This window comes from Haemaphysalis longicornis, unplaced genomic scaffold (genome assembly GCF_048455015.1).
Source record: "Haemaphysalis longicornis isolate Haplotype H1 unplaced genomic scaffold, Haemaphysalis longicornis Haplotype H1 scaffold_9, whole genome shotgun sequence".
Classification (NCBI taxonomy): domain Eukaryota; kingdom Metazoa; phylum Arthropoda; class Arachnida; order Ixodida; family Ixodidae; genus Haemaphysalis; species Haemaphysalis longicornis.
In genome coordinates, this window is record NW_027526460.1 from 91,451,267 (window position 1) to 91,523,355 (window position 72,089).

A 72,089-nucleotide genomic window follows, 5' to 3' on the forward strand; every position below is an offset into this window, starting at 1 on the left:
TGGAAGTGGGACGAGATACCTGCGCGTTCTTAAAGATCCACCAATGAATCTTTAAATACACTAGCCTTACGATAACTCAAACTCCAAGCGACTCCAGGATTTTGTTTCAATTATCAGAAGTTCTCATAAATACTACTCGGGGTAACACACCGATTTGCTTTGTAATGAAGCATTTAGGTATTTAATTATAGAAAACTCACACGCCGTATTAAAGTGATATGGGCACTTTGAAAAAGATAACGAATGGATAACTGCTTTGTCTTTGCATGAGCACTCAAAACAAAGTTTTCGATGTCAGCAAGAGCACTCAGTTTATTGCTTTGAGACGTGTATACAGGTAATAGGCTTTACTTGTGACCGTTAGTGATGCAAAGATGCAAATGTGCGGGTAGATGCGGCAAATGTGGCCGATATTTTCTTACACAGACGAGAAAAAAGTGCGAGTTAACCTAATTTACGTTATGAAGCAGTTTGAAATAAGCGGGGTTAGAATACATTGATAACATAGCGGGCCAACCAAAATTTTGAAATCTGTTTGAAATAACCGAGTTTGAATTATCCGAGCTTGAATTATCGCGAATCTCGTGCAGTCTTTCTCTTGTCTCTTGTCATCTCAACAGAATTCACCAAGTTAACACGAATGAATAAATGAATGAATGAATGAATGAATGAATGAATGAATGAATGAATGAATGAATGAACGTGTTTTGTCTTGTACAGTACCCACCATCGGGAGCACGCACACCTATCCTGGCTGGCTACAACGACCCCTACGTGGAGCAGCCGGCGGCGGTACAGCGAGCCACGGAGAGAGCGGTAAGCCGGCTCTCCGTGTTCCGTAGCTTTCCTTCGGCATTGAGCGCCAGTTGGCTCACCCTTTACAAAGCTATCGGTTTGGAGTTTCTGCACCATGCACGGCTACTAAGGCCCCTGGGCTAATTGACTTCCGTAACAAAGTTCGGGAAAAGCGCTTCTAGACAGCACACTGTAGGCGTGGTGCTGTACAAGGGCTGCTTGTGCAGCATACACGCATCGGCGAAAGGCCAGTGGGAAAAAGGGAGCGGAGGCTGACAACTGCATTCAATCTTCCGAATCAACGCAAACTAATTAATGACCTGTCTACGCTACGAGACCCGCTCTTGCTGTGGAAGGTAGCGGTCCATTCCGCTGCGCTAACGCTGACCATCGCCATCAAAGAAATGCTTGGATAGCTGGAAGGCATTAAAAATACCATTAAGAGGCTCGAGCTCCTCACCCATAAGCAGTGTTTTTTTTTTTTTTAGCACTTAGAGAAACCGTTCCAGGCTAAACGCATTAAGGATAATTCGGGATCCGCAGGGAAGTCTTTTCTGTGAATGCGACATTCCCACAATGAAGCTGACATACCTTCAGTAAAGCTTGGTGTTGGGCTAGTTGGTATCGAGACATGAGGAAACGAAGAGCTCGGAAGTCAACAAGACTACTACAGAATGAAGGGAGAAAGGAAACTGTGAAGCGCATCAACCGTTTAATTCGACCCTTTATTCTGCGGTCGTCGTGTAAACTTCAGAGCTCTGTATACGTTTCCTCATGTTTCCTTATGGCTTACATTAAACCTCCCGATAAAATTGTCCTTGGTTTTCTGGAGGGGGATGAAAAGTCCAAGTAAACGTGAATATAAACACTTAATGAGAGCATTCCCGAATACTTTATCCTCAATACGAGAAGTTATACGGATACACTTTTGTTTGGCCAGTCGCGAAATGCTGCGCACACCTCGTGTTCGTGTTTTGATGACTTCAATAGTCCATAATATTACATGTCGATAAGAATAAAACAGGCACGAGACCGTGCAACGATTCTGGTAAAGGCTATTGCCGAAGTCTTACGGCATTGAACTGATTGGTTTGCGTAGAAACAATGAATGCACAGGGGTGGTAATTTCGCGATTTTACAAAATCATTCGGAAATGATGCGTTTTCTGTCGGTGACCTTGACGACAGCGAGAACGTTTCAAACGTCATTCTTCAAACGTATGCTGCAGTGTGCTTTGAAACGCATGCTTCAGTCTTCAGTTCGAAACTGCGTAGTTGCACAGGTGCCAAAACCTTACGTAAAAACAACGGCAGTGATTGTAATGATTGTTAGTTTAAATTTATCTCAGCGTAGCATTTAAATATTTTGTTTTTGCGATGTATTCAGGTAATATGACTTATCGTATGATAAGTTCTGCTTATCAGGATAAGTTCTCCTTATCAGCGTTGTCTTGGTCATATGATGAGGAGAACGCTGGGAGTAGTGTGGCTGGCACGGGCAATATTTTGTGCGGCACATTCCGAACTGAGCGAAGTGTGGGTAGACTGCTTCGCTAATCCGAAGATCACGGCAGAGAGAGCGGTGGGAGGGCACTGGCCCGTTTCACAGCAGTCGTCGCATATTGATCTCCACTCGTTTAACGAATGACGGCGCGCTGTCCCGGAATCACCTGTTAGCCGCCGCAGGCAGACCTGCGTTCATGCAGCGCCAGATTTTCTCAGCTGTGCGCGCTCTACTGGTAACCATAGTTACGGCTTGGGTACAGCAGTCGAGTGAGTATTACCACAAGCTGGGATGCGCGGGCGCATAATACATGCGCCCGATGCATTTTAGGGTCGAATCTAGTGAGTCCGCTCTTCATATACCATTTAGCATTTTGCCTCACTCTCATCGTCATCCTCATTTGTACCTTCGTAATGTTTTTCGGGATATCACATTACACTTCTTCACGCTTGTTTTAGATGCAAAGCATCTCTTAGTCGACCCTCCCTCGTCCGGCGTCCGCATCTCTCCTCCTCTCCACAACAGCTGTGATAACGCCGCTCTCTCTCTCCTCCTCTTATCCACACCACCTGTGCGCTAGCGCGTGCAGCTCCTCTCCCCTCTGCCCACCAGCTGTCCAATCACGCGCATGCGCGTTGCTCCTCCTCTCCACTCCCCCTCCTCTGCAAATAAACTCGTCCGCACTCCGCTCAGTTGCTTCTTCGTACTGCGCCGTCCGATGACTGGAAATGGACGCCAACGATTCCGTCAGTGAACTGGCTGGCACACCTTCAACTAGCGCCAGCCAGCACACTGTCAGAACCACGAGCACCTCCGAAGACAAGGCTGCACAGAGGAGAGCTCGCCACGCCGAACGTAAACGGCAGCGTCGAGCAGCGGATTCCTCGCTTCGAGAACGAGAAGCCGCTTTGAAACGCCAGCGGCGAGTAGCTGATCCAGACGGCGTTCGGCAACGTGACCACGCTTCGAAACGCCAGCGTCGAACAGCGGGTTCCTCACTTCGAGAACGAGAAGCCGCAAAACGTTCCCCACTACTCGACAAATAAAAAAGACATTTAATACGCTACTACTCGTGTCTTTACTCTAACCAATTAGCACGCTACTACTCCACGGCGTTGCATCCCCTCAGGGTTCCCACGTGGGAAGATGGTGTAACTTTTTTTCCTTACTTCGGCAGAACGATGGAGTGTACGGCCTTGCATCGGGGGTAATCCGGCCATTGCTAATGATTTTTGCAATATTCATACGAGTTTCATTTTATTCATCTGCTTATTGGCGCTACTGCTAATGTACTGGGTTCCACTAATTGGCTCTAGTACTAGTGAGCTAATTAGCTCAACTAATTGACTTTACTACCAATCTACTAATTAGTTCCGAAACGTAAACATTGTTTCAATAAAAACCTGCTTCTAGGGTGATTAACCTTGTTCGTTTATTTTCCTTTGGTGTAGCCTTGGCATAGCATCGCTGGAACGGCTGCTGTTCCCCACTTTCTTTTTTGGGGGGAGTGGAAACACGGGAATAAGGAAAAAAGCGGACATATCACCGCACGCTTGCCTTCTCTATTTTCCCTTAAAATCTGGCAATGCTATCCCCTGTTCTTCTTTTCATGTTTCTGGGATTATATTTCCACCGGCGCCAGGTATTCATTCTGTTTTGCTCTCCTATGTGGCAATGGACAAATCGCTTGAGGGCAATGCCGGTAATGGCGACTCCCACACCAAACTCAGTAACGAGTGCCTGAGCTGAGCAGTGAAGAAAAAAAAGGGTGATGTATTTAGGTATTATGGTTGCGTAAGCAAGGATTTGTCAATATTTCCCGACGTAGCGATTGACACAACGACTAGCGTTGGCAATGTCCCGCCAGCCATTCGGCATCCCACTTTTGGCCCGACTTCAGCGACCTGCTTCGAAAAGGTTCATTTTCTGCTAGCGCAATTCCCACACCTGCGCGCACACTCCCACGCGTCAAGGAATGACCTGCTCCCGAAGTGTGAAGTCTTTGCCGGTGCAAAAATTATCAGTCTGTTTTTTCTCTCTTGTATTGTCATTTAATTTTGCCTGATTCGCACTTGGTTTCTTTTATTATACCTCCCTTGGTTTGACGCTCACTTTATGGAGGCTTCAGGTACGCTGGACACAACCTTTTATTTCAGCTTGATGCTGTTACCCATAAAACAAACCTGAGGGGGAGGATGTTTGTGTTTTTTTATTTAGTTTTTCATATTGTGGGCCCTCCGGTGCAGAATTGGTATGGGCTGTGATGCACAAGGCAACCACTTCTAATAATGAAAAGTAAGCTACCGCTGTCACTGAACAGAATATACAACCAATGCATCTTGCCGGTCATGACATATAGAGCGGAAACTTGGCGCCTTACTATGTAAATTGAAAGCAAACTTAGAGGAACACTTAAAGGCAGAAAAAGACCTACCTGGATTCGAGAACAAACTAGAGTACAGTACCATGATTTGAAGCGCAACAAAAACACACGGACAAAAAACAGAGTAGACGAGACTGTCTCGACTACTCTGTTTTTCGTCCGTGTGTTTTGGTTGCGCTTAAAATCATGGCATCTATTCACCAACTAGCCCAGCAAGAAGTTTTTGTTTGCTAGAGTACAGTAGAATCTGGATAAACTGAAATCGCCTAAACGGAATTGCCGCTTAAATGGAACAGTAGCCTGTAAGTTTATTGGTTTTGTATTCACATAACGTAGAAGAATTCTCGGTAATGGGAACTAAAATGTATGCGTCATCGTGTGAACGGAAGCAGAAATGGAACTTCTTGGGAAACCCATACGCATGAGAATTAGCTTTTTACGGTTCCGGCTGTTTCGTTCCGGCTGCTTCGTTTCGTTTCGTTGTTTTGTTTTTTTCTTCTCTCATGTTTTTTTAGCCTCCTTGGCCTTGTAAACCTCGTCTCGTTAGTGGTCAGCCGTATTAGCGCAACGAATGCAACATCGCAGCTCTTGTTCTAGTCGTTCGGTCTCGATTGAAGACGCCGAGGTTACAGGGGTAAGCTCCTGCCGCCTCGTTCGTGCCATCGTGGTACAGTCAAACGCGATTATAGGGAACTGTAATATTCACCGCGATTAGTTCTATATATCCAATAGTTCGATATAGCCGAACACGTCTATAACGATTTTTTTGTTACGAGTTCGCAATACGCGGGATCCGCCCTGCCATTCCCACGTAGAGAAATAAACGCATAAATTATGCTATCACCTTACACAAAACAATTAATTTATTTAATGCACTAAAGCTACTTTCCGCCTTAACTGCCTATTTCAGAAAAGAGCGGTGATTTTTGTTTTCACTTTAATTTTGGCGGAGACGGCGTTTGCGCTGCAGTTCAAGTCAGTGTCCTTCAATATCGAAGTAATATTGGCAGAGCATATCGACTAGCGAAAGTGCTTCATTAACCTTCATTAAAGCACCGAAGAGACTAAGGATGTCCCTTGGAACATTTTCAGTCTATGCAGTGGTTTCAGCAGCACCAGCTGCCATAACATCAGTGGAGCTGTCTTTGCCTAAGGGGCTCACAGTGACGGCTAAGTCGACGTTGACACCCAGGAAATCCTCAAAGGACACTTCTTTCGGCCCAGCATCTGAAACATTGGCAAGCTCTTCGCGCAGTTCACCGATGATGTTGTCTTGGTCCGGACTCGCTGACTGGATGTGCTCCGTCATGAATCCCGTGCGTCGGAAACCGTTACGGAAGGTGTCTGGCGTCACGTCGCCCCATGCGAGGCTCACCATCTCAATCGTGGCCAATCATCATCTCAATCGCCGCTCCGATACCATGCATTTTGATGGCAAGTGTAGGCGCGCCGAGTTCGATATATCCGATGTGAACTTCGTTAGAAGGAATATGCTTCGCATGCATTTTCAAAACGGCTTTGCTTTTGTTGGATATATAGCATAATTCGCTCTATCCGGGTTTATTTGTAATCGGGTTTGACTGTACTACTCGCGCTTCATTACCGCGTGGCCGTCTTCTAAATTCAGTGGCTAGTAAGCACTTGCTAGGTTGAGGCCTCTAGCCTCCGTGAAGATTCCGTTGCAAGGACTCAAACAAAAATAATTGATGGCTTTTGTAGTGCACAGCGACTCATTGTTGCCAAGTCAACTTTGTGAATGCTGCGGCTAAACCTCTTGTGGTTTTCTTGCTATCTGAAAAGATATCAGCTACATTCAGCTTCCAGTGCTTAGAGTTCCATGACATGGTATTAAGAGTGTGTACGCACATCAATTTGCAGTTTCACACATCTATCTCAGTAAACGTAACTCGTGTTAAACAGAACTAATTTTTTCGGTCCCTTGAAGTTCCGTTTATTGAGAGTCTATATACTGTACAAGATATCATAGTTTAAATAAAGAAAAAGAAACGGACTTGAGCTGGTCACGTAGTTAAGTGAAATGACAACCACTGGCCTAGCAGGGTGACAGAGACGGCTCTAGAAAAGACGGCTCTAGAGACAGCTCTAGAAAAAAACGGCTCTAAAGAGACGGCTCTAACGGCGGCTCTAAACGCTGGGCCGACGGCTCTAAGAGACGGCTTTAAAAAGACGGCTCGAATTGCGTAGGCATAGAATGCACTCGAGCGGCGCGGGACGGTAGCGGTATGCGGTCGATTGAAGGTGCTTTCGTCCTGGAGAAGACCTAGTGGGGGGTTGAAGATTATCTTTTTTCTAGCTCAAGGAGAATGGCTGCTTTCCCTACAAGATAATTATGCCGTTAGCGCTTATAGACTGCATCAGCAGATCTGCCATGGAGCAATCGTTCCGAGGCTGTTTAGGGACACTGAAGGTCATCGCAGGTATATTCAAGGCAATTTAAAGGACATCTGCTGGAAATGTGTGTGTTATGACAGAGGGGGCTTATCTTGGAAAACACGAAGGAGGTTGTGTGGGGGTGTAAAGTTGTGCCGGACGTAATTTCTCTACAAATGTCTAAGCCGAATCGGCTGTCCCTACTGGTTATGACACGCCTACCAAAGATGCCTGGTGATCCACTGTAATGATGCCGCAGAGGGTTGAGAACTGGTGCACACTGCGACTATATAAAGGAGTAGCAGTAACTGTACCCCATAGGAGATAGAGACGGTGATGCGGTCGTGGGGGCCCTTTTGAGGAGCTCGAGAATCTCCCGTTCACGGCTACACCAGGCTACATGTGTGGTGGACTGCTTTGTTTTATGGGGCAATGACTATTAGGCCACCCAGAATGAACAAGAGCAACTACTCAATGGGTAGAGAGGAGGAATGCAAGTAGCAGTGAGGGTTACTATTTAACCTTACCTTTAAGAGCAACATAGTTTCATCTTCAGCCGCACTGGCATCGCCAATTTCGCAGCGTGCACAGCAGCAAAGAATACTAGAACCGTAATCGCTTTTCAAACAAGTCCGGTGCGTGTACAAAAATCCCTGTAATTTTTCATCTTGGCTGGGGTGTTCCTTGCTCTTCCAAGGAGCAAAGAGGCGAAGCCACTTCTCATTCCCTTCATAGTAGTAATAAAAATACGGGCGCAAAGCTGCGTTACGTTATGACTGGTCCTACGTGTTATGTTTCCGTATTTCCGTCCTAACACTAGGAATGAGCGAGAGAACACGCAATTTTTGTGTAGCAGCACATTTATCTCTCTTTTCATGCCGCCTTTCCAATTAATACATAGTCATCTAGTTGGCGGGTTGGTTGACTCTGGCAGGCTTGGCTTGACTTGACTTGGTTGAACTGGAATGGGCTCGTCTGACCTGGCTGGTCTGTCCTCGACTGGCTTGGCTGGCTTGGCTGGCTGGCTACGCGTAGAGGCGTCGCAGGTAGCAGCCAGTCGCGGTCAAGATTTTGACGCGCGGAATAACGGAGAAGGCAGTGATGATACCGCAACAACTGTTCATAAGGCGTACTTTTGTTTTCATAGAGAAAAGTTTGCAGTTAATATCCAACTGGGTTTTTGCGCTCACATTCTGCTCGCAGAAGTCTGGTCGGGCCGGTATTCCGAGTCCAGCAGTGAGCAGCGTGGGCTCCGCGTCACGGCAGCAACCACTGATGGTTCCGTCCCCGCAACAAGCGACCGGAAGCAAGGTGAGGAAAATATCCGCCTAATTTGCTAGTTTGAGTTTCTAGTTTTTAACAAAGAAAAACTAAGGGCACGCGGACAAAACGTACCCATAATTACCTGTCTAAATCCCACTTCCTGTACAGACATCAACAGCAATACAAAGTTACAAGATGCCAAAAGAAAAAGTCATAACTTGTAACCAATCAAACAAACAATACATTTAGAAACACTCGCATTACTGGGCAAAACAGTGTGAGCATGACCCAATATATCATCGCACAATAAAAATTTTAACATATATAACACTTACAAAAAACGAAATTCACAGAGAACCTTATTTATGCAAATAAAGAAGCTACACATAAAACAAAGGATGCCAATAGCTGCATTTGTTCATAAAAGACGCCACAATACCGATTTTGCAAAACAATAAACGGTGAATCCACACAATTTAAGGAGAAAGCCATGCACCAAATTAAGTGAGAATGGCGCAAGCATTGGTCGAGTTTGAGTTGTTTTGATATCGATCACCGCTTGCCTATCAACTGGAAGGAGTAGGAACATGATGTGAAAGAATGCGCTAACAAGAACAGGACGGAAGGAAGGAATACACAACAAAGCGCAGAGATCGGCTGCGTTGTGTGGTGTCTTCCTTCCTTCCGTCCCGTACTCGTTAGCGCATTCCTTTTCATCAGGTCAAACGACCAACTAGCCGCCAGATAGCCTTGAAGTAGGACCAGCGTTTTCGTGGGGTCAAGTTTGTAGGTTGTCAGCTTTTTAGCTTTCCTTTTCGCCCAGTTAGCCTCGCTAACGGGCAGTTTCGGAGCAATCTCAGGCGGCTCTTTCCTGTAACGGCCGTTATCTTAGACTGCAACCGCAGGAACCATGTAATTTTTCTACTACCGTCCGTTCACCATTATTACGGAAGGCCTCTCTATCTACTCTGTGTTGTTCTAGCACTGTCGCTGGTGGATCAGCGGCGGTTTAAACCTTGCCATGGAACGCACCAACGCGCCCCTTTAAGTTTCACATAGGTTCGAAATTGCAAGCTAGAGCAAAGCTCTGAACGGAAAATATGCCGTTAGTAGTCTCATTTGTTGACATAATGACATCGTTAGAAATGATACTAGCATTACTGCAAGAAAGCAGTACTGTGTACGTAACCAGTAAATTATAAACCACGGCGGTCGACTGAAACAAGCAAGCAGAAAATGCTTGCAAATCTCCGTCACGCGAACGCTAGAAAAAAAAATCATTGGGAACATCTTCGCAAGCACTGTAGTTTTCGGAACGTGCGCGGATGGATCAGCGTTTCAATTGCGCCAAATAAATCGGCGCAAGAAGACCCATATCACTAAAGGGCAGTTTTTCGGACGACGAGGAAACGCTCTCCGTCGTACGGTGAGGAAACGGCGATGACGAGGTCGATGAGGAAACTATGGGGAAACGATGAAAGTTCCAGGTGTCATAGCTAGTTTGCATCCCTTCTGCACTGCTGCTACGACACAACTGCCACGGATCCCTGAGCGAGGCTTGTGAGACCCTTACAGCGCGAAACTGGTGTCTAGCTATATGGAACGAAATGGCTTGGGACGCAATCATCCGTAAACCAGCGTTAAGGAAAGACGTTGTTTACGTTTCAGCCCTTTGCGCCAGTGCATGCCGAATGCTTCTGCAATACGCATGTATTACAAGTAATGCAAACATTAGGGGAGAATATCAAAACATCGTTTCAATTTTTTTTTTACCGAAATTTCCCGGAACCACTTTTGCGGGACATTCCTGGAAGCAAAGTTGCGCGCCTTTTCTTGGTAAATCTGGAATTATAACCAGAAATATTGAGAGCAAAGGGCACTGGGGAATCGACGCTGCTTTAGTGATAATAGAGAGAACGACCGCGCAAGCGCTCCTTCGCGTTCCCTGGAGGCAAGAAGTTATCTTATTTCTCAAAAGCACCCCCAACCGGCCAGCTGCCTGCCTTTTTGTTTTCCTCATCTTATTACATCGCCATAAACACCTGTGAACAAGTTACATGTTTCAAAGAAACAAACATGTATTCACCGCTCCTTACAGCCTAATCGTGGTCTTCTTGCTTGCACCCCTTCTTTATATTTGGAGCCCGAAAATGCAGGCGGGAGCAAACTTTGTAGCACTTTTCTCATTTTTCATATCTTAAATACGGAAAATTTGTACGCGAACATTTTTTCATCGTTCTCAGACGAGCTTCACTTTCTATTACCGTGAATTCGGCGAAGGCGCGTGAAATTTCCCAGTTAACAGGGACTTGCATTTTTAGGCTCTGACCCAGACATTCCAAATTTTTACAGTTTTACGAAACACTCAGGAATTCGGTGCTAGCGTAGGAGGCGTGAAGGATTACCGCTTTCGCTTTTACTGGGATTCTGAAAGCTACCTGACACATTCAAATTTCCTGTACATACACCAGCAGCAGCACAAAGTTACAAGGTGCCAAACGAAAAATTCATTACTACTGGTGTTGCCTGAATTCATTGTAGCCTAACATGAACAGAACCACACTGAACTACATGGAACAGAACCACACCGTGGCTATGGCGCCCGCGTAATTGGAGGGCTCCAGATTAATTTTGACCACCTGGGGATCTTTAGCGTGCGCTGAAATCTCAAGTACACGGGTGTTCTCGCTTTTCGCGTCTATCAGAAAAGCGGCCACCGCGGCCGTGGTTAAAACCAGCGTTTGTGGTCTCGGCATCAGAAGGCCTCAGCCTTTAAGCCACTAAGGTAGGTACAAGATTGAAACGAAATCTCAAACACACGGGTGTTCTCGCTTTTCGCGTCTATCAGAAAAGCGGCCACCGCGGCTGTGGTTAAAACCAGCGTTTGTGGTCTCGGCATCAGAAGGCCTCAGCCTTTAAGCCACTAAGGTAGGTACAAGATTGAAATAAGCTCTGGTGTTATCCTAATGCTGTTTTATATAATACTTGGAAAGTCCGTGAGAGAACATCTTACTCCACCTCATACAAAAGATTATGCGACGCCCTTGTAAAACAGTTCAAAATTTATGTTGAAAAACGTTACATGAGGCAAAATTACTACAACGACGAAGACAAGTTTTGCTCAGTGAACATTCCTACACATTCGCGCCAGTGAAAAAAATGACCATCCCGTCCTAAATAAAGGTGAGAAGTGCGACAGCTCTCTCATCAAAAGTGTCAAAAGTGCGTCAAAACCTACGCTAAAGTGCGTCCAACTTTCGTTGACAGTGCGTTCAATGGATCGTCAAATTTCGAAAAACCGAAATCGCAAGCGAAGAACGACCTCATGCGACGATTTTTCGCGCACTAAGTAAACAGATATACGAACTATCTAAAGGTATAAACCGATACGTGGTTTATGAGATAAAGATATGCTATTGTACTCCTTCTTCTTGTTGGATGCATGCATTGTCTTATCTAGAACCGTTCCTTTCTTTCGATTTTTAAGTAGCCGTTCTGACACAAAGGAATCCCGGTGTTACGTCCGCGCCATGGATCGAGAGGACTAGAGTCAGAGCGTTTCGGTTATCAACCGGTCTATTGGAGAAATACATTAGATCTTTGGCAGGACGTCATCGCCTCATTAAGACAGCTTTCGCCTTAAAAACACTTAAAAAGCAGAGGCTTAATCAGTTGGCCTAATACAACATGTACACCGTTTGTCAAAATTTTCTAGGCCAATCCTAAGCCTTCTCGACCACAAAGTATTCAAAGAATAAGTTTTACGTTTAATTGTAAAAAAATATATTTGACTGCAGTAAGAAGGAAAGATGTTTTTCTCTAGCTTTACGGCATAAAACGTTTCAGCCTCGCTCGGGACGTAAGCTTGTGCATTGAATTTCTCGCCGCCTGCGCACTTTCGGCTGTGCCAAGAACGTTTTGACAAAGACTGTATACGCGCGTACAATAGCATATCTTTATCTCATAAACCACGTATCGGTTTATACCTTTAGATAGTTCGTATATCTGTTTACTTAGTGCGCGAAAAATCGTCGCGTGGGGTCGTTCTTCGCTTGCGATTCCGGTTTTTCGAAATTTGACGATCCATTGGACGCACTGTCAACGAAAGTTGGACGCACTTTAGCGTACGTTTTGACGCACTTTTGACACTTTTGATGAGAGAGCTGTCGCACTTCTCACCTTTATTTAGGACGGGATGGTCAATTTTTTGTAAGCTTGTGCATTGAATTTCTCGCCGCCTGTGCACTTTCGGCTGTGCCAAGAACGTTTTGACAAAGACTGTATACGCGCGTACAATATATTCTGGAACACCCCGACGCGCCGCGAAAACTGCCCCTGCGCACTCTGGAAGCACGGCGCCTGCGGTCGAGACTGACGCAGCGCACATGACCGTGCTTGTTCATCGTATGCACCCAAGTTTTCCCGCTTTCGGGAGATGCGCACCGATTGTCAGTAACGTGCCACGCCACGGGGCGATGCTTTTGTGCGGTACCATGCCCGTAGAATTTCTTAGTGAGTATACTAGAGAGGAAACTGCCCCTGGGAACATAGGGTTGCATACTGATGTACACTAGAGGGAAATCTGGCGCCACTGTCTAGGGGAGCCTAGGGTGCCTGTATGTTCCTCCTCGCCCGCCCCTCCGTGAAGGGTGGAGACATTCTTTGCAGGGTCCCTCGCCGCCTCGACCGGTTTTCGAAGCCACCGACCGCCATTACGAACCCCACTACTGCGGCGGAACCGCCGAATTGTGCAGCGGCCGACGTGCTGTAACTGTGTGGCCGCGATTAGCGGCTCAAAATGCCTGGTTGCTGCGTGCCTCTGTGCACAAACCACTGCAGGAATGGTTGGCGAATGTTGGCGAATGTTTCTGTGGTGGTATCTTGTGCAATATTTTTAATTGATCAAGTGAAGGTGCTGAACCAGACACGTACTTTTGGGATTTCATTGCATCATTTTGAGTATTATAACGAGATGTGGCTGTGTGTAGCAAACTGGGAGACTTTCTGTTGTAATCAGTTCCCCTTGAATTATATTTCATGACTTCTCGCTTTGTTTGGTTGTGTTTGTTTGTTTTTAACTTTTTACCAAATGATCCCCAATTCTTTTACTTTTAATTATGAATCGATTGTGAATCGATTTTTCTTTTTTCTGATAGTTTTCTTGCAAGTTCCCCTCCTCCATTTTTGGAGGTAGGTCCACTAGAGCTGTGCACGGGCCCGGGCCGGCCCGAAAGCCCGAGCTCGGCCCGACCCGCGGGCCGGGCTCGGGCCGGGTAGCACGCAATATTTCGGGCCCGGGCAGTTCCTGAGACACGGCTATCCTGTGCAGCAAATTCTAAATTGTTGGCAAGAGAAAGTTTTTTTGTTGATATTTCAGGTAAAGTGAAAACAAAAAAAAAAGGAAGTGCTGATTCACTACCGCGCCGTTAAAAGATATGATAAAAAAACGATTGCACTTAGAAAGCCTTCACATCAATAAAAGAAACGTCTGGGTCCCACCAGCTTAGTTCTTGCTGCTGAGCACGAGGTCGCGGGTTCGATTCCCGGCCGCGGCGGCCGCTTTTCTGATGGAAGCGAAAAGCAGAAACGCCCGTGTGTACGAGATTTCGGCGCGCGTTAGATCCCCAGGTGGTCAAAATTAATCCGGAGCCCTCCACTACGGCGCGCCTCATCGCCTGCGTTGCGTCGGCGCGTTAAACCCTACAATCAATCAAACCATCAGCTTAGTGGGAGAGAGCGGGCCAGGAAACGAGGACACTCCAGCCACCGACTACAACATGATTGTATTTGCTCTCTCGTTTTCAAACTAAAACAAACAGAACAAACGTGGCCTGGATTTCGCAGTGTGTGCAGAGTTTGAAGAACCAATTTTCTAAGCAGAGCCCATAATTATTTCGCGCAAGAATTTCTTTAGAGCCATGACTAAAGGCAAGAAAGAACTGAAGCGCAGATAAAATCATGCTGCCAACGTAACTAGAGGGAAAGACAAAAATTAAACGGTGAAACCGGACGCATCGTCTGATCAAATTTCAGCAAGGAATGGAAGAACGCAAGGTGCAATATCTGTTGAAGAATTACAATAATAAAAAAATTCCCCTTACTCGGAATCATTTAAGGTATCCTCGGGTGTGCCTTGATTTCGAAGGCTGGCAAATGAAGTTACACGGCTACCGAAAAAAAAAAAAAGCTTCTAAGTGAGGATAAGTTGTACAAAGTTCGGTCCAAGTTTAAAGGAAATTTAAATCTTAGACAGTCGTATTCGCTTTGTGCTTACGCTTTTTAGGTTAACAACAAACATCTTCAAGTTCATGTTAATATCCTGTCGGACTAGGGATGATATTTAACAACACTCTGGCGGGCTCGGGCCGGGCTCGCGCTCAGATTTTAAATATTCGTCGGGCTCGGGCCGGGCTCGGGCTCAATTTTTATAAATTTCTCGGGCCCGGGCCGGGCCCGGGCCTTGTCTCTATCGGGGAGGGTCGGGCCGGGCCTAGAAATTTCGGCCCGTGCACAGCTCTAAGGTCCACCCCCTCACCCAAAATTAACTTCTGCATGCTGCGCCACTATTTACTGTACCTATTAAATGGCTTCGCCGATTAGGCATTTTTGTTCATTTACAAAGCGTTTACATTTGGTGCTTCTTGGCAGATTTTTCTTTTTTTTTCTTTATGTGTTATCCGCGGTGCTTCAGATAAGCCTCTGCTATTTCGTCCATTCACTTTTAGCTTTTGTTTTCCCCTTGGAGAAACAACTACATACACTGCTACAACAACTGAGTCCTCGCTTCGCCATTTGCGCATTATCTTAATTGCATATACAAGGTATGCTTTTTGCGGCTATGATTTTCGGCAAAGAAGGCTCATGATTAATATCGTTTAACTGCGAAATCAGACAGACTTAGTGGAAGAACAGGGCGATTCATGTAACATAGCTCTCCCGCGAAGTCTTTTCACAATACATTGCCGGTCGAACGCACTTATATAAGACGCAACTTTTTCGCAGATGAGATTTAACACCAAAACTAACGATCAAGAAGCGAGCCTCATTGATGCATTATTATGCGTGTTACATTTAAAAGTGTAGAGACATTGCGCTGACTTAAGTTTACAAAACAAAAAAGTAGGAGAGGCACGTATAGGCGGTAGGCACGGATGCGCCTCTGTGTGCCGTGTTTCTCCCGCTATTTCGTCTTGTCGACTTAGCTAGCGCAGTGTTTTCACTGTTAAGACGTACAAACAAGCCCACAAATAAGTTCTCCTTCCCTCTGGAAGCGGTTTGTGGCCACGGAATGCGTGTGCATATAAGAATCCGATAGGACATCCCCGTGCTTGCAGCGCGCTGCCCCAGCGGCGGGGTTCAACATGGCGGCTTCCGTAGCAGACGACGCAGTTGTCTCCACCCGTCACGGAGGGGCGGCGAGGAGGAACATACAGGCACCCTAGGGGAGCCGCGCTTCAGCGAGCGTTCCGTCATGTACCGGGCAGGCAAGTTCCACTTGTCCTTGGCATGGCTCACGAACAGGCTGAAAAATTGCCTCTCGCTGCAACAAAGCAACAATATTACTGCAGAATATAATCAAATTTGATTCTTTATTATAAAATTAAAGGTCCAGAAAAATTTATTTGCCAGGGATTATTTAAAAGCTTCATGCAAGATGGAAATGAAAACAATGTTACCCGTTCTTGCTGATTTTGGCTTCGAGGCAAAAAAAGAAGCCGTGCGCCTAACCAAGCCAAGTAGGCGAGGAAGGTCGCTAGCTGCGATGGCACCGCCCACGGCGGCCTGCGACTGCAGCGACAGATTTCCCTCTAGTATATACAGGGTGTTGGGATGATAATTGGAAAACTTTTAAAAAAATTTTCTGAGTGAACCGCCGCTCTGTTTGCGCTCAAACGTCACACGAAGCTCGCATTTTGTGGTCTATTTTGTTTGTCACCGGGAAAAACGACGGCACTTAGTCGTTAATGCTTAAAATAAATAAAAACAATTTTCGCCTATGGGAAAATGGTGGCTAATTTGGACGTGCGAGCCCCAAAACCGCGTTTTCTGATCGTCTGCTAGCTCATTCCTAGGTGAATTTTCTGATCGTCTGTTGCACCATTTAGCTCCTTGCTACCGGGAATCCCAAACGTGCATTTCGCTCTGCATGTCCCAGGTGGTTCCGTCGTTCCAACATCAATTTGCGCTGGCTCACACGTCCAAATCAGCCGCCATTTTCCCATAGGCTAGAATCGTTTTGATTTATTTTCAGAAAAGCCAGGTAAGTACCGTCGTTATTCCTGGTATGACACAAACCAGACCACAAAATGCGACCTTCGTGTGAAGTTTGAGCGCGAACAGAGTGGTGGTTCGGTCAAGAAAATATTTTAAAGTGTTCCAATTATCATCGCACAACCCTGTATTAGCATGAAACTCTATGCCTGGGAGTCTGTGTCGGCGTGGGGGGTTATGGGAAGATCCGTGCTGCTGGCTTGGCCTGTCTATCGGATTCATACGCGCCTTCTTGGGTTTTCTTTCTTGACTATGCATTACTATGACTACGAGGTAACCGAAATGATCGAAACTCGGTTCGCTTCTCTCGCTTTCCTTGTAAATTCGAAATACGCTTTATTTGTCCATGCCACGACAGATGTGCTTCCTTATAAACTAGTGGGAGGATTAGTGCCGGCGAGCGACAGTCAATACATGTTTAGATAAGTACAAACCCACAATCCAGATACAGTAGTTTGTGGTAAGGAGAGCTCGCTTCACGGTTCTTTTTTTCAGTAGCACTACATATGTTAACAGCTTCCGGAGAGCTTGGCTGAGCGGGTAATTACGCGCCGCGAAAGTTTAAGCAGACGGTCTCTGCACAAGTTCACAGCGAAGGCGGTGTTTTTTTGCGCACGCGTATAAAGCCTTCCAGAGCCTTTCAAACAACTTATGTTTGAAATATCCGCAAAATAAGAGTATTTAATGTATTCTCCGGAAAATTTATTGTTAACTATTGGCTTGGTCTGCAGAATAGTAGGAAGAGAGAGGTTCTCAGTAAAAGGGATACCGTTGCGGCAGACTCACAGTAAAAGTAATACGCTTTACTACAATTTTCCTTAGCTTTAGAACAGTGCGTTTTATTTTATACCTATACAATTACACACTCTTATTTACATTTTTGTGGCACCGTATTTGAACTCACGGGCACTAAAACGTATCAATCCAAGCCAATGACGAAACTAAGGCGAGCGTACGGTTTCATGGCGGCCCATGACGATACAGGCGGTCTTGGTGTGAGCCGCAAAGGCGCTAGCTCCAGATTCCGTCTAGTGTATACTGTAAAAACCTCTGTCACCATGCCTTCCTATTACAGACCAGGGGCCTTATTTTAGAATTCGAACGTTCACCGTGGACTGTAAATTCGTTGGAAGCCTTGTCTGATTGGCTTTCAGGTTTTGGTTACGTGCTTCCGGCTAACAAAGCGGCTGTGTCTGCTTTTTTCATTTTGACGTTCCATGACGTTTACTAGCCCCATATTTAAAGTTTGCCTTATTTCTCCCTAGTCAAAGCGCATAATACTTGGGCGGCAATGAAAAACTAGACGAAATGCAGCAGACGTAACAACGTAGGCATGTCCTTGCTATTCAACAGCAATATGACTTGTAAGTCACGCACTATCTGTGAGGACTCTAAAGTTTAGCTTTAATAATAGTGTTTACTGCATCCAAGTCAGCGATAACGGAGCATAAAAATAATGCCCCTTATACTTTTTTTATGTTTGTTTCAATCATTTGTTTTGCGTAACAGCAACATAGAGAGCAGTAGCAGCCTCTCCATTACAAAGACCCCCACGCATGGCATTTGTCCACGCTCCTCATAATAAGCTGGTGGGTAACATCATAGTATTGAAAGGAAAGTGACAACGAAAACTGACTCTTTTATTCATGTCTGCGCTGCTTGAGTTTCGGCGACATCCGTACGCTTTGCTGTTGTCAGGCGTAGGCGTTTCGCCGTCCGTACCGCGTCACACAACCGATGGTCGCGACCGACTTTTTGTGTGATCGTGCCATAAACTTGCAATATGGCAGTGAACGATAGCGTGGCGGTGGTGACGGCCGGGAAGGTGACAACGCAACAAAGCTTGCATTGAAGCAGAGAGCTCAACTGTGTTAGTAAAAGCGATTGAAAGAAATAAAAAGATACCGCAAAAAAGATTGTCTCGTGCTATTTAGGTTAATTAAGGCACGCCCTTCGGTCGCTTTTGTATCTGTTGGATCAACGTCACTCGCTCGCTTTGTGGTGTTGACACCAATTTTAACCTTAAAAAATGTGTTTTTCTTGCCAGCCTCGGCTGCCGCCAAAGATATTGCAAAACATGCGAAGCGTTTTTATTTCTACGATGGGCAATACTTGAGAGCTTGTTTGTACTCTTTATAAGCTAAGCACGGAATTACACTGCATGTCGTCATTACTATACGTGCAACATGGCCCTGACTGCTTACGTTTTGCTTACGCAACAAACATGGTGAAATCACTGCAAAATTTATAAAGTCGAGAATAGAACTTTAGGGCCCCTGGGGAGAGGTGCGTGCCGATTGCGCATATGTTTAGGACGTGTTTATCTGTGGTTACCCAGAATCGTTTATTTGATGTTGGCTGTTTTTTAGACAACTGTATCGAAACAAAAAAAAAAGCATTCAGAGGGACGATGTCAGAACATGAAGAGCGCATGCGCAAACGCCGGCGAATCGGCCCGGCTGGCCGACATACAGTTTCATACAAATATATACTAGAGAGAAATCTGGCGCCACTACCTAGGGAAGCCGCGCTTAGGCGAGCGTTCCGTATAGACCCGTCATGCACCGGGCAGGCACGTTCCACTTGTCCTTGGCATGGCTCATGAACACGATTAAAAGTTGGCTCTGGCTGCAAAAATGCAACAATATTACTGTAGAAGGTTCATCAAATTTGTTTTGTTATCATAAAACTGACGCCCCAAAAAATGTAATTCGTCAGTGATTATGCAGAAGCTTCACGCACGATGAACAAGAAAAAAATGTTACCCTTTCTCCTTGATTTCGGCTTCGAGACAAAAAAGACGCCACATGCATGACTAGCTAAGTCAAGTAGGCGAGGAACGTCGCTAGCGGCAATGGCACCGCCCACGGCGTCCCGCGACTGAAGTGACCGATTTCCCTCCAGTATATATTAGTGTGAAACTCTATGCTGGCAGCAGACTGGCTGCAGCGGCGAAAGGCATGCTACGAAGGCGCAGCCCCGTGGCGCGTTACTGACAATCGTAGCACGGCTACCAAAGCGAGAAAACATGCGTGTCTGTGATTTAAGTAAGAACGCGCATGCGCGCCCCGTCGGCCTTGTATGGCGTCCCCGTCTGTAGAAATGAGAAAATATGGGGCAATATCCGATGAGTCAAAAGAGCGAGTATCGAACTACCCACATCGAGCGCCGTATTCTTTGTTGTATCTTTTTTGTACGCGGCACAAGCACAGCGATGTGCGTCGTCCCCCGCGTGCCTTTTGTAGCCAAATTTGTTCACGACTACTCCATGGTGAAAGCGCCGTTACAGCGCAAAGTGGAACGATTACGGGAGGCGTTATTAGCTTGTAAGGTATGGCAGGCCCGATATCATATTGTGAGGCACAAATACCTGTCGTGAAGCCCATAAAGACAGGTTATCCCGCAAGCAATCTAATAGCAGCTTAAATAAACAGCTCCGTTGCACGCCGGGGCGCACCGGGGCGCCTTTTCATCCTGAATAAACCGCATCGGTGTGCACCATCTGTCATCGATAAACAGGAACGCACCGTGGCGGGGCAATTTTTCCTAGCCCCACGGCTTATAGAGAGACTGGGCGGGGCGCCGGGGTGCAATCCCGAGATACATCGCGCATTATGCCGAGGAGGCGGCTTCCTCCGCCGTTTGCAGCAGCGACGCCTTATCGATGCACTCGTCTGAAGGCGGAAGGATTGTTGCTGACAAGAATGACTTGCTTGTCATTTCATCGGCAACGATGCGACAGGCTCCGAACTGGCGTTACCAACGGCCAGAGATTGTAAATGAGGACGCGAACTAAGCGTACTGGAAAGAAGGCTGCATGCATTGCCAGCCAGTTAGAGATTTGAATTAGTTCGATTGAATTATCATGAACAGTCACTGGAGTGTCTAGACAATGAATACCTACATGGTTTGCTCTAGCGGAAGGTCGGAATAAAACGGACACTCGCATTATGGCTCTAAAAAGATTAGAAGCAGCTTGTATGGCGCTGTGTTTAGTGGAAGCGGTGGAAGTGCGTTGTCGCGAATGTGTGACTGATATAAGTTGTGTGTTTATATAATCATTCGCCTTTAATAAATATCCCTTTGTGGCAGCGCTGTGTCACGTTACGCTGCTGTTTCGCCACCTGTGAACGTTTTTATGAGTTGCCTTGTCACCCTAATAGATGGCGCTTGGGTAGAACCACTCAGTTTGTCCTTGATCAACGCTCCGTGCTGGTGCCCACCGTCGTGGGGCACTGTGCACCGCGCCAGTTCTGGGAACAACCCCCGTGCGCGTTCATCGAGCACGCTATAAATAACCTTGAGCAACACGGGTCAATGTTTTCAATAGCGAGGAAGGAGCTAGAAACAAATTCCTGCTCGGTGACATGGTGTCCGAGGAGCTGTACATGTCCGGGAGGAAGTACGTGGAGTGGTGTCGCCAGTCGTTTGCAGACTACTTGAGTGCTTGAGAAGGGGAGATACGGTTATGGCCTACCTGTCGTGCATATCCAGCGTGAGAAATGGCGTCGCGGGTGTTGAGAAAGCTCGCCATGGCGGAGTTGCATTGTGGACGGCGTGGAACCCGGGAGGCTCACGGCTATACTGGAGGTAGGACGGGGAGTAAGCGGCAGAACCATGACGGGAGGAATTGCGGTCGAAGGTATGTTTCAGTCACCATGATATGTGTGACACGCAGAAAAAGAGTGTACATAGGAAATGTTTCCGTTGATGTGTTTGGTGACGCAGTTATGTGGCGGTTGAGGTGTACGTCGGGAACTTCTGGAGCGTTGAGAAAGCACGGAGGCTGTCGTTCACGACTTGGCTCGAAAACAACCCCCACTATCCTTGTGGATCAGTTGAGGTGCTCCGTAATAAAGCATGGGATCGTTTAGGCGAAATTTGGCGAAAACAATGGGAAAGTTCGTAAGTAAGGCGCGGGTGGCCGCAAAAGCCGTGGCTTAGCCAGTGCCCACGGCCATCCACTGGTTAAAAGCGGAGCGGTTGCAGGTCGCGCCTTTTCGTAATTCTGCTGAATGTCGTGCCTAACGGAGTTGCAGCAGCAGGTTCCCAGACGTACCGGCGGACTCTCAGAAACATTACCCCTACCAATAGTGTTCGAAGCCGTGTCGCCGCCGGCGGCCTCGCAGCAACGGTTGTCGGACCCACTGATAGAGGGCGCAGTGGTCTCGCAGGAGCGAATTCCTTTCTCTCCCTCTCGCTTGCAAAGGGGCAGGGGAGGGAGCAGCCGCTAGCGCTTCGCTGCCGATTCCTTTGCCCGAACCCTAGGATTTGCGCGGTGACGGCGCTGCTGTTCTCGGGTGAGTGTCCGTTGACGTTAGAGCCAACACAAGAGAACCACAGTTCTGCTGGTTCAGCAGATTTTACACTGGGCGGAACTGGGTTTAATTTGTGTCTAATGTGGGCTCCTTTGATTCGAAACAGTCGGGATCAATGCTATCGAAATGTTCAAGGGGTAGATCGAGAGCCGGAATTGTCGCCTGCGGCAGCATGGCCGAAGGCGCGGACATAACGTGGGTAGAGCAGTATATACAGAGAACTCGGTGAAAAATACAGCACCTGCCCTGAATTTGCGAAGTATTTTTTGATGCCAAACAGTAGACTTATTTTTAAGTTTTCACAGAAGCCTAGCGTGTAGGCGTTCAGGGATTACAGATCGCACGTCAGCATCGACGCCGCGCACGTTCCGGCTGCACAAAATGTTGTCCCAAGGGAGGAATTCCCGAGGGGAGGATCGACTGATGACGGGACTGATCAACTGGATTGGAGACTTCGCTGAATAAATGTGAATAGAGAGTCTCAGGTTTGCTCGTGGGGTGTTTGCGGATCACATTTAACGTAGGTACACAAAATCATCCTGGTCCGCGAAAGAAGGTGCGCGCACAGGGTACAGACAGCCGCATAGGTATGAGGACGGCACGACGTGTGCACAACGCATGATATTCCTGTAGTTTATGCTCGTCGACCAAGCCACCCAGCGGAGTCCTTTAGGGGCGCAAGTCTACAAAGGGCTTGGTAGTCAGTCACGATAGTGAATGCTCGACTTGCAGTTATGAGCAAAATTTTCCCGCCGCCCAAAGAAGACGAGGCACTGGTTTTCAGAAATCGAGCAGTTTCACTGCGATGTGTGGTTTCCATGTGCAGGGAAGTGCTTTTCGAGGCCCGTTTGCCTGTTGGTGGGAAGAGCCTGGAACCATGACCAGCAGTACATGAAGCGATTGGCTAGATGCATCTGCCTAAACGCAGGGTAAAACGGGAACGAAATAAAAACGTAAAAAAGGGTGGCACAAAACAACTTAGGCTTGGTCGGAGCCCCAACGAAAAAAATCTGTACTGCGAAGGACTGTGACGGGACACGAAGTCCGCAAATCGCTGCATGAAGCGACAAAATCCCCTGTGCGGTTTGGCGGACCCTACAACATTGCGCGCATTAAAAAAAAAAGTTGCCGGAAAATTAGAAAACAGATTTATTTCCCTAGAAATAATGGTTTAAATACAAAGGCACTTCCTAATGACATTATAATTAGTTCATCACTTAATAGCCCTACGTCTAAATTGTCCTTCTTTGTAACAAATAGTCTTTCTTGATTTGTGTACTGTAGTCATTATTGCTAAAATTTTCTTGTGTTCCTATAGGTAATGCGCAATGTGTGTTATCCTTCGAATTGCTTTGTTTACGCTTGTAGTGTGTTTGGCTGATGTGCTTGTTTATCGCATCGTTCCTTCCTTTTGCTTTTGTATAATTGTAAAACAAGTGCACGCTCTTTTTTATGTATCCCTAAAGCGTGCATGGAAACGCGTCCAGGGCTGAGAGTCTAGGAACAAACTTACTTATCTACAAGTTACCAATTTAAACACGGGCATCTGGTCTGTTTGTGTGCGAGGTTCTATGCCTCGGGAAGACTCTTTTGTTGGTCGATAATCACCTTTCGGACAGAGCTGATAGCAACGTGTTTTTTCTCCTGCGGTTTTAACACTGTTAATTTTTTCTTACACCTTCTGCAGTGGCCAACACCATACAAAACTTGTGTAAAAATAGGTGGTACAATAGCGATAAAGACAGCATTTTGCATAGCGACGTTATGATCTTACTCTGAGAAGCTGTGGACGTAGTATCGATCCTAACTAATAAAAATACCCAGCGTTTTGTTGATAGCCATCTAAGCCTATTGGCCATGGCGTAGGCACCCGCGATATTGGCATTCACAAGGCTATAGAAATATATGCGACCGTTTGTAGCCAACCAAGGCCGTAGGCATCCGCGGACAGCACGCATGCAAGTGCACAAATATATTAAAGTGGGTAGTTATGGCGGTGGAATCTTGTCCCTTGCATGCAGGTGTACAGGTACAACCGAATCGAACAGTACCTTCAGTTTGTTCGTTTATTTCGATCATCACAACGACACTTTCTCTTTCTCCCTCTCTCTTTCTGATCTCTTTCTCACTATATACGCACGAAATCACCGGAATTTCCTGAGGTTGTAGTTCATTAGTCATCACCGAAGGCGCGAACCTTTGCAGCTGCTTTGAGATATTTCGACTGCTTGTAGTATGAGGAAGGGTGGAAAGGGCTACAAAAGTTTTTGCTCAAGAAAAGCATGGATTTTCTGTTAAAAAAAACGCCGTGGTTTTATTTACCTTCCCAAAAGTCAAGCCCAGTTTGTAGCTTCGAAGGCGCCGGATAAAGTATACCTGAAATAAAAGCAAGAGAAGTTTTCTCAATGAATGCGGATAGAAACCCATTTCCCTCATACAAAACACTTTTTTTTTAGAGTCCCGCAGACTCGGCACGTTCGGCTGGTGCCAAGGAGTCGAGTGCCGCGGATGCCACGGGTGCAGAGTCGCCAGAAGCCTCCAAAAAAAAGGTGAGTTCTCCATTTCGAGCTGCTTCAAACCATCTCTTTTACTGCTCTTCATAGAAATTCGTATGCAGGAATATGGCGGAAGGATGCGTTACCCGGTACTAAATTTACTCCATTTATTCAATGGACATCGCAAAACTTTTTTGTTGAGCCACATAAGTGGTTAACTATGAGGATAAAATCTTTACTGACACAGATTTCCTTCCTTTCACCACTATATTCCTCTTCGGCCATACAGACCTGCTTATGAAATGTGGCAGACGCCCTAATCACTATAGTGCTTCGGCCTAATTGCTATATTAACAATGGCTTAGTTTCCCCATTCCGGCGGCTCCAATATATGAGACCCGTAACTTAGTCCGTCCTTTCCCATCTTTTATAGTATCTTGGGGGCCTATATAGGCGACAAATAGAGTGAATTATCAGATAAAGTTATCACAACGTTTCTTTTTCGATATAGTTTTCAATTATCGGATGCCATAACTAAAATTTCTATGGTCATTGGAGGTTTTAAACATTGTCAATCAGTACGCCCTGCTCTATCTAAAATGAAATATTTGTTCTCGTTCATTCGGCTACATTCGGAGAGGGTCTCCTCTCTTCTTTTAATCTCTACGGCCTAGATAAGCCTATTGGCGGGGAGCGTGACCACGGGCGGCGCTGCGAAGCGCATCTCTGTGACGTCGGCTTACGGATTCTCGCATTTGTCGTCTGCTTCACTCGGGCTCGCTCTCCCTGCTGTTTGTCTGCGCTAGGTTGACGTCTGATGCTTGTGCGCACCAGATTTCGCGTGTGTGTCACTTTTTATTGTAATAATAGACTTAAAATCACATACACTAGCTCAAGGCGTCAGTTAAAGTATAGTTTTGGATGCCGCTACGGAAGAGACATTGCTGGCGTTGCCCCATTCCTTTCAAAGCCGGCCCTGTGCGGAGCGCGAAGCGTCAGAGCTAGGCGTCAGCTTCTCTATTAAGCAATCTTTCGAACAAAGGATGCAGCCAGCTGCTAGTAACCGACAACGGCGAAAATGCAACACCAAACCAAATTCAGGGCTGTCGGCTTCGGCAGAAGGCATTACGATTCCCGGTAATCACGTATGTAAGGTAAAACAGTTTTTGCATTCTTGCCGAACGCTCAAAAGTATTGCATCACATCCCTTTACGTTGTCATGGCATGAAAGTACGCCGAAATGCACTATGGGCCGCCAAAACTGTAGGTTGAGTCCCAAGTAACCCACTGTGTGTACAGGCGCGTGCTGATTTTATACCAGGCTTCTAACCAGTATGGAGGTTTATTGAGAAAAACGAGTCACGTCTAGGGTAAAAGTACAGCAACACTATGCTTGTTCAGACCTGGAGGGATATGTGGATACATTTTCCGCACCCATGTATTTCCAATATTCAGATATGCGTTATCAGCCTCCCAAACATCCCCAAACGTATAAGGCGTTGGTGACGGTGCAGAAAAATAATGCGTTGGCACAGAAAAAAAAACATTTCTCTAATACAAGTCAACAGCAACAAAAAAAAATAGGAAGCAGCCGCCTTGTTTCCTGCTATGCACTGCGCGTGTAGGGACCCACTGCTTGCTATACGTAGCATTAGACTGTTGAATCTTCTTCAGAGCACCTCAAAAATACTGTAGAGAAGCCTACGTATTTTGAATATTTATCGTGGAGCTCTGAGACCTGAACCTCGCGAATAAGCTAGGAAGGACGATTTACCCACGATCTTCTGACCGATGCTCAGAAGAAAGTTGTTCTCTCTCTCATCGTGTGTTGTAAACTTGTGGGGGATACAGCTTGAGATTATTCAGATGGGACAATAGCTGGCAAAGATAACTGATTTACTAGAAATACGCCTTTTAATGCACGAAAGCATCAAAGCAGGTGATTTCTAGCACAGGCACTGCTGCCCCTCACAAGCGGAGTGTAGCAGACGACAGCGGCGCGATCCCTAAGCTGACGTCAGAGCCAGGGGGCTCCACTCAAACATCTCATCGCCAATAACGTCGCATAACAAGTGTAAATGCTTTTTTTTTTTGCAATCTAACCTAGTTATTGTGTATATAAAAATAGTGGTATTGATAAATAGAAGGGCTTAGCACGTTTAACGGCTGATTGATTTCAAGCAAAAAACCGGAACACAAGTGCCCGCATTACCACATCAAGAGGCTTTCAGATGAAATTGCAATTAAAGGCTGAGAAACACTTATATGATAATGAAGCTTGCAAATTTGTATATGTCTGTATCTATGATGAGGCATAGTGTGTCCGTAACCACACGTCATAGTGGCGTCGTTATTATCGTGCTGTCCTCATAACTCTCTATTGCAGATCTATTTTCGGCCACTAGAGCCGCATGTAGAACAAAAAAGAGAATTCAAAGTGCACGTTTTGCGGGAGACTGTTGGGAAAGTCAGATATCCCTTATTGGCCTACATTATTTTCTGGTCCTGATCTACTGGACTGCCCCCCAGCCGAAGTGAGGCTCTGGTGCATTAACGATACTTAGATGTTAGTTTTTACTAATCAAGAGTTAAAAAAAATCAGTCGAAGGGGGGCCCTAGGGAGACTAAAATTCTATTCTCCTTATTTGATTAACAATAATCAAATACAGAATACTGTGGCCGAGAGTGTCACGGCCTTCCACAGGCACCTGGGCCATTAAGCGGTAAAAGTCTGTTCAATGGCAAGTGCATCCTTGCGATTGCTACGTGCTGCGCTTGCTTCTCACCAGATTCCGTACGCGTGGACGATATTTTCTTCAGATTGCGAAACATGTTCGCCTCTGAACAATTCTCTAGTTCTCTGCGGTGTTTACAGATGTTATTTGCCCCAAAACACCACAAAGGCTTCTATTTCGACGTAGCATTTATAACTTTTTTCTGCTATTTTGAAGAGGTTGGCGGACCGGGGGCCCTGTGTGCGCACACGTGTATGTCCGTGTGCGTGTATGTGGGTTTAAAGGGGCCATGAAGACAAAATGCAAGTTTGTTTTATTCGAAAGATTGCCTCATTAGGAAAACACTGCCGCTACTTTTGACGCAAACTTCATTCAAATAAGCTATATGATAAGGAAAACAAAGAATGGGCTTGCTACACATCACCTATTTTCTCTTTTTGAGCTTATTACGTAGTTGGGTCTGCTCGTTGCAATGGGGTGATGCCGGCAAAATTCAAGGGGAATTCAACAGGGATTGCGGCATTATTTTACAGAAGGAGCTGTTTGCGCGTGAATTAAGTGCATATTCATTTTCTAGCAGTAAGAATGATGATGTAAACAATGAAAGTCACTAACACGTAAACATAAGCAGTTAGTGCGGCAATTTGCTGGCTGACACTACATAACACAGCCGTCGGGCGCGTTGGGCTTGTCGGACATTACACTTTCCGACTGACATCAGCTACGAGGTCACTTGTGTGACAATATATGTCTAGTCATAACTCAGGTTTTACGAAACAATTAAGATCAACCGTAGCAAAAATGCGGCACGTACACTCAAGTAAAATGGAATTTCAGAGCGAGCGGCGGGTCTAGTAGTGGTGGAAGTATGGGCGGCCGAAAAAAGGAAGAGATGCGAAACCATAGGCAGAAGTCCATGTCGAGGGCTTCTGCAACCTTCACCCTCACCTTCTCGATCAACATGAGCTGGTCAGAGCCGCCACCCAAATGTCTGGAGTAGCGCTCCACGTGTTGTTATTCCTGAACCATACGTAAACTCAGACCCACGAGCCACGACATACTGAGGGTGGCTGCCCGCATTTTAATAAGTGACATTTTTGCTGAATACTCTGCTCCATCTGGACTTGTGAGTGCAAGTATTTGAGCTTTACGGAGAGAAGTATTTACTGTGGCGTTTACTTCATTGCGCGGTATTTCTGCGCCATCTGGGCAAGCAGACGATAACGAAGGTAAAGAACAGGACATCTGTGAGATAGCAACCGGCCCTGTCAACATACTATATTTTGTTTTAGGTACCTGCCCTGAATACGTCCTTGCTTACCGCAGAAAACATACGATGAAGCGGAAATATTTAATTCCTGGTTTGAAATATTTAAAGCAACCCTGCAACACTTTCGATCAACGCTTTCATTCTTTCCTTCGCGTCTGGAAGCACTGCGAAAGCTAGCGTTATTGCCAGCACGGAGCGGTACTCCGTGATTTTAATGTCGCACCAGATATGCCTTGCCTTTCTGCTTTGTTTTTTTAGCTTTATTTTTAAATTTGCTATCAAAAAACGTTCATCGCTGCAACTGAAGGAAAATCGAGCAACAGCCGCTACATGGCCTCAGTTGCGCAATTCGCGCCGTCGAAGAAAGTCATCCCCGGGAAAGAGAGAAATCTCTTTTGAGCGAGTTTCCAAGTTATCTGATGGACATACAGCAGTAATTTTCGGCTGAGGTGCTTCACGGGCCCCTAGTCTGAGTAATGGGTGTGCTGGGTGACGACGTTCTGCAAGCATTTAGGATTTTAAAAAAAGGTTGAAAAAAAGTGTTACGGGGTCCCTTTAATTTCTCAGTGAACCGTTTGTTCCCAGACTAGCTCTGAGGGTGCTGGAAAAAGCGAAATCTTTTTAGCAAAACAAACGCATTTTGTCTTCATGGCCCCTTCAAATAAATTCCCATCAGCGTGACCAGCAGAAACATTAACCATCGCATGTGCGCACTTCGAACTGCTCCTCGCGGTTGTGTACCCCAAGCACAGGCGCGTCAATCCATAGTTTTAAGTTGAAGAGGTGTGTGAGAACGGCGGAACCTAGCGTCACTAAATGAAGTTTTTGAGAGTATCGGCACTCTTTTTTTGTCATTGTTATGTGCCGCCGGTATTTTTATTGGTCGGTCGGCACCACGTGATATTTGTTAACATATGGGCGCCTCTCCTCTCTCTCTCTCTCTCTCTCTCTCTCTCTCTCTGCTGCGCGGACGCTAGAGCGGCCGGTCACACTCTGCCCGTCACAACTGGCGGCAATTTCGTTGGGAGAGATGGCAACACAGCAAGCCAGAAACAAAATGGCTCCCAAACGCTTCCAGATGCACGAAGTGGCGGTACTCTTCAGCTTAGCTTATTTAGTGACGCTAGTGGAACCCAGATCTGAAGGCGCGCACACGAGGAGAGAGTAGGACAACACGCCCCCAGAGAGGAAGAAAACACACGCAGCGTGCCTGTTGTCCTACTCTCCGCGTGTACGACTCTTCAAGGCTGGGTTCCACCGCTCTCCAAGGCCTAGCACCAAACTGTGATCAGGTTTGTGAGAACGGATACTCCTCATCGTACGTTCAACTCCCGCTAACTCTTCACGAATTCACACTACCACGCAGCGTTCTGTCATCGCCTTTATCGCCTGTGTCGGGGTCTTCGTCGCGCTCGTGGTAGTGTTCCTCGTGGCATACTTTTACTGGCCAGCCGGCGCACCGGAACGTTTCTACAGCAAGCGTTATTGCGGCGACATTCCCGCTTGGAGGGAAACCAACATGCAGCGTAAGTGAGTTGCTCAGAGCCCTCTTTATATGCTGAGCATGGTTCGATGCCGGCCGAAGCGGGTGCTTTTCTGTCTGAGGCGAAAAGCGAAAACGCCCGTGTGTCGATATTTCGACGCACAGTAAAGATCCCCAGCCAGTGGTCACAATTAATCCGGAGAAGCCCTCCACTACGGCGCTCCTCATCGCCCAGGTGTAGCTTCGGTATGTCAAACCGCACAACCAGACAATCCGACGTAAAATTTTCCGTCCTAACAATATGCCGAGCATATCTCGGCGGGTTCCTGCTCGTGTTTGACATCGGTGTTTTGCCGCTGCTTTTTAGCGACGCTTTCTTTGTGCCTCGCACTGTACGCACATTTTCCGCTTGCTGAACTCTTGTAAGTTTTAAACACGCGAGCAACAATGTGTGTAACCTAATGCGGACTAGTATTTCAGGATACAGCCCGCATAACTGCTCATTTATTTATTTATTTATTTATTTATTTATTTATTTATTTATTTATTTATTATTTAGTTGGCAATTTAGTAAGTTAGTTGTTTAGTTAGTTAGCTAGCTAGCTAGCTATTTAGTTATTCAGTTAGTTAGTTAGTTAGTTTGTTTGTTTGTTTTTTAGTTGGTTAGTTGGCTTCCAACGCCGGAGCCGACAGCAATAGACGCATGAAGGCTCTTAAAGCTGATGGCATCGATATGTTCGCTGCACGCGCCATAGGTCGTAAGGTACAGTGCTTATCCACTTTGCTTCTCACATCATCCCCGGGTTCGTAACTTACGGTGGTTTCTTACGTCGCCTTCAAATTTACCCGGCAAGGTCGCTGATCTGCACTCGTTGACACAAACCAGTGCATAAGGCGGCATGTAGCTGTCCTTCCCCAACTATTATCTGTAACGAATGTGCTACAATGAGCTTAAGGATTGTCCAGCCCTGTGCCCTTATAAGGAACAGCCACAGCACTGCATGCATTGTAAAATGACGGTCACCTCGCACCTAGCCCACATTGTCCATTTCGCACTCACCTTGCCAAAATTATTAAAACTAGTCAGCAAGAAAATGGCTTTCAAAACCGTTACCCAAACGGCGACCGCCAACAGCGAATTACACATCCCGACGAATCGCCCTTACAAGTTGCGTCGACAGCTTTAGCCAGGGCAACAAACACTGAATTTCCCCGCTTGCCCCCCCCCCCCAAATTTAGTGATGATGACAGAAAAAAAGACTTATTAACCAACATCACATTAGCAAACAAGAAACACACTATCTCAGTTAACACTCTACGACGCTGGAACCTGCCTCCCTCTTTGAGGATGATCCCATAATTTCTGAACTACAACAAGCACTTCAAAAAGCACAGACTCGATTTGCTGAAGAGATGGAATCTCCTCAGGCACGAATTTCATTAGTCCAATGCAACCATGTGCAGCGAATAAACTACGTAAAGAAGCAGGTTATTACGCACAGACAGAATCTCTGCATCAAGCAAGCATCAAGCAGGACTGAAGCAAGTAACACCTTCACAAAGCAACTAGCCAGCCCATCTGTCACTTCTCGTTGAGGGGCTGATACCTCCGCGGACGAGCCACAGTTTCGGGCTGATTCACAAGCCCCCAGTCATCACAAAATCCGCGCCATGCTACAAGAACACAACAAATTCCGGGAACATCGCCACTAACGTAAAACCTGGAGAGGGGCGAAGCATGCAGTGTATTCTTGGCGCCTTGGCGCTTTTACCAGCGGAGATGAAACAGTTGGCGGGTAGAGGTATACAGCTTCGTTGTAAAAGTCTCTTGTCTTTGAAGCACGAAGCTCTCTAACGCGAGGCGTAAACGAGTGTCCCGGTGTTTTTTTAGTGCGCGTTACGAAGCGCTCCAGCGCGAGGCGTTAACGAGTGTGTCGGTGTTTTTCTTTAGTACGCGTTACGTTTGAGCGCGAGACGTAAGCGCGTTTCCCGGTGTTGTAGTATTGTGACTACATGGGAGGAACGACCATTACGACGACGACGACGACAAGAGACGCCAACAGCCCCAGCCCCTAAGGGCTTCTCCCCTAATAGTGACAGAACCACTCCGAGTCACCGCCACCAGGACATGCAATCATTTCAGCAATGCACGCAACAAATAGCACTCCAGCTAACGGCGACTCAGAAGATTCCACAACGCATCACCACGCTGTTAGACGTGACTGCCGAACACCAACCTGCATTCATACCTCATGGCTTCGTCTAAACCTTATTCGCACCCTGACGTTCTTCAATGGACTGCCTTCCTCGCAAATGAAGTGCCGCAGATCTTGGGAAACTTTTCCGGACAACAGGTCAGCCCCTCGGACTCCTGCTTCAGGAAACGCGCGGTGCTACCCCAAAAATTGCAGGTTATCAAGGGTACTCTGTGCCGTCCACACATCATAAACACCGCGCGGAAAACTCAAAATGGGAAAACAGGCCCCCAAATTCATCATGAAGGACATACCTCACACCCAAGTTGATACCTCTTGTTATTGTACGGAAATCTAGGAAACGGTTGCTGTGCGCAGCATTATTAACAGAGCCACCCCTGGCATTGATTATTGTTGGCTACATCATGTACGCTAGCAATACCCGCAAGACTATCTCCTCTTTGTTGGGGATTTCAACATTAAACACCTGGCTTGGCACCACATCACAACGCACCTTCGAGGCCAAGCACTTGTCGATAACGCTACAAGAGCAGGACTGGAACTTCAAAACGACCTCAGGTACCCCACCTGTCGCGGGCTTCACGCAAATCAGACGGACACTACACTCGATCTCACGTAGACCACAAAAAGTGTAGTTCGCGAATGGCGCTGTGGTGCAGACCCCACGAGCTCAGATAACTACCTTATGTGAATCACTTACCCGCCGCGGTGGCTCAGTGGCTAAGACGTTGCGCTGCTGAGCACGAGGTCACGGGTTCGATTCCCGGCCGCGGCGGCCGCTTTTCTGATGTAGGCGAAAAGCAAAAACGCCCTTGTGTACGAGATTTCGGCGCACGTTAAAGATCCCCAGGTGGTCAAAATTAATCCGGAGCCCTCCACTACGGCGCGCCTCATCGCCTGCGTTGCGTCGGCGCGTTAAACCCCACAATCAATCAATCAATCAATCAATCAATCAATCAATCAATCAATCAATCAATCAATCAATCAATCAATCACTTTGGCGCAATCAGCCCTTCGTTGCAAATTAAAATAAACAACGGTTGACTGGAACCGCTTTCACCCCCTCATTGCGGAATATGAGCACTAGCCACGAAAATAGCTCGGGCTGTCAAGAGTGCGAGCAGACATTTTGACGTCGGGGATAACACTTCGACAATTAACAAACACCTGATAAACGCATAGGCGACCCGATGAACCTTTAGGCGACCCGCAAGACCCTCCACCTTCAATACCTCTGCGCTGGAAAACAATTTACAGACCTACTCGAACCTCGCAACAAAACATCAGAAGCTAGAAGGTACAGTCTTTGTCAAAATTTTGTGGGCCATGGCGACCGTGGCCGGAGCAAGCGCGCGGCCGAGCAGGGGCGCTGCGCTTGCCGCTGTCGGCTGGTTGCGCGGCTAAAGAGGGCGAGGGGAACTTTTGCTCTTGCTTTTGTAGTGTGTTTGGCGTGACAAGCCTGCGCTGAAGCGAAGTGCGCCTGCTCTGAGAAACCGGCCTCGCTGCACTTATCGCACTACGAAAAGAAGCAAAAAGTTCCCCTCACTCTCTTTAGCCGCGTAACCAGCCGGCAGTGGCAAGCGCAGCGCCCCTGCTTGGCTGCGCGCCCGTTTCGGCTACGGTCGCCGTGGCCCACAAAATTTTGACAAAGACTGCACATCAAGCGCCTTAGAAGAACTCACTTGTTTAACCACTGCGCAAGCTTCAATGAGCAGACCGGTTCCAATAAGCTGTGACGCACATACAAAGCTCTCGTTGGTACAACTTAATCTCTTAACACCACGCAAACCATCCTACTTGCTCACACTATAGACGAAGACGAATTCGAACGAATGGAAGCCGAAACATTCTTCCCTCAAAATCACTCTTCCGAATCTTCTGTCTATGCCCTAATCTGCAGTGAACACTTGAAGCCTGAGTACACATTCTTCACCGTTCCAGGATTCCACATGGCGTTTACTGTTGATGTTTACTGTTGATGTCAAGAGCGCTCCCTGGAAAAAAATACTTGGCAAATGCTCGGCAACGTTGATGAGAAATGCAAAGAACAGTTGTTAACGGAAATTAACGAAATATGAAATCCGTGATATTTTTAATTGAATGGAATCACTCCGTCGGGCATCCAATTACAAAGCTTAAAATGCTTCCTACTGCTGTTTCCAATCTTCGCCATATTTCAATCACATCCACTGTCTGCAAGCTGATGGAGCGCATCATAGTTACCCTTCTCACTTATCTACTCGAGATGGCGTACAACCCCATTTACGACCCCGCACAAAGCGGTTTTCGGCCCTGTCTCACCACTCATGACAGCCTGCTCTTATTAAGACCGATGATAGGGAAAGGTTGAGAAAGAACATCAAGTCAGCTTCAGAAGTCCTCGTCACTTTTGATCTCGAGAAAGCGTTCGATAATGGTTCCTCCGCATTCATCACTGCGATTTTGAATACACTTTACACCGGTTACAGACTCACCAATTTTCTCAAGAAACTACCTACGTAACCCAACTTTTGAAACCCATACGGCTAAGGGACATCCCCATAACTTCCACAACCACAGAGGTGTACCGTAGGGCGCTATTTTGTCTCCAATTTTGTTCAATCTTGTCACGTCAAAAATTGCCAAGCAATTTCAGCAAAACCTCGCAATCAAAGCACTATATGTGTGCGCGAGGTATTTCAGAACGCTGTTTATCGTCATAACTCCAGCTGGCTATAATATATATCTATACTTGTTGCTTCGTATTCACCGACCCCTTATAATTTATACTGCGCAGTTTGTTTAAAGAAGAAACGTTCAAGATGACGCAGGAAATGAAACGCCATGCAGTCCTCGTCGCCCTGGCCGCACACCACAACGACTTGGAAATTGCCACCTTTTTCAACGTAGCGAAGTCTTTCGTTTACAAAGTACGGACAGAGCTGATCTGATGTGGCGGTCGCGTCGCCTCTGTGGGGAAACGGGAAAAACACAGTCAGCGGTCAGACGTCGTCAGAACCCCTTATTTTCTTCCACGGCTGCACGTCATCGTGATGGAAGACCCAGGGAAGTCAATGCGATCCATTGCGACTGTCAGTCGACTGCCAGCCTCGCTGTGCACGAGGACTTAAGGTACCATTCCTATGTCATTGGAAGGGAGAAATTCACTTCCAATAAAACTGTGGATAATCGTCTGCTCCGGTCCAAGCACTTTCTAAACAAGCTTAAAAGACCTGAGGATCCTGGAATGCTGTGCTTTTTTTAGATAAAAAGAACTTTGACTAAGACCAATAACTTAACCGCCGTAACAAAAGGTGTCTGCGCAAGCGCTGATGAGATGCCTGCAGTGACGCGCACAAAATTTCCGACGTCTGTGATGGCGTTATTTTCGCCAGCAACAAGGGTGACGTCATGCCGCCACACTTTTTTGTAGGAGTACGCGTCAATGCTGCCGCGTACGTGGATTCGCTTTCCACCATCGTAAAGCCTAGGATAAAGAGTATTCCGAAAGAAAGACCATATGTCTTTCAGCAATATTCGGCTCCAGCCCAATTCGCCTGCGTCACTCAAGACTGACTGGCTGACAACTTCCACGACGACGTCACTCCCAACTTGTGGCCTCCTAGTTCTTCAGATTTAAATCCGCTCGACTACTATGTTTGGGGCGTCGTATAGAGAGAAGCCAAAAAAGATCCGCATAGTACAAAAGACTAGCTGAAGGCCGCCATTGCTTATTCAATGGCCAATATCTTTAAGGAGCACCTGATCCGTGTATGCAGCCATTTCCGAAACCTAATCGAATTGCTTATTGCTGCCGATGGCGGATTCATTGAATAATTATGGAAATAAACCATGAGAAAAGTATTTCTCAAACTTTCGGGAAAATATACCTGATTTTGCTTGAAGTGTTCCGTTGTGCCTGAAGCCAACGTTCTGTTCGCAAATACCCCGTGCACACTGTATATGCGGACGATATAACGATTCGGATTGTCCCTAGGAAGACAATTCTAACCCAACAGCAAGTCGAGGTATGTATATGTATACAAACTTCACTGGGCACTCTCGCCAACACCCTCCAACATGCTGGGATGCAGCCTTCACCAGACAAAAGCACTTATGTGCTGTTTGGCGGCACAACAAGAGAAGGACTACTACACTTTTCAATTTGCACATTCTCAACTAAAGCCGTCACCAGAGAGAGGGGTTAAACTTCATGGCATCCGTGTCCCTGAGGATGGAGGATGCAAGTTGCTTGAGCAAATGAAGAAAACACGGCACCAACAGTTTCCCATTAAAACGCATAAGTAACCAAGTGGAAGTGACTACAACGGAGACACTCAAACTTTTAACACAGGCTGACCTCACGAGCAAAGTGACATATGGGGCAGTATGCCTAGACTTCACTCTGACCCAGTTGCACTTCCACTTCAGTTGCACTTGCAGTTGCATTTGCACTTCCACTCAGACTTCCCCTTCACTCACAACCAGCTGGGGGTGTTACATCGCAAGAGGCTTCGAGTTATCACTGGCTTTCCCAAGCATGATAAATTTGAGGAGCTATACAAATACGCCCAACTCCCTCCTCTTGCGGTAATCGTTCGAACCCGTCAAGAAGGCAACGACTTCCGCCGAGCATCCACTCTCGCCGACCTGGGCTACTTGAGCTTCTGCAATTTATCAGTGCACCACAATATCATATTCCTTTGCCGTTTCCGCCATGGGGCGACTTCATCGTCGTTAACCCGAAACCACTCCCGGCCAATGTTTCTAAGCTTCGCCATACCAACAAACACAGACTCGCGGCTCAAATGACCGTGTTGGTTGCGCATAGCGCCATTTATTCCGATGCCACATAAGACTCCACCACGAATACCTTCAAATTAGCGGCCATTCACTGGACATTCCCCGCCACCGGTCAACCAGTATATCCAACAGCGCCTTCGTCTACCCACCTCCAATTTGAAGCAATATTACTCGCCCTCCGTCAACTTGAATTTTATGACTCGTCTTCCCACCGGCCTCAAGCAACTATTTTCACAGCGGCCACGGGGCACTCCGCGCACTGAGCCAGGTGCCTTATCATAATTCCATCTGCGCCTCCATCAAGACGTTTGCCAGGAGGCTACACCATACCAAAGCAATACAAAAACTGGTAGACGCACTGGCCAGGGCAGTGCGTTAACTATTTCAAAGAGGTGGCGCGCGGCCTAGCGGGCGATATTATTTACACCCGCTCCCATTCAGTTTTCCCTTATCACGACGCCAGCTTGGACCCCTTTGAAGCCCGAGCCACCTAAAAGAAATGTGCTAGAGCTCGACTCGGCAGCCACATCCCCAACAACGACTACCCTTTCCCTCCAATACTCCGACGTGGCCACCAGGCTCGTGGTAGGACGGCGCTTGCAGAGGACAACCTGTTCAAGTGGCGCTCTTACATTCCCAATAAATGTCTGGCAGCCATTCTCCTCACAGGAAATACCGCTAACAATTAACCCCCGCCGGCCATGGCACCACCCACGTGCGTAACGTGCTCTGCAGGAGGCACACCGAACATTGACCATCTAGTCTGAACCTGCATGGGACTGCACGCGTAGCGCATCTCTTGCAAAGCAGGCGTCGTCACCTGATTGCTGAACTGGCTTTAGCCACCCGCAGCCACAGCCAAGCAGGTGTTCGCCTTATTGTGGGACTTCGCTATTGCCACTACTTTCAAATTCACTGAATAAATTTGAGGCGCTAAACAACGGGGACCAAAGAAACACGTAGACACAGACAAGGCGCCTGTCTCCGTTGGTCCCCGTTGTTTAGCGCCTCAAATTTATTCAGTATGTTCAACCAACTAGCCCTGATCAAGCTTTTGTTTCAAATTCAATTTAAAATTCGGTACCTCTTTCAAATTAAACAAACTTCTATTTTTTCTTCATGGTTCCTGTAAGCCACACCCATCCAGTGCCACAGAAATAATGTGTTTTGGCCGTACGTTACATATGGAATCTTTTCAAAGCACTAGAAATTATGGATCCTCAATGGCGGCCTACATTTACGGGATTGTGCGACCCTTTGCCTCGACTCGTTGAAGAACTCCGGAAGGATTTTTTCTTTGTGTTCTTTTTGTGTGTGTGTGGTTGAGGGAGGAGGATGCTTGAGCTTGCATAAAGTAGAGAACCAATTGTTCAAGAAGTGGTCCCTTTAGATGAGCGTAAAGTGGCACAACATAAAGTGCTTCTAGATGCGGTTTATAGCAAACGCGTGTGAGGCTCACTCCTGGAGATCTCTTCGTGTCATATTCCGTCCGCAGAATACGCTTTCCGGCAAAACAAACTCCAATGCGAATGGCCCGTAGCTCTCAGTACAACGCAGGTCGCTCTCCGCGCCTGTCGTTAAATTTGTTGTAACAAAGTTACCCTAAAGCAAATGCACTACAGACAAAAGGGAAGAGCCGCACATAATTCTACAAAAAGACGTTGAACCTGTTGATACTGCCTGCAGGTTTTGCTGTACGACATATATTGCGCCGAATTGAGAGAAAACAACTCCATGGCAATGCACCATATGAAATAATGAGTACTTTTCTTTGCGGCTTTTTCGAATTTATTGGAAGGAATTTCAATATTTTCGCAATGTTGGCTCTGTAAGGGTTGAACAATAGACTTGCATAGCGTCGTTCGCAACGCACTTTGACGTACAGTTGGCAAAAAAGACTTTTACTTGCATTTTAATGAGACGTTCGTAGTACGGGGGGATTCATTAAGCTACACGGAGCGAGAACACTCCATCGTCTTTTGGGCAGAGCGCGTCCAAGCTATTTCGGGAAGAGCATGCAACCGGAAGCACAAGAAGCTAACATTGTGTCTTGAGTCATCAATTCAGGCAAATACAAGAACGGGAAAAACGTCAGGTACCTTCCAGGGGTGTGATATATAAACATAGCAGCTGGATTGGTCATGGCCAAAAGAAACATGCCGCCCTCTGCGTGTTTTTCTTTTTCTCTGCACACATCCAGACGAATTCGACAGGTGCTCTGGGCGATCCTGCTCCACGATCGAGTGCGGGCCCATCAATGACACCTGGTGCATCACCGGTCCGCCGCCCTTCGAGCACAGGTGCCAGTGTTGTGACTGGTGCATCCTGCGAAGCCTAGGTAAGTGCGCTCTGCCGCCAATCTTCGCATTTGTAAACATTGGAGGAACATGCGAGAATTCGCTGGCGGAATCCATAAACGTTTTGGTTCTCTGCTATTTTTGCAGCAGCGGCTAGCGGTGCTATCGCGTTATGACTACAGTTTTACCGGAACCACTATTTAGTCGGACATTATTGCAGACGCCAGCGTCCCTGCTTCCATGTAAGGTCAATCTGTGAAGTATATCAATAGGCGCACAGAGGGGTGGGCGCAGACATCGGGATTTATAGTCTACTCTCCTTCGGGTAGTTAACACCTTTTTTAAGACCGCAGAAAAATCTGCATCATTCCAACTGGGCAGGAGAATGAAAACATGTCAAGAGCATGACATTTCATTTATACAGATCGTCTGGCCGCCAAATAAGCTTTCTTCACTTCATTTTCTTCATTGATTGGAATCTGTGGATACCCAGAGCGGACATCAAAGCAAGGAAAAATACTCATCTCTTTATAAGCTGTCCAAAGCTCTATTGATAACGTCATTGGTGCATAGGCTAGTCGTGTGTAGGCGGTCTTCGGGAGGGTACATTTGTTCGCCCAAAAGAGCACCGTCTCTTTTGGGTAAACAACCCAACCCTCTTCAACTCAGCATTTGCTTTGGGTTCGTAGCGGGGGCGTTGGCTTTGGAGAATGCGATGATAGCGCAATCGGATAGACGCCGGTTTCATAACGCGAGGGACTGAGGTTCTATTCCGACCAGGGGAAGCGCTTTGTTGCAACGAGACGGCAGCCCAAGAGCCGGGAACAGTTTGCAGGTAAATAATGTTGCGTTTAAAAATCTTCCCACCATGTTTTCTATTAACTTGGTGTTCCGATGAGGACACATGGTAGGAACGACGGTGAACGATCTGCCTACCATGTGCTCCTAGCGTGTTGGTTGTTGCCATAGAGTTTCATACTAATATATACTAGGGGGAAATCTGTCTCGCAGGCCGCCGTGGGCGGCGCCATTTCCGCTAGCGACGTTCGCGCCTACTTGGCCTAGCTAGCCATATGGCTTCTTTTTTCCCTCGAAGCCAAATGTAACAAAAAAGGGTAACATTTTTTTCTTGTTCTTCGTTCTACATAAGCACTGACAAATTACTCTTCCTCGAGGTTCACTAATATAACAACAAAACAAATTTGATGAACCCTCTACAGCAAAATTGTCTTTTTTGCAGCCAGAGCCAACTTTTCAGCCGGTTCATGAGCCATGCCAAGGACAAGTGGAACGTGCCTGCCCGGTACATTACGGAACGCTCGGCGAAGTGCGGCTCCCCTTGACAGTGGCGCCAGATTTCCCTTTAGTATATGTTAGTATGAAACTCTATGGTTATTGCTGAGGCGGCTCCTAGTGTGGTGACGCGGCAGAAAAAAAATATGATCTGGTCTGCTCAAAAAAAAAAAAAAAAGAAATCGGCCACGTTCGCAATTAACATGCGATGGCTGAGGAAGCAGCGGAGCTGGTGGTCTTGACTAGCCTTGACTTGGCTTTTCTTACGTCTACCATTTTTCTGAAGAGAAAGGTGGGTAAAAAGCGAAGATTTCTCAATCCAAACTAAATTAAATCGAAGTACACATCCCACCCTTCTAAACACTAAAATCCGAACTGCCAATGTCTGAAGCCAAAGTCCTCTTCAACTCAGCCGAATTCCCAAGCCAACGCCCCCGCTACGAACCCGAAGCGAATGATGAATGCCTAGATCGCCATATGGTAAGCCAAGCCTCTGTAAAAACCTTCTTTTTTAAACTGCACACCAAAACACTTCCTGTGAAAACGTGGGTGGAAGAGCGAGCTCTTTTTGGTTCTTGCAGCAACTTCCGCGTCCTCTGTCGAAAACCTGAGGCTATACAACATGTGTTTATAGAGTGTTGGGATGCTATTTTCTTTTTGGACGCCCTGATGAGAACCCTAAAGAAGGAGTATCTGGTGGCACTCCGTGGAATCAGGTTCCTCAGAGTAAATAACGAAGACGGTGTACCGCATCATATGATTATGCTTTTAGTATTGTATAGCATCTGGCGTTCCCGAATAGCGGTGCGCCATGCGGATGTCAATCCGCAAACCGTGAGCGCATATTTCAGGGAAAAAGTGAATTATTTTGTGTGAATCGTACAAAGTGGAAGATCCTGGCGACAACTGCTAGTTCGAACGACTTGGTATTACGAGGCCCATAACAACACACATTCTACAGAAAAGTGTGATCGAAGCCTTAGAGTTTACACTGCGCCATATCATATTTCAAAGAAAGCTCCTTTATGAAATCGTTGGTCGCACTAAATACTTTATAGGTCACTCGAAATAATGAAGTGTTGGTTGATTTGTTTCCATGAGGGCTATGAGTGTCTGAAGAATATGGGTGCCTTGATTTCATGAATACCCGCATCTAGTTCTACAGCATTGGTGCTCTGTATCTCTTATTGCGCTAGCATCATACTGAATCGAATCTATGTGTGGGCGTGTCAGTGTACTGTAGGATCACTGGTCGGCTATATAGCGAAGTAACGGTGCGAGCCTTTATCTCTTTTTCTGCTGTTAATTTAGTTCGATACACAGTCAAATCTCAATATAACGAATCACGCGGGACCACGGGCCATCGTTCCTTATTTTGAAATATCGTTGTAATGAAAAACTCGCAGTAATAAGCTAGTGCTCAAACCTACGAATGAAAATGACGTCCGTGCGCACTAGACGCGTCTGCAGAGAAGCAAGCTCTTATTAAATAAAAATATTGCGCTCACTTCAAAGTTACTTCATTTGAAAAAAATCAGATAATTTCTCCTCGCGCGTGCACCACGCACGACCGATTAGGAATGCCTCTACATATTCTACCTTGCGCAACACCTCATCGGGTACGTCATTGCACAAAGCAATGAAAGTGCGGGATTTGTTCATGCGCAATAAAACATCAATTTTCGACACAATCTCATCTTCTGTGTTCGGTAAACTACAGTCGTACTGCTCAAGACTCAAGACTCAAGATCACTCAAGACTGCTCTCGCTTTTCTTTTCTTTGTCGCTAGCTGCATTCTTCTTTAAATATCGCACAAACTTCGCAGCGAAAACACCCACAACAAAGAAATACTTGCCGGCACACATGATTAGCGTAAAGAACGACCTGCCACCGTCACCCAACACATGGAGGAAAGAAAAAGTATTCTTTCCTCCATGACCCAACAAAACGAGGGAGAAGAGGCGGCAAACGCGGCTAGGCCTTCTAGGCTACTGCACATTAAACCGCTGCTTTGTGGTGGCACTAGCTGTTGGTACTCGAGACGGTGATGATGATAGCTACTGCACTCAAGGAATACACTGAGAAAGGGCGGTTTCTGCTTCACGCGAAAGTTGCGAAGCTGTTACTTTTAGTCGAATTTCTAATACTGATGTTCCTCGATTATAATGGGGAAAATAAATTAGGTGCGTTGCTTTGAAATATGCGCTATATTTGAAATTCGTAGTTCTGTAACATTTTTACGTTGAAAATTTAGGCAATCTTGCGGGGATTCTTCAAATATTCGTAAATTTAAGAAATTCGTTAATGTGGGCTTCGTAGTAACGAGCTTTGACTGCATTATAGAAAATCAAGCAACTCGGGCCACACAAATTTCTTCGATACATTCTTCTATTTTCTCAGCCTGCGGAAGGCGAGACCGGACCAGTACCAGTCCTGGTTTCAACGTTAACTGTGAGCGTCGTTGCGGTAACAAGTGAAAATACTTGAGTCCATGTAAGTGTTCCCATATTTTCACTGAAGCCGTCCGGTCATACTCCATTCATACACAACCTGTTATTGACATGTTGTTTAATGAGTTGAAATTGACGTCGATGCCCATTTACAAGCTATTCGAAAGTGTACGAAGGTGCCAAAAATAATAGTGTGGGTGAGAAAAATAATAAAGAGCTATAAATATTCGTGCAGGTGATTCATATATCTCAACCTTGGTTTTAGATACACCTGTAGGTGAGGCCCCATTTATGAAGCAACATAGCTTCATTTTTAAAATATCACAAACAGCCACGCTAAAACCGTTGCAGACAAACACCTGGGGCGGTATTCTCGAGTTTTGTCCCTTTTGCATCCCTTTCAAAAGTGTCGCTTTTGGCGAGCCCTGATTGGCTAAAAGCAAACAACCGGAAGTGACGTAACACAAGCGCGGCAAACCTACTGCCAACGCCCACTGCTTAACCGGAAGTACGTCACGATGAAAGGGACGCAAAAGGGGCGTTTTCAAAAGGGACAGTTACAAGAATACCGATCCTGCTCTGCAAGAGATAAGAAGCCAGCCGACCGATAGAGAGTGCATGTGTCTAGGTTTTTGGTACCGATTTTTGATTGCAAGCGCTTGGTGACTGAAAACAATAATCGCGTCCTCGTTTTTTTTTTTTTTGCAGGTCGTCTTCTTCCTAGGTAAAATCAGCACTCTGAAGATTCATACATCATTGATAAGGAAATCATCAGTGGCGCAGCTTCTCTACCTTTATTTTATCTTTAAAACTTGTTATAAAATGGACTCTAACCTTCAGCAGCTTTCTATTTCCGATTTTGGCTGAGAAGAAATTGACTTGCAATATGCAGAACGAAAATAGCACACAGCACCAACACGTCAGTTTAGTCTTCAATCATTTCGGAAGAAAATATAACTTTTACGTGTGTTTATATGGGGTGGAATAAATATTGATTTGAACGACCGCAGATTTCGCCTGCTCATCTGAACGTAAGGCATACCGGGAAAAAATTGGGTCGTTTCACAGATGGAATCACTTTGTCCAAGCAGCTGTCAACAGCAATCGCGGCAATTTTCTTTTCACAAATGTCTGATACTCAGGAAGCATAGCGTAATTTCCTCAAAGGGAACCACATTTTTCAAAGGGTTGTGCACATTCAATTTCGAGGGTTCTAGCTTTGTAAAAATAAAAAGAAAGGGACTTGTGAGTAGCATCGCAGATAGCGACATCAAAAACAATACTGGGAAAGATACCTCGCGGTAAGATACATGATCTCCTTTACATTTCCGTAACACCAGTTCGCACAATAATTCTTCATTGTGCGCTGTTCTTCACCAGTGAAAAGGTGTCTTGCAACACACTCATTTTGCAATAGAAAATTCCGAATAGATCCCCTTGTTGATATTGTTAGGAATGACGTTTTAAGCTATCATACATGTGCCATAAAATTTGAGTTTTATTCAAGGCACGTTAGCACGGCCATAATGGCTACTCGTGCCTTCTTTGAATTGCTTCGACGGCAGCTTCGTGTGAACACCGTATTCTATAACTCATAAATTAAACCTTAAGAGGAACCGACGCGAAGTAGCTCGTGGTTTCAGGTTGTAGTTAACCTGAACAGGTAACAATAACAAACGCTACAAAAATCACGAAAATACATCAAGACTGCTTTGCGGCTAATAGGCATACAGTTATTTCATTACAAGCTCTCTCAAGACGGGTGTATGTGGCATCAAGCCCCTCCGCCCCTCTCGTACCTTGAAACTCGGCCATTAAGTTCAGCCTTTCAGCGAGACATAATATCGAATCACAGTCTCTCAAAGGAAAGAACCGCACTGGTTTCGTCATCTTTAGACACAAGAAATGAAATTTCAGGATTTTAACACATGGTTCATGCTCTTACAACGCTAGGAAATTAATGTTCGATTAATTGTAGATGGTGTAATTCACGTTAATCTCGAACGGAAACCACAAACTATGTGATGGATAAATCGGAAGTGCAAACAAAGCCGGCATCGTCCCATTCCTTGCGAAGCCGGTCCTGTGCGGAGCTAAAAGTCGAAGCTAGGCATCAGTTACTGTATCGAGCAATCTTTCGGACACAGGGCAAAGCCAGCTGCTAATAACAGAAAACAGCGAAAATGCAAGATGAAAACAAATTCCCGCCTTTCGAGGTTGTCCGCTTTGGCAGAAGGCATTACAATTCCCGGTAATCATGAGTAAGGAGATGGTAAAACAGCTTTTGTAACCTTGCCGAACGATCGAAAGCATTGTACCACATCACTTTCCGCACGACCGAAAGCATTGTGCCACATCAGTTTACGTTGTCATGACTTTACGTTGTCATGGCATCTCATGCGCTCATCCCTCTTCAGTTTAAGTGAATGTAAGCACTGTTAAAGGAACGGAAAAAGGAAGTGAACGCGGCGAGTAGATTTTACGATTTGGCACGCACGGGTACTGTGGCCGCATTTCATGTCTTAGAGAGTGGCAACTTGTAAGAACATCAATTCAGCCACTCGACATTTGAGGCGAAGACGTTAGACCTGTGTTCTTCACGTAAGGCCGGATGCACAAAAATTTGTCTTGAGTACGCAGAATCGCACAGAAAATCCGAGCTCGAGCCGCGGATCGCGCACACCGGAAATAAAACAGCATGGCGGGGAAGGGGTCACAGAGAAAGGAGGAGGGTGAGAGAAAAAATTACGCCCATTCATCCCGCGAGGGAACCCTGGTGTGATGCGACGCATCGGGGGGTTCAATTGGTGTTTCCGTTGGGTTGATTCTCTAAATCGCGTGAAACATGTTGTGAACGCCTATGATGCATTTCCATCACATGCGGGTGTTCCTATACGCGGGACGATGGGCGTAATTGTGGTGTCACACCACTCACTGAAGGAACCGTCGCTTCCATCACGTCTTCATCGTAAGAATCAAGTCAAGCACGAAGTAGTCAAGCAAGGTCACGTCAAGTGCGAGAGCGAGCGCTTGACTGAGCCGCCGAAGCGCGATACCCGCTTTATATTCACGGCGCTTGAAGGAGAGGAGACAATAGAGGAGAGTCGTGCATGCGCGCAGTTGTACGCGCCGGAGCAGTTGTTAATGCAGCGTTACGCAGCGAAGCGCGTCGAAACAAGCGCGCCAGCTGTGATATGCTAATGAGCCGGAGTGAGAGTGTTGCACACAGCTGTGGGAGAGAAAAACGGAGGAGGGATGCGGACGGACGGCGCGACGACGACGCAGCAGCGACATGCCCCAGAGCAAGAGATGCGTCGCATCTAAAAATTGGCTGTCGATACAATGTTCCCTAATGCGATATTTAGGCGCAGCAGCGGTGCGCTGAGGCAGTACTCACTCGCGGGTTCTTTCGACGGCAGCGATAATGAGCTTCTGTGTCGGCGGCGCGAAGTGCGTCTCAGGAAGGGACCGCGACCAGCATTTTAAGCAGGGAACGCACACCATCGTCAAGCGTAGGCCCCCCTCACGCTTTCCCCAGCGTCACGCAGACGAGCGTCTCATGCGGGTACACCGTACGGTACCCCCCCCCCCTACCCCTCCCTCACCGCACATTTTCGGAGAGCGCTCGCTCTGTCACGGCGAACCGCCCTCCCCTCCCAATTTCGCGACACTGTCCTCTTTACAGCATACTGCCCCCCTGCCCCACCCCACACTTTCGGAGCGCGCTCGCTCCGCCACGGCAAACCGTCCTGCTATCACATTCGCAACACTGTCCTCCTTTCCTTTCTTTCACTATTCGGTCTTGCCATCGTTCACTTGGTTTCGACGACGACGCGGCTTAGCACAGAGACGGCCGCCAAAGGGCTGCGCCTAAATTTTCTATTTTATAATTTAGATGCGGCTTTGAGGAAGGACAACGCAGCGCGATCCGGGAAACGTAAACAGCAGCCCCGAAGGAGGGCAGGCTGTTTCCGCAGGTGCAGTGTCAACCGCCTATAGAGGCGAAGGCACCAGTGGAAGCGAAAAAGGGGCTCCTGGAAATTGCGAATGAGCGGAACAAGCTTCGGAGGGAGCTGTCGAGGGGGCTGCTCAAGTGGCCCCGAGTGCAGCGGCAAAGTTCGACAGAAAGTTCCACAGCGGACCGAAATAAGGCTCAACTATACGCTTTCGCCTTCACATTCTTAGAAAGTTCTAAGCATGCCCCGTATCTTTTTGCTGCAGAACCTACCCTTCCCATCTCCCTTTAAAAATAATTGCCTACCTACAGCCCCATGCAGCTGGTCTCTAGTTTTCCATTTTACTACGGATTTGGAAAAACACGCGGCCGACAGAATGGCAAGTCGCGTTTTCTTCGAATTTCTGACAACGTAGAACCAATGCATGCACATAGTTTTTTTATGAATGCTCTCTTTCTCTTCACTACTTTCGTATATTTTGTTAACTTTAGTCGCTTCAACCTAATATCTACGCTCTACTCAATTGCACTGGTGTTGATTTTATCTTCAAAGAAATTCTGTTACTCACATTTCCTTCTTTTTGAACCGATTGCTTGGATATGAATTGGTCGCTTAGTCTATTTTAAAAAGTCTTTCTTTCCGGGGTACATGCAGTAAAATTTAACCCTTCTGTAGTGTCGCCCACAGGCGCTCTGATACCCGCCAAGCGCGAAATTCTCGAGTGTACTTCTGTCAAACGAAGAACTTCCACCCTGACGAATTTTCATAGTCGACCCAGATTTCAGCAGATTTCAGTCCGCACAGATGTAACTCGAGGACATCTCACTGGGAGTCTACTGAATTGCACTTGTTTCATGCTCAGCCAAGGTAATGCAGCACCGTTAGCGGGTATGGTGGTGATGAAAGGCCTGGCTTGGCCGTACCAGTCAAAGTAGTCGCAACACGTAGCGGTGCTGACAATGCATACGATGTCACTTCGGCGAAGCCAATTTCGCAGTAAGCGAGATTATTCCGATTAAACGCAATAGAAAATCCTGCATACGTTTTATTTCTAGACATTCTTCGTCCTTCAACGAAAGCGCGAAGTTATTCACTGAAATAAATATATTTCTTGAAAGGTGAAAAATAATCAAGTGCTGGGTGTAACTCTACTTTTAAAGAAGTTGCGCGACGTTCCTGGTATAAAAGACTCATCCCGTTTACGCGGCGGTTATAGGGAGCTTGAAAGCAAATTTAAAGGTGAGCTAAAGGTCAGACACAGCGCGCTTGAAAGCAAACACGCTTTGTTCGATAATGCACGCGTGCCTTCTTAATGTTCCCCAGAGCGTTATGGCTTCTTTCGCATTATCGTTTAAACGTTTACCCGCGTAACCCTTTGGCAACACCCTTGGTCAGGGAAAAAGGACTTTTCACGGGGGATACTTGGGTAAAGTCTTGACAGACGATGGGATGGAAGTTGTTACGCCTTGGGGAACATTATTAATGTACCAACACTGCATTACCGCCCAAAATGTCTTGCAGAACTGTTAACGTACCAAGGACATTTCCAGACTCGTAGTGCGCGGGATAGTGGTATGTACTGGCAGTAAAATTAAAGGCGGTATTAGAAATTAAAGCAGAAGGTAAACACAAGCCACGTTCCAGGACTTTATTAACCAGCGGTGAGCCACCCTAGTACAGCATACTCCTTTTAATCCTAGTTCGAGGTGAACACGAAAATTTACTCTGGTGTTTAGGTTTCATCAGATTAGCAGGATTATCAAATTCGTCACATTGGCCGGCCGTTTCTTTGCAAGGTCTACTTGCGAACAACTTCAAAAGACTAAAACGGTGAGGGAACGATGACATGCAATAGTACCATACAGTTGCAGAATGTTTCTCCACCAAAGGGAAGATAGCGATCTGGATGAGCGGGACTCCTGTAGCAATCTACAATAAGGAAATGCTTCTATTCTGGAGATGGTAGACTTACATTGACTACCTAAACAGTCAAATTTTAGTCGGTTTGTCACAAATTGAATCACTCGACGGCCGGACAAAATACAGGTGAAAATGCAAAGACCATTCCAATGATAAAACCGTTACCATGGCGCGTACATGTTCACATTATTAAGCGAAAATGAAAGCTGAGGCAGCCTTGGGGCAAAATATAAATATGCAACTGAGAGTACCGTGCCAGCGTTATTTTAATTGTAAAATAACTGCGGTTAGCGGAGCTAACCATAGAGCTGCAAAACGAAAGCTTGGTTCAGCCTGGTTAAGTCTTGGTTTTATTTGGTTAACCTTTGATTTAGCTGCAATTGTTATTCAGTAAACGTTCATTAATTCGAACTCCGTTAATTCTCACTTACGGTTAATTCGAACTGACGCCCTGGTCCCGGCACAGTCCTGTATGTTTCAATGGGAGAGAGAGAGAGTAAACGTGTTTATTGCGAAAAGCAATGGGTAGGAGTCCTCAGTCCAAGACCCCTTGAGCTTTCCCCGCCTCAACAGCCCTCAACACCAGCAGGCGCTGGTCATTGAGGTCAGAGCTGGTCAGAGCTCTCTCCCAAAGCTCGCAAGAAGGAATTGAGGGATTTCGCGAATGGGAGAAAACTCCCGATAATTCGAACGCGTCGGTATCCACAACGGTTAATTCAAAGTGGGATATCCTGCTTTCCACCGCTACTCGCAGACGTCGGCCCAGATTGATTACAATGGATTGTAAATCCAAACCAAACCAAATTTACCAGAGATGCATGCAAATCAGCGTCGAGGCTGGGTGTTTAGCACGTTAGTTCGCATCAGATGTGAATTCCGATGCTGCAACGGAGCTCGTCGGCAAGTTCGACGTGATGCTCATGGAGTCGTGACAGATTGATTGATTGAGTCTTTTTATTGGAGCAAGGAGGGCGTTTGCCGTAGAGTGGGGAGAGGGATGGAAGGAAGGGGATTACTAATCAATGTCCGTATTCGAAGAGGGGATTCGTGTTATGGGGGCCTGGAAGTCTTCACCGGGGTCGGCCCCAGTTAGACTACTCGCGCCAGACCACTCTTAACTGCAAAAGCGGCAATTGTTCGTAATAAAGATGCGTCTAATCCAGTATGTGCTGCATATGGTAGGGTATCGGGATTAATGTTTGTTAAACTTTCTGGGCGATGTTTGGCAAAGTGTGGGCATGTCCACACTAGGTGGTGGAGATTTGATTTGACATCAGTGTTGCAGTAGGGGCATCGTGGGTGTGTGTTGGGGCATCTTGTCCATTTCTGGGTAATGTGAGGAGTGTAGGCGGCATCCGCGCATAACTTGTTAATGAATACTTCCTCGGATCTACTGCAGGAGACAATGTTGGCAAGATACCCAGGGGGTGTAACCTGTTGGTAACGTTGTCTTTTACGTTTCTTTAGCCGGAGAAGTAGGAGGGCTGGAGGAGTGGGTGTGGATGCTGAAAGGGGAACCAGTGGAGGCGTAAAGTTCAAACACTCCTGTGCCGCCTCGTGGGCGGACTGGTTCCCTGGGCTGGTTTCCTCGTGGCCTGGAGTCCAGTCAATTCTGATGTGCACGTTGTGGCTTTTGAGGAGTTCTTTGAGTAAGATTATAGAGTTGCCGAGCGGGTTGAGGGAGAGTGGCTTGCGAAGTTCTTGAATTGCTTCGAACGAGTCCGTTAGAATCCGTATTTTGGCTGGTGGTCGGGTATTGAGGTCATAGCAGATATGATTAAGGGCACCATTGATGGCATGGAGTTCACCTTCCAGTGCAGTTGCACCATCGTGTCTGAGGGAGAGTTGACCTCCAAGGGATGGGTTTTCAGGACAGGTCCATGCTACGCCAATATGTGAAGTTGCCAGTCGTGACAGAAGAAACGCAAGCAAATGCATATTACCTACTAGTTTTAATTTTGATTGCCTCGACCCTGCCTAGTAAATAAACCTGTTTTCGCGCAGACAACGTGATTATCTCGACAGTACGGCTCACTGCTCACATAAATGCAATGTCAGTGCCTGTTTTGGGCGTATAACTCACTGATCCATTAATTTCGTTCGCTGTTCGGCCCCGACGAACATTATTTAAAAATTACCTGCCGCAAACGTGTAGTAGTGCCCCATTCGCGATAACAAGTCCAGAGGTGGCCTTTTTGTGTTCTTGATGATTGATGATTGATTGATAGATTGTAGGGTTTAAGGCGCCGGCGCAGCGCAGGCGATGAGGCGCGCTGTAGTGGAGGGCTCCGGATTGATTTTGACCACCTGGGGTTATTTAACGTGCGCCCAAATATCGTAGACACGGGCATTTTTGCTTTTCGCCTCCATCAGAAAAGCGGCCGCCGCGGCCGAGAATCGAACCGGCGTCCTCTTTGTGTTCTGCCCGCGCAGTGTGGCGCGAGGTCCCTTCATTCTAGCGCCCTCCCGCTAATTCAAACTCCCCTTAATTCGAAGAATTTGTTGGTCCCCTTCGATTTCGAATTAACGAGTTTTTACTGTACTTAAGTATGCACTCATTGTTAAGCCAGGTATGACGACTAAGCCTAGGTCGTTGACTATACATGGATGCGATGATTACACTTGGATAGACATGCATCGGCTCAAACGGCTCCCGCTCCCGCGCAACGCTCAGATAATGTAGCCCGGTCTCGCTCTCATCCATGACCAAGCTCGCAATGACTAGGCGAGCACAGCGCTTCCCTTAGCCAGGCGCGCGGCGAGTCGCGTGGTCAGGCGGCGACCCAGCTGCGGAGAGCGCATGCGCCAAACCGGCGGCAGCGAAGCTCGGCGCGGAGAGTCACGTGATGCCTTCCCAAGGTTGTGGCGCGTCTGTGGTCACATTTCTGGCGGCGATGAAACGCGGCTGGACCAGGTTAGTATTTGCTTTAAAATACATTTTGTAATATTTTCTACGATAGCAAATGAGAAGCAGAGGCGGGACCAACGAAACATGTCGGTTCGATCTGCTCCAAGTGCAACAAAAGCAAGGTAAAAAAAGGCGCACCGTGGCAAGAGATGGCGCGCGAAAAGTGCAGAGGCGAGATAACTGTACTAAATTTAATTGAATATACTTAATTAAATACGATAACCTATGGCCTAAGTGTAGAAAAGTGAGTGCACGACAACAGGGTGTCCACGTGTGGAGGAATAAAAGAAAATGATTCACCCTGATGCTTTTGCGCTCACTGCATCACAAGGAGAGCTTAGCTGACACCGTAATTCGCCCCTTGTACTCTCCGAGCGATATAATGTCCAAAACTCAGGCCTCAGTTATCCCTTATGCCATGCTAGATATGTAAAGTGACCGACATGCATGCCCATAACAGTCGAGCGGCCTGTGCCGCACTGCACGGGCGACATCTGCTGATAGCGCCTGGCATTAGAGAGCGTTACCATTCCGTATGCTCCGTAGGTTCCGTTCGCACCGTGTTGACCGGGACCAGACTGTGCACTTGCGCATTGTTCCTGGTCATCATCATCATCATCATCATCATCAGCAGCAGCAGCAGCCTATCTACGCCTACTGCAGGGCAAAGGATTTGGATTATCTTGATCGTAGCGCACTACACACCGACACTATGAAAAGAGGCGACAAACCGCAGCACTGTCGTCTCTGTTCTTAGTGTCTGTGGGTAAGTGCGCTACCATCAAGATGTTCCAACCCAATACCAACTAGCCCAGTTGTCACTTCTTCCGCAGGGCAAAAGCCTCTCCGATGGGTCTTCATTTATCCCGGCCTTGTGATAAGTGCGTCCAATTTATTGCCGCAAACTTCTTGATCTCATCTGTCCCTCTAACTTTTTGCTGCCCCTTGCCACGCTTACCTTCTCTAGGGATCCAGTGTGTTACCCTTAATGACCAACGGTACGACTGTTCCCACCGCTCCGTTCAATCCATTGGTACCGTGCTGACCGGGACCCGACTGCGCGTGCGCGCGCGCGCATGGCAAGGAGGACCCCGTTGTTCTTTTTTTTTTGTCTTATTAAAAGACCACATCTAACCTGACTGAATATCTATTGCTTGTCTTTAGGAAAAAAGCATTGGGGAAAGAGTTTTTCATGCTCTGAAGTGCCCCTCATCATGGCAATGAAGTTTTTAGAAGTTCTACTCGCGAGCATGCTAATACTAACCTGCATACAAAAGGAGCACGTGGCTCTATAACTAAAACCATTCGCTCTGGCTCACTTCACCGCAACTTTCCTGCAATTGCATTAGGGCGGCCGAAATCGGGTTAGGAACGTTATCGCCCGACGTACAGAGCTGTTGGGACGCAGACCGTCGAGAGTGGTTAGGATGGGCTCCAAGTGCGCCCTTTCCATTCTCCTCTCTTCCTCCTCCATTGAACAATTTCTTTTCCCGCCCTCCCCTCCTTTTCCGAGGTGGTTTCCCTGCCGCTCGAATTCATTAGTAAAGGCTGACGAGGTTTATTCAGAGTTCTATGCTGTACTAACACGGCGGGTTGGGAAATTGGACGCCTTTGGAATGCTCGAACTGGAGGGGAAGTTGTTCTCTAAGGTATTTTAGACTCCTCGTCTGACAGCGACGTGGCGTTGTTTTGTTGTTGTTGTTGATGATGAACTTTATGGGCACAAAAATGCCCCCAAAGACCGCGGTTCTGGGAGAACGAAAGATTGACGTAATTGATACTAACATGAACAGCAAAAAGGCTCCACAGCGACATCCATTCGGGCGTCACTTTGATTATGATGAAACCGTCTACTGCGTTTTTAAAACAGGACAAACATTTTTGCTTGCCAAAGCTACGTAGGGCTTGAGTGGCAGAGAATCCCACTCATACAAACCAAAAACACATATACCATACATTTAAAACACAAGCAAATAGAAAAACAACAAATTCATGCACTCGAAGTGTGCAAAAACATGCATGGCAAATACACACTGTAGGGAAAGCTGGGAGTACATTTGTTATCTACCGCTCAAAATCTTCTTTACTTTGTACGTACAATTTATGATAGAAATGTCACCGCGGAGTTGGTTGAACGTAGACGGAACATGTCACTGTCTCGTCCATCGTCCACACCTCGTAATGCAACGGGGAATCAAGGAAGGGTGTCTTGGACGGAGATTACACATAAAAATATACAATGGTCTAAAATTATTTGTTTCGGAAATGTCATAAAATAATTGTTTTGCTCTACAATATATCAACATTCTCTAAACGTAAGTGAAACGAGACTAGACTGTTTCTTTGGCTGCTTCAATGAAAACGCCAAGGACACTTAACCACTTCTTATGAGTTGTGAATGTGAAAGCATTAACGTTTAATTGCCGAACTGATCTCCAGAGCTGTGACCGCCGCCGTGACCCACAGTGAGCTCCCGGATAGCTAGTAACTGTTGCGCGCTAGGTGAGGGAGCGGCGGCTAGGATCAGGAAAATGCAGGAAAATGCACTGTCTCTCACTATGCACAGAAACTCAACAAAGCGAACATTACTGCCGGTGTGGCTGCGCCAACAACGGAATGTCGTGCGAAATATACTTTTCTTGGGCGAACTTTGTCATTTTCTTACATTAAGCTAGGCGTTCCTATGCCTGTTTGGCAGGTTGTTTTATCAGGGTTTCCCCGTCGCGATGTCCATTGAGCGTAGACATTCGCCACGTCTGCAAGTGTGGGTATGTGTCTAACGGAAATAGAATCTAAAGTCATTGCAGCATCGAAGACTATACTTTTCGGTGTGAAAAAGGAGAACCCCGCTCGCTCCACCCTGTAACGCCTAAAAGTTTTATTCCCTATGGCGGGGGTCTTCAGACATTACGGAGTTGCGTGGGCCAGCGGAACATACGTTAGAGCCTTCTCATAGTCCGAAGTAGCCACAGGTACTGAAAGTCTGATCCCCATAGCAAAAAGACCGCGCCATGCGGGGGAGGCGCGTCGCAACGTCGGCGAGGCGCCGAGAGTTTACGACAAGGGCCAGCCTTTAGATTGCGAAGAAATCAGCCCCGAGAATGCAGTTGACAGCGTTATTGTCAGTGTGACTCATCATGGCTGTTTGCAGTATGAAGCCGACAAGTGTATTCAAGCCCTGCGAATTCCAGATGTTACTACCCTTGCCACCGATGAAAAGAACATGAATGAACGCAGAGACAGGACGATGAAAGGTTGCCGAAAGGAACAATGGGTACGTTAACTGGCCATCCCTCAGAGCCATGACGATCCCGTTGTGGTTTTTCTCTGAGATTCTCCTATCAGCAACAGCGATGGCCGGTGCTTTTCAAGACGCGCAGCAGCATCACCCCTGCACTCTCCCTTCTTGGCCCAGAGGAGACTGCGCAATGGGACCGCTGCCTCACTTGGATGCCTGGGTAAGCCATCACCGGAAACCCCCACACTCAACGTCCATTCCACCCAACTACTTAAACAGTCTCCTGCCTCGGGATACCTTCAGTGGGCTCGTCAGCTGGCCATCCGTCAGAGCCATGACGATCCCGTTGTGTTTTTTTGCGCAGATTCTTCCATCAGCGACAGCGATGGCTGGTGCCTTTCAAGATACGCGCAGCAGCATCACCCCTGCACTCTCCCCTTCTTTGCCCAGAGGAGGCTGCGCAATAGGTCCACTGCCTCACTTGGATGCCTGGGCCAGCCTTCACCGGAAACCACCGCACTCAACGTCCGTTCCACCCGACTAATTAAACAGCCTCCTGCCTCGGGATACCTTCAGTGGGCTCGTCAGCTGGCCATCCGTCAGAGCCATGACGATCTCGTTGTGGTTTTTCGCGCAGGTTAATAACACACAATCTTCAGTCAAAACCACCTCTAACCGATGTCTTGCCCAGCTGGTGCCCTACCAGCGTTTGCACTGCCTACATGTGCGCAAAAAAAAAAATTTGCTGTCGTTGGTACTGCTTTGTGGTGATATCGAAACCTAATCGCGGATTTAATACTGAAGAGCCTCTGAGGGATATCTTGATGGCCAAAAAATATTCAGAAGCGATTAGACGCCATTGAGGCCAAACTTGCGAATGTGGAAGCTATAGCAGCGAAACAAGCCCAACTCGGAGGGCACGTAGAGAACATGCAGCGAACAATAGAGAGTCTAGAAAAGAAGCTAACAGATTTAAAAGACAGGAGCAAACGAAACAAGCTAGTAATCTTTCGCATTAAAAAATCTGCGGACTAAACACCGGATGCCCTATTGACTACGCTAGATGAAGTATTTTTTAAGCATTTAGGTGTCCAAGTATCCTCCGTTGAAATACTGCATAGGATAGGCCGTGAGCAGGTAAAGAAGCACCGGCCAATTATTTTCAAGTTCATAGACCACTGAGAGAAAACAAACGTGCTTAGCAACTGCCACAAGCTCAAAGGGCAAACCATTTCTATCTCGGAAGATTTTTCGTCAACGACACGGCAGATAAGGAAGCACCTTTGGGCCAGCACGGTTGAACAGAGGAAAGCAAGTATTAAAGTAAAGCTCCAGTACGTCAAAATTAAGGTTGACAGTCAAACATTCCGGTGGGACAGTGATGAGATTTCAAAGATTTCAAATATTTCTAAGATCTTATTTCCTCAGAAGTACGAGGAGGCGTGGGACTAAACGCTACAAAGTCTGAAAGCGGCCCCAGCGCCCTTTAGTACAGTACAATGAAGAAGCAAAATCAAACAAGCTGGAAATTTTGACCTTTGAGTTATAAAAATACAAGCAAAATGTAGAGCAGAAGACATTAAATACCAATATGGGAAAGGTACGGTGAAGTACATTAGAGTACAAAAGAGTAAAGTAAAACAAGGTACAAGTGGACAAACAGGGTAGAACTACGACTGAATTTTAAAGATAGGCACAACTACAATACCCGCGCATTAAACAAGTTCAAAGAACATCCACAGTTCTAGCCATTAAAGCAGATATTCTGATTTAAGAGGTATTCTTCCGCCTGCGTTTTAAGTATGTTACTACTGCATTTGAAATCATTGTGGTCTCCAACTTTGTTGAGTATGTCGCTGCGTTGAAACAGAAAAGACTGCCTGCCGTAGTTTCCTCGCAATTTGGGTGCATGTATTTCGGCACACATAAAAGAGTATATAGTGCTATTGTAGTTATGTTTGCCATAGAGATTTTCTTTGTGTATGACTTGTAAAAGCTTCATATATTAAATTTGGTCAGCCTTAAGCATACTGTACTGAACAAATAGTGGACGCGTTCTCAAGTTCGCATAGTGCCCGTGAAAATTGGCAAATCGACGGAGGACTCTTCTAAAACAATCAGCCGTTTGTACTTTGTTTTGTTTGTTGTTCCCCACGCTAATATTCCGTAGCAAAGCCTAGAATAGACAGGAGTGTTATAAACCTGTGTTTTCAACCAAAACGGTCTTAAAGCTTTCTATCTGTAGAGAACGCGAATATTTCTTGAAATTCCATTGCCCAAGTGTTCGATATGAGAAAGCCAAGATAATTCTTCATGAAGCCATACTCCTAAGAATTTTGTTTCTTTAACTTAGCTGATCATATTGTCCCGATATTCAATATGAATGCCTTGATCTATCATCTTATTTCTTGGTGTAAAATGATATAGTTAGTCTTCGATCCGTTTAGCTGTAAGCTATTTTCGTGCAACCACTTTGACAACATTTCTTAATAACTATTTACTTCCTACTGGAGTTCTCTTATACTGCTACCGGAGAAAAATATGTTCCTGTCATCTGCATACATGGCTATCTGGGGTGTAGGAGGTATGTTTGGATTATCATTCACATATATTAAGAATAGCAACGGTCCCAGCTTTGATCCTTGCGGAACACCCTGTTCTAATTCCAATACCTTCGTTGAAACGCCATTAAATTCAACAAATTGCTTCCTATTACTTAAATAGCTCCTCAATAGGTCAACCGCTACTCCGCGTATTCCTAAGTTTTCTAGTTTTCTTAGCAATATTTCATGATTGATAGAGTAAAATGCTTTTTGTAGGTCCAAGAATAACCCTAGTATAATTTTTTTCTCCATATTTTCTATTATGCTGTCCTTAATATTAAGTTGAGCTTGCTTGGTTGACTTGTTCTTTTTTTGAAAGCCGTACTGATAAGGTGAAATGACCTTGCGTGTGTTCAAAAAGTTTGTTAGCCTATTATGTATTGCAACGTCAAATATTTTTGAAAAAGACAGTCAACACAGAGATTAGCCTGTAATTGGACAACTGATCATCGTCACCACCTTTGTGAATTGGCCAAACTCGCGCTACTTTCAATTTTTGAGAAAAAACCCCTTTACATAATGTAAAATTAATAATCAAAGCTAGAACTTCACTAATTTCAAGGGGGATGTGTTTAACAAGAAGTGGTGCAATGCCATCGATGCCAGATGGGTCGTTGTTTTAAGTTTAAGAATAGAGGTTTGCACCTCGCTCGCGTTTGTCGGGCGTAACAAGATAGAGTTTGGAAGTTGTGACTGTTCCAGTATAGCGCTACTTTTATCTTCATCTACTTCCGAAATGTAAGTCCCTGCTTTGATGAAATGCCTATTCATTGCGATTGTCATTTCGGATGATTCTACCCGGCTACCGTTCAAGTGAGCAACATGCGACTGCGTGCTCTCCTTGATGCCCGTTATCGCATTCACTGTTTCCCATATATTTTTTGAATCGTTACGTATATCCTCGAAGAGGGGTTCATAGTATCTGAGCTTGGTACTTTTCAGGTCGCTCTGTAGTTTGTTTCTGTAGTTTTTGAATTCTAGAAGCACGTTAGGGTCACGGCTTTGCACAAAAGAGTGATACATTAAGTTCTTACTTTTAATTCGTTTAGGAAGTTGATCTATCCAGGGCTTTGGCACCTTTCGGGAATTTCTTTGTTGTGCCACTGGTTGCCACTGGTTGAAACGCTAAGTCATAGCACGCTAGTATATACCTCAAAAATAGGCCATAAGCTTTGTTTGAGTCGTTTTGAGCAAAAATTTCCTTCCAGTCGAAAACTCTGAAAAGGTCTCTAAAGTGCTCCAGTCCCTAACTTGCTATTCTACGCCGAAAAATTCTTTCACTACTATTGCCGCTTGCAAGAACTTTCGTGTTGGCAAATCAAAACACTGGTAAATGATCACTAAGATCAACGGAATGCACGCCAGCCGGAATCACATCGATGTATATATTAGAAAGACAGATATCTATCAGTGCAGCACTTCAAGAAGACACACTAGTCGGTAGTTCTAGGAGATTTGAGTATGCATGGCATGCCAATACGTTTTTTTATTTCGAGAGACCACTTGTCCGCTGACCTCATGTCTATAATGTTATCCCCCATAATGATATCACAAGAGTTGTTATTAGGGCTACCAAACTGAAGAGTCGTTCAAGAAAAATAATAAAGTTTTGCCTGTCACCATTTGGAGGTCTATAGATTACTGACGCTGTGGTCTTTCCCAAACGAATTGTTAAGCACTCAACGTCGTTTTTACTCGTAGGAACGTCGTCAATGACCGTATACGCTACGGATTCTTTAAGGTAAATTGCAACTCCACTCCCCCCCTCCTGTCCTGTCTGAAAAGGTGTTTCGATCGGTATCCGTTAAAAAATGGAATCGCATCATTTTTGGTCAACGAAGTTTCCGAAAAACATACCAGATGAAGTTCAGGCTTAATTGTTTCAAAGAAGATATTAATTCCATCTAGCTTGTTTCTCATGCTCCTGGCATTTATATGCATCAAAGCTAGTTTACGACATCTGGTTAACGCTTTGGAAAAACTGTTAGTGTCATAATAAGATTTACCGCTTTCCATAAGTGTCGTAACGAGAGGGAATTTGTCAAGTTGCCTCTAATACTGCAGTCGGTCTATCCCGGCCAGAGCCCCAAATGCCACTTTCCCTAAATATTTCGCGTTCTGTGCTGGTTTCGCTCTGTCCTTTTACATCAGTTAAAGTTAGAAGCTATAGTCACTGCAGCAAAACCCGTACATATATGCACAGATGGAAGCTCTTGTATGGGAGTCCAAAAATTCCCTGCTATAAGCCTACTCACACATTGACAAGAAGATGCGTTCAGCCTCCTCCGCGACGCGCCGGAGGTAAGTCGGGAAGTCGCGGGAGAAGAAGGCATTTTGCGCGTCACTGTCCTCACCGCTGTCGTATTTGTGCTTCTTGCACACCCAGCGGGAGGGCGGCCTGGTGCAGCCTTTGTACTGGTGGTCGTCGGAGCACCTGGAGCACTTTGAGTCTGATGAACTGCAATATTTCTCCAGGTGGCCGTAGACTGAACAGTTGCCGCAGCGTGGGAGGAATGTGTTATCAAAAAACGGCACCATGTCAACGAAATGTTCGGATGAGTTTTACCCAGCCGGGCATTGCCGTATTTACTCGCATAACGATCGCACTCACGTAATGATCGCACCCCTGATGTTCGGCGTCAAAATAGAATTTTTTTTATTTCCCGCGCAATGATCGCACCCTGTACTTGCTGCAGCCATATGCCGTGTGTGTGCCAAGTCCAGCTGACGATGGTCGTGCTTACCTATGTTTTCTCTTCTTTCAAAGCGGACTTGGCTATGTCATTGCCGCAGACTTGCCGATATTAGCGATATCGGCACGCGTGAGTTCATTATTGGTGCGGAAGAAACTCGCACTAAATGCACATAATGTACTCACAAGACAAAGAAGAAAATGCTCTCAGCTTGCTGCGTCGTCAGCCACGTCCTGCACTGTGACAGCAGCAGCCACTTATTGGTCGATCTGATCTCACTAGCAGCAAACTCGTTCCAGCGCGTTCAGTAATTCACGAAAATACTACATTTTGAGTCACTTTGTGACGCGGCTGGTGGTGGTCCGTGGAGTTTTTATTATGTTTTTATTGATTACGTTTATTATATTCATGAGGTACCTGCCGTAAAAATTCTGACCTTCAACGTGCTTGCGTTTCCTGCGCGGAAACGTTTTTCGCGAAAAATGTACCTCCCGTAATAATCCCACCCCTAAATTTGCATCATATTTTTGGAAAAAAAGTGCGATCATTACGCGAGAAAATACGGTATATTCTTTTTTATTGATTCGCAGGATGACTGTCTTGCCATGCTTTCCTTCACAAGATGCCTTGACCTCGAGATCCTCCTCCGAGCAGTCGAGATGGGTTAGAGTGCCCCGCTTCCATAATCGCAAGGTGCCGTTTGGCGCAGGAGATGGAGCACCTACGCCCAGAACCGCTCACCTTAAAAGTACTCCTCGGTCCATGACCCTCCCCTTCGGCTCAACGCAAAGCACTAGTGGCGTTATTTGAATACCTAGACGAGGTCGGTGTCACTGAACTGATTTGACATACTACGCAGATTGTGACGTTCTTCGAACTGGTCCCACAAACTCCACGATGTGTGCTTTTTTTTTCTTACGTTTTTAATACTACGGAGATTGTGACACTCATCGAACTGTTCCCACAAACTCCACGAAGTGCGGTTCTTTTTTTTTTCTTACTTCTTTTCTCCTCGTTCTTCCACCCTGTTATCTATAGGGCATTTTCTACCATCCCCTACCCATTCCCCCGCCGAGTAGCATGTCAGTGTAGAAATTCTGGCAAAACTCTCGGCTTTCTTCTTTAATAAAGACATTTCTCTTTCTCTCTTTTTTGCTTGATGAGACGTTGTGGGATGGACTCTGCCTCGATGTTCTGTTTCTATGCCGACTATTTTGAATTCTGGGAGCTTTGACTCCGGGACTTTGGTCGTGAACTGTTTTTTTCAAGCTGTCATTTGTCTTGATGGTTTCGTAAAGTCTGTCTATTTCTGTTTTGCAAGTGGAAGAGATGAGTACCCCTTCTCTTGATGGCCTGATATTAACATCCTTAAGGCCTATGTCCGCGGGGTCAATGGTCCTCTTGATTTCCTCAAATATCTTTAAGGGAGGAAGGTTTGACTGCACTACAAGTGCAGCTTTTGTTTTCTGCCTTGTTGCAGGTTCGTCTGCCTCAGACTTTGGGAATTGTTTCTTGAGCCATATGGGAGCTCCTAAGACAATAGCATACGCCTCCCTGAGACCCGTAACGTCCCCTTGTGCAACTTTCAGTTCTTGGTTTGCTTCAAAGGCAATCGTCTTTACTCTGGTGTACTCCGTTAGTAGAAAGTCCAAGTCCTTGCGGACTTCTTCGTACTTGTTTGAAATCGACATCAAGGACTTAAAGAATCTGCGATTGTTCTTCGCCAGCTTGGCCAGAAAAGAATCATCCTTGTCTGTATAGCTTGTGTGGGCTTGTTGGAGGCTGGGGAAATTGCCCTCACAGCCTTCAGCGTTTTACTCATTGTCGGCTGTTGTGCTGGAAACCTCATTCCGATGCGTAGTCCTCTGTTGTGTTTGCGTTGTCAAGGGAAGTGTCCTTTCTTCTTTGTATCCCTGCACTTGTCCCTATTTTTCTGCTTTCTCTCTCTCTCAAAAAGAGGCACTTTAGAAACCTCTGCAGTGTCCGAGGCAGGGTTGACGGTTCTTCATTTATTGTGCCTTCACTTTTCTTTTTGTGAAGTTTTTCCCCTGCTTGATGCGTGTATTTCCTTGCATTTTTCCTTCGTTCGTGTCATCGTTCATCGGGATTACTCGGCTCAGTACCGATCATTAGCGGGTTCCAAGTTTACGGCCAAAATTAGCGGTTCCGTTTTTTTGGGGGGAACCTACGTTTTAACATTGATTTGGCTACTGTTTATGCTCCAGCAAATTTAAATACCGTTTTAGAACGTTTTGGCAAAATCCGCTAAATTTGGGGCATTCTGATTTTTTGGCCTGCAATCACTGGGATGCTGTCCTTCTAAAATGACTGCATACATACAGGTGCCAAGTTGTAACGTCGTTTGCATGGTTTTGTTCGTTCGATTTGCAATTACTGCGATCGAGGCAAGAACAGCAGTTGCCCAGGAGTTAGGTGGAACTTTTTGAGCTACATGAATAGGTTTCGCAGTGGAGTCACCTACATTCCGTCTACTGTTTTGAATTTCCACTGGATGATTTTGCGTTGAGAGACTGAGGTACTTTTGCAGGTTTGGGCCAGCTGACGACAAAATGTGTCGTTTTGAGCGGGTGGGTTTGCTCACCGGAGCTGACTTGGGTGGCAGTGGTCCTCGGTGAGCTGGAGATTTTCATGGCTCGCGTGCGTACAGGCTGTTTTGACTGATTTAGTGACGCAAACGTGAGCGAATGGTTCCGGGGTAGAGTCCGTTATGGTTTGGTTAATGGAATTGTCCGGGCTTGTAGTCGATGATATTTCACACGAGTGGCCTCCAGGTGTTGTGGAGACTGGTATGTGGTCGATTGTAGAACACACACTTGAAAAAACTACAAAATAAGCACTTTTTCCGGGTGCGCGGACGAGCGTGAGCCAGTGGCGTCGGCCATGGTTGCCGAATGCGCACAATGCTCTAGCATCCGCCACGCGGGTATTCCATTAGATCTTCCTTCCTCGTTATGTGATCCACACCGATGCGCTGGAGAGCAGTGACACCCCTCGGGAAAAAGTTCGTATAGTTCCTATAGAAACTTTAGGAAAAGAGTTATAATAATTTTGCGCCAGGAAAGTCCTAAAAGACAGAGTGACAGCGTTCCTGTATTCAAAAAGGAAAACAGGAGTTCCAGTGTTTAAACGTAAATGCCCAGAGCATAGTAAACAAAACCGCGGAATTAGAGAGCGTCGTAAACCCACGTTGTAATTATAACATAAATCTGGTTGCATAGTGAAGTCGCCGACTCTGAAATCGCAGATGCGCTTAACAAGTACTTCTGCTTGGTGTTCACGCGTGATGACTGTATCAGACTGAATTTTTCTAGCTCTGAACAAATTCCGCCTATTGGTGATGCCAGAATTTCAGAGGAAGGTGTGTTAGCGCTTTCGCTTAATCTGGACTCAAAAAAATCGCCTGGAGCTGACGAAATTCAGAATGCATTTCTTTCGCGGTACGCCGAGGTGTGTTCAAAATATTTAACCATAATATTCGAGAAATCACTGTCATGCTCGGAACTCCCAGCCGATTGGAAGCACGCAAACATCTTCCCCATACCGAAAACAGGAAATCTGTCTCTCCACACATCATCCATACCAAGATCTTTACTCTGCGGATGCGCCAAAGTCTTGGAGCACATAATTTTCAAACACATTTACACATTTCTAAACGAGAACGTAATAATTGATGCAAGAACACGGCTTGCCGCGAGGCTTTTCGACCATACCCTAGCTCGTGGAAACAGTTCACGACACGGCAGAAGCTCTAGATAGGCAAAGCCAAATTGACCTAATACTATAAAGTTTCGAAAAAACATTCGACCGCGTCTCTGACTACAAACTACTGCTTAAATTAAAATCTACTTGAAAGAACGACACTTTAGTTAACTGGATAGAAGCTTATTTGTCACTGCGAAAACAACGTGTACAAATCAATAATACAGCATCGTCACTAGCAATGTCGATTCAGACATTCCGCAAGGATGAGTATCAGGGCCGCTCCCCTTTATCATCTTTATAAATGATATCGTTAGGGACATAGGCTTCGACATAAAGCTTTTTGCAGATGATTGCGTTTTGTATAACGAAATACGGAATTCAGGTAATCAGGCAGACTTAAACACCTTGCTATCTGTAGTACGTACTCGAAATGGCGCTCGAAATGGCAGATGACTATTAATTTAAAAAAGACTGTTTCAATGACCGTTACCCGCAAAAAGAAACCCTTAGTTTTAGCTTATAGCAATAACAACCAGCCTCTATCCGTCGTGTCTTCTTACAAATACTTGGGGGTAATAATTACATCAGATCTTAAGTGGAACGAGCGCATAACATACATTTACAATAAAGCAATGTAGAAACTGTGATTTTTAAGGTGGTATATAGGAAACGCATCACCTGAACTAAAACTTTTGTCATATAACACATTTATCCGACCTATTATAGAATACGCTCCGATTGTCTGGGATCTACACACTCAAACCAACGTCACCAAAATTCAGAAAATCGAAAAAAAAATCAGCTAGATTTATTTATAACTCATACAGCTGGCGCACGTTCCTGTCAAATATTCTAAAACCTGAAGGACTAGAGAACCTTGCAACAAGACGTTAATGGGACCCAATGAAATTTTTCTACCTACTCTAAAATGCTCAAACACGAATAGATAAAACTTTATACATTCTACCGGCTGGGCACCGCTGCACGCGCTCCTATCATGATAAAAAGGTTAAAGATTTTTCATGCAGGACTAACGCGTTTAAGAACTTTTTCTTCCCACGCAAGGTTTCCATATGGAACGCACAACCCCCCCCCCCCCCCCCCCCCAATTTTTGACTGCCTGAATGTTTCATCATTTCTTTCTGCACTTTCGAACAAATCGTAGCATTCATCTCCCGTCTTTTTCAGTAAAATCATGGCGCAGAAAAATATTTTGTGCTGATCATTGTGCAGTTTCTTATTCTTTGTCTACTGTCTTGTTTTTTTGTTTGCTTCCGAAGTGACCAGGAAGAACATTTCTTTTTGCTGAATATTGTGCTCTTTTTGTTTATTGTCTTCTATCCTGTTGATCTATGCCTGTACCGAATGCCCACTCCTGCCTAAGGCCTTGTAACAAGGCTGGCAGTACTTGTAAAATAATAAATGAGGTACCGCCTGAAGGATTTTTATCCGCGAGATGAATCCAGGAGAGGGCGCTGCTATCACGAATAAATTAATCAGACGGGCGCGTTGCCTTCCTCGAATAGCTGTAATTGTACAAAATAACCTCGCCGCCAGTACTTCTTTTTGCCGTACAGCCATAAGCCACGCACAGCCTTGACCGGAGCTGGTGCTGGCAAACCTGCCCCCCAGCATGGCTACTTACGTGAGACTCGACGTTGAACGGAGCTAATGCTGAAAGTGAAATTCACGTTGGTCGACAGAGAAAACGATGTTATAGCAAACAGCGTGCAAGAAACTAAATGAAACTGTAAGCTCACATCAGGATGCCGTGCTATGGGAGCTATCTACAGCATGCGCCACCATGTAGGCGAAGCTGTGTCGTCAGCGCGGCGGTTAAACATGCTCCAACGTGGAGTAATTTTAATATACACGCAACAAGCATGGCAATACTCGACAATACCAGCATTAGGAACACGTCAGGAACCCCGCGACAGTGGCAGCATGAACAGAGCCCGCACAAAATTTGCCCAAAACAAAGAAGTCTGAGAAGCGGCTTTTTATTATAAAGCCGTACTTTCTGTTACAAGAATTTTAAGGCGTGCTAAAGTTGTCTGGAACGCCAGAAATAAGGTAAAAGTTTTTTGGGAACTTTAGAAAACCACTGGGTGCACGGAATATTGTGTCCAAAATGTGCCAGATTGTACAACCTTAAACAAGACGCTATAAAAAAAAAAAAACAGGCGTTCCTTGCGAAGTCAAAGCCTACGTCTAGACTTAATTGCTTGTTCATTTTGCTTCGGGGATGAAGCATTGGAACAAAAATCATCATCAGCAGCAGCCGCAGCAGGAGCAGCAGCAGCAGCCTGTCTACGCCCACTGTAGGGCAAAGGCTTCTCCTATAGATCTCCAATTACCTCGGTCCTGTACTAACTGCGACCAATTTATCCCTGCAAAAATTCTTGATCTCATCTGCCCACCTAACTTTCCACCGCACCGTGCCACGCTTGCCTTCTCTAAAGATCCACTCGTTACCCTTCAGGGAACAAAAATACGGTATTGCAATTTGATACCTGCTCTCTAGGCATAAAGACTGAGATTTTTATAGGCCAGCAGGGCTCTACTAAACTACACTCAGAACTCCATATCTTAGATTAAGTTGCTCCCGCACGTCCCCGGAGTGTACTCCGATAGCTCTTAAAGGCTCCAAATACTTCTATGGCTTGATCCCGGAGCGTTGCTAAATCAGCTGCTGCACCTGGAGACTGCGAAGACCACTATTGTGAATACTGGCGGCGCCGCCGCCACTTTTTGCTGCTTTCTGTCGGATTTTTTACATTGTTTCTCCTCTTTCACTTTCGCTATACGTCTCATCATTCTTCCAGTGTGATTTCTCCACTCCAAGCGCGTCATACTACTGTCGACAAAATTTTTTTTTTCGAAGTTAGGCGCTGTGCCTAAAGTGAACTTGGTGCACGTTAGTCTGCTATCATAGACAGGCGGGATCACAAGTTACATTTCAATTGATGTAGTCATCGAAACAAACTGTGCCTGCAAGATTTGGCTTCAAAAAGGGATGCTGACAACACCTTCAATCTATCTTGGTTTTCTTGCCACGGGGTACTCTTATTAGTACACTATGTTCCGTTGTGTTACACAAATTGTGTCATGTTACACGCTTCTTTACGTGCATTCAGGTGTGATAAAACTGTGTTGGAGGTAGCTTTGTACCCTCCTCGGCCTATTCGCAATTGTCAGTGCCAGAATTTCACAAAATGCAAGCGCGTCTGACGTGCAACAACAGCGCTTGGAGAAACAAGTGGACTTTATTCAAAAGGGAGGCCAAAATTGGCGCTCGAAAAAGACAACTACCATTAAATCACATTGCGAACCCTTCCAACGCTGTTGCCATAGTTCGTGTGGTGGACGCCTGAGCCTCATCTACTTTCCTCTTTCAAGCATTACAAACCAATACTCTACACAGGCGCCAAGCGCGACAATAAGTTATTTTATGATTTGATCCCACAATGCAGAAAGGAATCAGAATTTGATTAGTCCACCTATGTGCCTTATTAAACTCCTATTTTTAAGAAGAATGAATGAATGAATGAATGAATGAATGAATGAATGAATGAATGAATGAATGAATGAATGAATGAAACTTGATTTCCAATGAAACGATTGCAAAGACCTTAGTCTAGGCCCTCTGTTGTATCCACGCATAGCGATGGTTGCGGTTGGATCGTCTGTCCTTGGGCTCTTGGTTCGGCTAACAACTCGTACCAAGAGCAAGACAAAGGGTGGGAAAAATAGGGAGGGAGTGAGAGCATGGGCTGTGCCATACCATTTGCCCAACATCCCGCCCTTAGCAATACTTTAATCTGCAGCACTAAACTCAACGAGATAATTTGGTGACATTGGTAGTTGGGAGAAATGTCGAAATTTCTGAAAACCTCGCCAAGCTCCACAGAGTACAGAAGATGCTACATGAAAGAGATGTCGCAATGAGCGGTGCCACAAAAGCTCTTCCTTCCGACAAATTGCGAGAAATGGTAACTGTAATTGTTCGGTAATGCGTGAAGCGAACTTTTTCAATCGCACCTGCAACAATTATTCAGTGCGTCAGCCGGGCAGGACATATTCACAATACAGCGTGCCAACCTGTCGTCATCCTACTGAATATCTCTAAAATTTTACAGGGAGCGTTGCCTTCTACTACCTGCCCCGTTGTTTCGCAAGTCATTGTCTACAGTGCTGCAATCATGACATGTAATTTTTGTAAATCCTGACTCAGATTATGCTGTCTGCTTTGTTTCGCGAGAATAGTTGAATATGTTTCTCTTCAAAATTTCTGAGCCGTACGGTTTTACTAATATTGGTGCGCAGCCCTTGCTGTTGCCGTTAACAGATTGCAGCGCAAAGCGGAAGATGAAAATTCTCATCCGGGGTGAAGGCTGAGACTAATGACGTGCCTTTTCGTAACACAAAGCTGTCGGCGATAAACGCCTTGAACTGACCAGATTGATTACCCATTGCTAGTTTTCTATCTGGTTAGTTTTACGGTCAGAGTCGTGGTAGAAATCTCGACACCTCGCCACTGCACAAAGCGATTGCCACAAGTGCTGCTCACTGTACGCTTTTTACGCTACCGTTATCGTTCTACATCGTAATGCGCGATGGAATGATGTGAGGCAGCTCAAGGGCGAGTGTAATTACGTTGACAACCCACCGATTACGGGAAATCATCAGAGATATACGAAACTGAACTAATTCATGGAAAACAAACAGGAGGACCCTTACGTGTGACAAATTACGCGTGCTGGTGGTCTTTCCTTTCAAGTTTCGGGGGTATGTCCTTTCAAGTCATTTCAGAGCGATACGAAGCTGAAATGATTCATGGAAAACAAAATGGATGACCCGTAGGTGTGACGAATTACGCCTAGCTGCTGGGGGTTGCCTTTCAAGTTTCAACTTCATTCATTCATTCATTCATTCATTCATTCATTCATTCATTCATTCGAGGCTGTATTGACATCGCATCTACATACTGGTCTGGTATAGGCAACTCCCGGCACACCTACGTTTATCGCGTCCAATAAACACTTCGGGTGACTCGTTATTAAGAAGCTTCCATCATGTCTGCCTTCGTTGTCACCTCCGTCGTCGCCCCGGCCGTAATTTCTGAAATTAATTATCGCGTTAGCCATGGTGTATGAGAGGCTGAGGCGTTGGCATTCCCAAAAATTTGAGTTCTGCACCCCTTCCTGTCCTTCTTTACGCCGTTCTTTTTCGGCTCTGCTGTTCGAACACCGAATCTATATGCTATAATGTAAAACAAAAATAAGAAGGGTCTCAGAATCACAATCAGAATCAGAAAGAGAGTGTATTTGTTCATTGGTTATGTATACATGAGTGACAATTAAAGCCGAAAACTGTGACTGAAATGTTTGGTTTCGCGCAGGACCCTAGTTTTTTTTACCAGCGGCGTATAACAACCGCCAAAAAATATTTCTGGCTACGCCACTGCCACCATTTATCCCAAAGTGGTCACTAAGCACATAACGTGAGTCACGTGATTCCTGCATTATGATGTGGCAGGCCTTCCCTTTGAGGTCCCATGTAACTCTTTAGAGCACCGCTGTCAACCCGTAAGACGCTTCCCAGAGAGCGCGCAGCTGCCATACGAGGCCCCCACGAGCTGGATTACGCCAAGCTCTCTTCTTTGAACGTCTATAGCCTTACATTCTCTTTCTCCTTTGCCTAGGCAACGCGCCCAGTTACTAATGGCGACGGCGGAGAAAACGACAGGGAAAATCGATCGGCTGGTATTGCGGGCATGAGGTGGCTTCATCCGTGACTGAGACTTAGGTCTAGAAGTCGTCGGCAATGTTCAATTGTGCGTGTCGCAGCCTAACCTGAAGGGAGTCAGTCTACCATACAGAAGTCAACCGGCAGTCCCAAAACTTTTGGGAGTCCCAAAAAGGGCAATCTGCTATTGAACAGAGTGCATAAATTTAACGTATAAACGTCTTATTCTCCACGAGTCCTACAATTCTGCTTTACACCCGATCGGCCAAAAAGTCTACACAAGTTCACATTTGGCGCGTTGCACCTACGCCTAGTAGAAGGAGAATTTCTGTCGTGCTTTAACTTAAAAGACTTTATTTTTCTTCTTCTTCTATAACTTTCCTCGTAAAACCTTCTTTAAGAAATGCCTACATTTAAATGCTTGCATCTAGCGCAAGCGAAATTCAATGTGCCACCTGCGCACTGAAGCGTTCAAACAGCCTAGCGCAGGGCTGTTGGTTTTACTCAAGCTCCCACCATTACGTAATGGAAAAAATCAAGAAGAACAGCAGTGCCGGCCTTGCTCTATCGCTGTAGCGTTTTTGCAAAAAAGCGGTTTGAGCTTTGGTGTGGCCGCCTCCGTAGAACCGAAAGAGTTTCCAACAAAGTGACGACATAACCCAGCACATTCCTTTCTTCTAAAAGCCTTTTCTCAGCACATACGTGCACTCATTTTCAACACGGAACTCTGCCACGTGAAAGATGGCTCTTTTGAAGAAGGGATGAACCGGTGTCGTTGGTCGAGCAAGTAACACGAGAGGGAGGAAACCGTTGTGGCTATCTCTAGAGCGCAGGCACGCGTATAAGACAATAAAAAACAAGTCTCCCTTTCGCTTTGGTTCTGCGCCCATTATTTAGTCTTGGTAACTGACTTTTCTGTCTATAAAAATTTTCTGTACTGGCACATTCTTCCTGCCCTCCCTCCCCCCTGCAAGTTCTCGGGCACCATTATTCTCGGCCTCTACTTTTTTAGAAACCGATTGGGATGCGTTGAGAGACGTTGTACTGTCACTAGGCAAACTAACATAATAGGTTCATTCTGAAAATACCGCTGTCACGTACCAGTCTTTGAAGCCTTGCGACAACGGTGATTGTACAGTATAGGGTTACTCTAATTTGTTAGTACTCATAAACAGTGTTTCTGTCAAATACAAGCATGCGGCCACATATCGAGAAATATGTAACTTCAAGTGGTCAAAAACGTTAATTTTATTAAAATCGTCAGTTTTGCAGGTTTAAAAAAAATTATGTTCACCCTCTTCAGGCGTTTTAGGTGTTTTTGTTGTTGTTGTTGCCTCTAAACAATCGACCAAAGCCGAATGCACAATTCACAATTCACCAAAGCCGAACAGCGTTGATAAGGCGCTATTTTGAATCTTTCCTCTGTGCTTTGCATGTGCCTGCAGCTCTGATTAATCTGGTAGCTTCGGGACAGAGTTTCCAGGCTTATAAAAGTCGCCAGCCTGGCTACTTTTAGAAGGTCGTGGTGACGAAAAATTAAATTCCCTGTGGTGACTTGTGTAAGTGCTGGTTTTTTTGAATGACGGGGATTTTATATTGTTCAGGACCCTCGAGACCCGCTATACTACAGAAAAGGGGCCTTATGCTCGGTTTTGCCTAGGTGTCGCTATGCTGAGATTGCGCATGAACCTTTTTTTTTTCTTGTCAGGGTATCTCAGCCGTTGCAACGGAACTGAAAGCCAATCGAAAGAAGCCTTTAGGAAGGTGGCGGAGATCTGAAAAGATTAAAATATACATAAGAAATCAATCGCGCAAAACGCGCCAGCGTACATCGCCACTTACAACCACAATGTGAAACTTGCCTTGTTTCAATATTCGCTACATCATGTCGTAAGGATCGTGAGACAGCTTTCAGACAGCGAAATTTGTTTTTCCTACAGGTCATATCATTGTGTAAACTATTTCAAGAAGAAGTAATATTTTACTCAAAGTATGTTGTTTATGCGCTTCTTGAAATTTGCGCATTATGGTGGAATACATGTATCATGTTATAGAATCGGCGTTGGAATACTATAACGATGCAAGGAAAGCGGGGTAAAAGGTTTGCAGAAAACGCGCGCACTATGGTCATTCACATTCCATGAATACTTTGCAGATACTTACATAATTCTAGCTTTCTTTAAAGACAAAGAACAATAAAGGAAGCTCACACTAATGCGAAACACTTCAAGGTTGCGAAGCTGTACGCAACCTTCACGACCATCACAGCGGTTTAAGTGCACGATTGGAGCCGATTTGGTTCTTTTTCGCTGCCGCAACTATCTTTACTCCATATTTGTTGCAATAACGGCGAA

The 72,089-nt window shown here is 46.0% G+C and overlaps 1 long non-coding RNA gene across 1 annotated transcript; it reads left to right on the forward strand.

Moving 5' to 3' along the window:
• The first annotated feature begins 39,123 nt into the window (after positions 1–39,123).
• On the forward strand, positions 39,124–43,852 carry LOC144152392 (uncharacterized). The gene is made up of 3 exons (XR_013319162.1): positions 39,124–39,243; positions 42,897–42,989; positions 43,655–43,852. It is a non-coding gene; the product is annotated as an uncharacterized LOC144152392 (long non-coding RNA).
• Positions 43,853–72,089: the final 28,237 nt, after the last annotated feature.